The 72,089-nt window shown below is 39.7% G+C and overlaps 1 protein-coding gene, 1 non-coding gene and 5 pseudogenes across 2 annotated transcripts; 5 read left to right on the forward strand and 2 right to left on the reverse strand.

The window, feature by feature from the left end:
- The first annotated feature begins 5,858 nt into the window (after positions 1 to 5,858).
- LOC142441471 (transcription factor BTF3 homolog 4 pseudogene) lies at positions 5,859 to 6,348 on the forward strand (annotated as a pseudogene).
- A 1,534-nt stretch (positions 6,349 to 7,882) lies between these two features.
- Positions 7,883 to 9,806, forward strand: LOC142441481 (olfactory receptor 14J1-like). The gene is made up of 2 exons (XM_075543449.1): positions 7,883 to 8,787; positions 9,662 to 9,806. The coding sequence occupies exons 1-2, from the start codon at positions 7,883 to 7,885 to the stop codon at positions 9,804 to 9,806; spliced, it is 1,050 nt and encodes a 349-aa protein (XP_075399564.1).
- A 25,408-nt stretch (positions 9,807 to 35,214) lies between these two features.
- LOC142441491 (transcription factor BTF3 homolog 4 pseudogene) lies at positions 35,215 to 36,499 on the forward strand (annotated as a pseudogene).
- Positions 36,500 to 37,976: 1,477 nt separating this feature from the next.
- On the forward strand, positions 37,977 to 38,970 carry LOC142437579 (olfactory receptor 14J1-like; annotated as a pseudogene).
- Positions 38,971 to 42,812: 3,842 nt separating this feature from the next.
- On the reverse strand, positions 42,813 to 43,806 carry LOC142437580 (olfactory receptor 14J1-like; annotated as a pseudogene).
- A 15,299-nt stretch (positions 43,807 to 59,105) lies between these two features.
- On the forward strand, positions 59,106 to 60,099 carry LOC142441502 (olfactory receptor 14J1-like; annotated as a pseudogene).
- A 2,353-nt stretch (positions 60,100 to 62,452) lies between these two features.
- LOC142437796 (small nucleolar RNA SNORA61) lies at positions 62,453 to 62,572 on the reverse strand. Its single transcript, XR_012782315.1, has one exon. It is a non-coding gene; the product is annotated as a small nucleolar RNA SNORA61 (small nucleolar RNA).
- Between the last annotated feature and the right edge of the window lie 9,517 nt (positions 62,573 to 72,089).

A 72,089-nucleotide genomic window follows, 5' to 3' on the forward strand; every position in this document is an offset into this window, starting at 1 on the left:
GACCCAGATCTTCATTCCTGAGGGGTCTGTGCCATTAGACGTCCTATCAGGATTGGGTTGCTGTAACTTACCATTTACTTTAATCATAGGGCATGGTATCACTAAGAGTCAGCCTATGGGATCTCCTGGAGTCCAGACATATTCTTCTTTACCTCCATTATGTAACACCATCCAATTTCTCCTTGGTAACCAGGATCATTCACACCACTCACTACAGTGACACCCTTCCTGACCTGTTGGCTTATGAGAATCCCAAAGTAGCCAGGGTCCATTCTCAGCTACCAGTTCAGGGGATCTCCTGCTGTGTTTCCGGGTGGAGAATTCCTTCCTTTAGGACCAGGACTTCAAGACCTGAAGTACATAGGGTTGTTGGAACAGGAGCAAAAATGCTGCAAGTGGATCACTAGGAGTAAATAGTGAGTGGTGCCACTTCAGCTTCCACCCCTTGGTTCCTGGACCCATCAATTCTGGCAATTTGAGATACAGATCTATATATTGGCCACTAGTTTTGAGTGGATACAGCTTCCTTGAGAACACTGCCCCAGCCCAGCAAGTTGTTGCCACCCAGATGGCGCTGTAATTGTGGTTTTAGGAGCCCATTCCACCTTTCTATTAAGCCAGCAGCTTTTGGACATGTTGTTAGGACATCATGCCAGGTAAGGGGGAAGGGCAACAAAGATAGGAAGACCCTCGATGAGATGGATTGACATAGTGGCTTCAGCAATGGGCTCAAAAGTAACAACCGTTGTGACCATATCTCAAGATTGAAAGTTTTTTGTTCTGTTTCACATAGGGTCACTGCAAGTCAGAATGAAGTGGATGGCACTAGACAACAACAACAAAGACATCTAGTTTCAGAAAAATAAACTGGAGGTACCAAAGAGTATAGGAAAGTGTGGCCAACACAAAGGCCAATCAAATGCCTGTGAGTGAGCACATTATCTACTAAAGCATATGCAAAGACCAAAAGGAAAATGTTTGCAGAATTAAGGGTAAAGATCTAAGCAGTGGTATAATGATGACAGGAATTCTGGTGGTACAGTGTTACATACTTGGCTGCTAACTGCAAGGTAAGCAGTTCAAAACTACCAGCCGCTTCTTGGATGAAAGAGTGGGCTTTCTACTCCTATAAAGAGTGACAGCCTCAAAAACCCACAAGATCATTTCTTCCCTGTCCTGTAGGGTCACTGTGAGTCAGCATTGACACATGGCAGCGAGTTTTATTGGGTTTTTATAGTGACACTCCTCTCCTATGTCTGATTGTCATCATTCAAAAAAATCCGACCCAGGACTATCCAGTCAAATCTGATTCATAGGGACCCTACAGTGCAGAGTAGAACTGCCTCATAAGGTCCAAAGCTGTAAATCTTTTCAGAAACAGACCACCCTATCTCCCATCCATGGACTGGATTGTGGGTCTAATCTGCCCACCTTGGATGAGCTGCTGAGCAGTTAGCTATTGTGCAGTGAACCTACTGATTGTCATTAATAACATTCTTTGAGTCCTACAAAAAAAATCTCACCCTCCTGTAAAGAGTTCTTTCTCCCCCAATATCAGAAAGGCGCAGTTTAATAAAGTTCTTGTATAATCTTTTGAATTAATGTTGTGAATTTCATCACATAGAGACACCACCTCTTAACTCTTTAGACTTGAATTTGAATCCGCTCAACCGTACATAAAAGGATGGTGACAATGCTTATCAAGCAGACATTACTAATAAAGAATAGAAATTATTATTTTTAATTATTCAATGGGTATCCCAAAGGAGAAAACTTCAATAACTGAAATTTTTATTAATGTATATGAGGTACAGCAACATATTTGAGCTGGTGGTGAACACCATTCTTTAAAAACCTGAAGATAAATTGATAAAAATAATTTAATCTCCAGAATAAAATATAATAAAAGTAAACCATCAGAGCCTCGGAGAATGATAGGAAAACACCTGCTTAATGGAAGTGAACAATAGGAGAAAGGGAAAAGGACAGGTGGAAAAATCAAATAAATATGGTTATAAACTTCTCACACATAAACACACACATATAAATGTTTACAGAATTAAGAGTAAATATCTAAGAAGTGGTATAATGATGACAGTAATTCTGGTGGTACAGTGTTACACAATGGGTTGCTAACTGCAAGGTCAGCAGTTCAAAACTACCAGCTACTTGTTGGGTGAAAGATGGAACTTTCTACTACTGTAAAGATTTACAGTTTCAGAAATCAACTGGAGCAGTTCTACCCTGTACACATATCAAGTCTATTCAGACTCATAAAGACCCTATGAGACAGAGTAGAGCTGCCCCTGTGGATTTATGAGGTTGCAAATCTTTACCAGAGCAGAAAGTCTCACCTGCATTCCGCACATCCACCCATAGATTCAAAATGTTGATCTTGCAGTTGATAGCTCAATTCTTACTTCTATTCCATCTACAGATCTATGAAACTTTGGTGTCTTTGAACTGATGATTTTTTTTCTTTTTAACCAGAAAGGAAGGAGGGCTTTTCATATGAAACTCAGTGAACTCCAAGTAGAATAAATAGGAACAAATCTACAACAGGACATATCAAAGTTGAACTGTTGAAAGGCAAAGACAAAGGGAAGATCTTGAGAAAACAAGATGACAACCATTCTTACACAAAGGAGAATACAAGTAAAAGCTAAATTCCTACCCAAAACAATGAAGGCCAAAGGAAGTAGGAAGATACCATATTCAAACCGTCAAGAACCTCATAAGGCAACAAAACTATTCTTAAAATATGAAATTCACAGATGAGAAAACAGATAGATTTTTCTGCTAAAAGACCCACCTAGCAGAAATAGTGAACAACGTTCTGGGGCTGAAAGCAAATGACAACAGATAATAATGTGAATCTGCGAGAGAAATAAAGAGTGTCAGTAAATGGAATTATGTAGGTAATACTAAAAGGCAATGTAATAGAATATTTCATTTTTCTCTTTTAACTGCTTCAGGCTTCAACCTAACTTCAAGAGTGATGAAAATGTTCAAAAATTGAATATGATGATCATTGCACAACTCTTTTTAATAGATTTAAACCATTATATTTCAGGGAATGCAAAGTATATGCCAATAAAACTGGGAAACAAACATACACATGTGTAAATAAATCCTAACATAGCAATATAGAAAAATAAAAGGATATGGTGAGGCAACACCTTTACATGTCATATACAGAAGCAAGCCTGAGGTGTAGGAAATGTAGCACTCTTCCCTGAGCACTGCTTGAAGAGGTGTGCTGCTGAGCAGTTTCCATTCACCATCACAGTTCCCATTGCCTGCTGTCGGAGATCACTATGCAAGTTAAAACCAGTAATATCATATCAGAGAGCTTTCCTGGGACAAGGCAAACTGTGTGGTCGTGCTCTGCTGAATATACAAAGAGAAGTAATTAGGAAAGATTACTTTGAGCAAGCACACCATAGACCAATTTCCATCAGTAAAAGTAAGAAATGTGCAGTTGTACTTTTCAATTGTACCATGCTCTGTTAAGTAAAAGTGAAAATATAAGCTTGGTGTGTCAGGCTGGATTGATTAGAGAAGCAAACCCAGAGACACTCAAATATGCATAAGAGAGATCTGTATATCAAAAAGTAATTTTATATCAAGAAAACCTCCCAGCCCAGTCCCACTCAAGTCCATAAGTCCAATACTAGTCCAGAAGTCCCTCTTCAAACTCATGCAGCCACATGCAGTGATGCAAAATGAAGGAAGATCACCGATTGGTGGGTGAAAAGTCTTGTGGATCCAATGGCAGCAGTATCATCACTAGTCCCATTGTGGCTAAATGGAACGAAAGTGAAGACATAGAGAAAGGGGAGAGGTTCCCAGGACCGTCATGAGAAGGCCACGTCCACCAGGAGGCACCATCTGTCTGCGACCTGATTGACAGGTTGAATGCCACCCCTACACACTTTCATTTTGTCAGGTTGACATGAAAATATGTAACTACCACAATTGCTTCATATTTTTAATTGATTTTACAGTGAAGAACTTTTAATGATAGATGTCTCATGTTTGGACAAGGGCACAACTGCAGTGCTTTTCATAGACTGTATTATAGACACACTTTTGGTCTTTCAAACTGTTATTTTTTTTGCTTGAAAAAGTCTATGAAGCAAATCTTTAAGTGTCTCGGGGTCCTTGTAGTCTTGCATTGAGTGTCTAAGAGTCTTGATCTTAATGATATGACATGTTATGAAAAGTGGCTCTTGTATCTTTTTCATCTTTCAACCAAGAATCTTTCATTAAGAATTCAAACAGAAAGTAGATGATAAACTACCTACATAGAAGTGGGAAAATGAACTTTTAATTTGAGCAGATGTTAATCAATATGATTTCTTAAAAGTCTTCCAATTCTAAGATTCTATTAATCTAATTCTATGAGATTCTATGAGTTATATACATTATAAACCCAGGAATGACTCAGTGTAGGTTATCTTGGCTTTGTAGTGAAGTCAAAAGGTAGACACCATTAATGTAAACATGCATTTACTTTGCAATGAACATATTGACATATAGAGATTACCATCATTTGTTGGGAGTTCCTGAATTTGAATGACTTTATAATATTTTTTCAATAATTTTGCTGGTGAACACCAATAAACTAAAATTGCCAGTAATGAGACCTGATCATTAGTTCAGCTCAGCAGAAATACATTGCACAGGAAACTCCATGTAATTATTCTTTATGACCCCAAGGTATTTACAAGGAGTCCCAAAGCAACCTGGGATCTTTCTGCTCGTGCCAGAGGAAAACCATCACCTCACCTCCTGTGGCCAAAGGAAGATTAATAGGGCCTTATTTTCTTGTCTCCACAAACCAGTTTTTACAGAGCATGCATCACGCACGGATATTGAGGAACCTCCTGCGTAGTGTCTCCTCAAACTGACAAGGTCTACCTAAGTTTAGGGTGGTGAGGTTCCTGAATGTGCTCTGGTGAGTGCTTTTGGACTACAGAAGGGAAATTTTTGGAATCATGGAAAGACAATAAATTACAGAGTTTGAGCGGGTATGATAAATCGTATTGTTGTTTGATTCATAAAAACTGAAATTTAAAAGTTAGCAGAAGATGTAAAATGTTTAAATGAAAATTAGGAATCCACACAAGAAAGCTGTAACCTACTTACATTACAGAAACCTTGTGTGGAGTTCAAATCTCAGCTCCCCAGAAATATTTTTCTTTGTGTGGTGATCAAAGAGCACATGTATGATAAATAAATCATGGGATGGCATCATTTAATATTTCTTCTAAAGATTTACTGACCTTCAGAGTGAGTTATAAGATATGCAAGGTCCTTTCTACACCTGATATCACAGATAGATCGCTTAAACATGATATAGAAAATAGGGGAAGGAAAATGATAGATCACAATATTTTAATGCCATAAAAACACTTTTCATAAAGTAAACATTAAAATTACCCCATGACCTACACATAATGCAAACAAGAGAAAAATGGGTAAAGGGAGACAGTGGTTGGAGTAAGACATGAAAAAAATAATAATTTATAAATTAACAAGGAGTCATTAGTGACGGAGGATTGGGGACAGGGGCAGCAGAATGAACAACTGATACTAAGGGGTCAAGTAGGAAGAAAATATTTTGAAAATGATGGCAACAGATGTGCAAATGTGCTTGATGCGATGGATGCATGTATGGATTCTGATAAGAGTTGTACTAGCCCCAAATAAAATGATTATTTTTAAAAGATCCCCTTAAAAATGATTGTTATGATTATTTAATGTCCCATTTAGGTCTTCTCTGTCTCCACTAAGGCAGCCCTCTTGCTCATGCTACGTGCTGGTGTTTAAGAGACGCTCCCTTCTTCAGATTTACCATCAGCATGAATCAAGAACAGTTAGCTGAACTTCAGGCTCAGGTCCAGATAGGGGATAAGGGTACAGCTCACAGAAGTATGAAGTTGGTATATAGAACAGCTAGAGTTGATGACAAAAGGCTTCAGAGATCTCCTTAAATATTACCTGTGAATAATGTGTCTGGCATTGAGAACATAAACATGATTAAAAAGGATGGAACACCATTCATTTCATTTCAACTATCCCAAGGTACAAACTCCCCTCTCTGATAACACGTTTTCTCTTACTCGTCATGCAGAAGTCAAACCATTCACAGAAATGTTTCCTGAAATATTAAGTCAGCTAGTTGCTGACAGCCTATCAAGTCTTAGAAAATGAGCTGAACAGTTCCCAAGGCAAGTGTTGGATAGCAAAACCTCAGAGAAAGAAGACATTTATAAGGAAGATGATGATGTTCCAGATTTCGTAAAAAATTTTGATGGGGCATCGAGGAATGAAGCTAAGTAAAATCCTTCCTACTTTTTGGAAGTTGGCATGGACTAGATTTAAGAGCTCAGCTATTTGGTTTCAAAGTTTCACAGACAAGAAGAACATCCACCTGTTCCTACTTCAGTCATATAAATATTTTATATATTAATGATGCTCTTTGTTCAGGAATTTGGGTCGTTTGATTTGCATTTTTCACTTCCTCCCAGGATCTAATATTTTTGTCAAACTACAAAGTATCAGTGCAGTGTGAGGGTGCTTGGGGGTTTATTCTTGATTTTGTTTGGGAATTTTGTGTTTGAGTGTGTGTATTGATGTGTGTGGGTATGGATGTGTGTGTACAGTTGAAAGCAAATTGTAAACTCTTTTATTCTCCCCTCTTGTTCTGCTGTAATTGCTCTAAACAGATATTTTCTTCACCCATTTTACTCACATGCTTTAGTTAAAATATGTAGCATAAAAAATAAAATAAATATGTAGCATAAACTTCACTGATTTAAAGTACAGGCTGTGTTTTTAAAATATGCATGCATGTAACCACTCTAGCTGCAAGTTCCATTTCATCTTGCCTCATATTCAATATCTCTGAGTATTCTATCTTTGATTTCTACAAATTTGTCCCATTCAAATAATGTCACATTTTATTTAATCCAGCTATGGTAAATATTTATTGATATGCTTATTAGGCAGTTTATTTTTACTAAAATACACTATATACTATTTACTAGAATATACTACAATGTACTAGAAAATATATGGGCTGTCACTTTTCTAGAGAAACTTAGGATGTTGCAGTTCACTTTATATGATATAATAGCTTAAGGGTAATGATTTTTGGTATATTATCAATTTATAATGCGGCTATTTTTCCCCAATAAATGTTTACATTACAGATATACATAAATTAAGAATTACTTTCTCATATACAGGGAACTGAATTATAAAACTGAAATGACAGAGTGTGTTGTGTTATATAAATTGACAGGGAGATTATTGAAAAATAATACCGCATGCACTACTTAATAAACACCCATGTGTGTGAGCTGAATGGAACACTGAGTGTGTACAAATGATTTATGGTCTACATGTCTCCTTAGAGCCCTGATGGCATAGTGGTTACACGGTGGACTACTTTGCTGAACAGCTGTGTTCAGAAACACCAGATGCTGCACAGATAAAAATGGAAATTTCTGTTCCTGTATTGTTAGCTACAGTCGCAGAAACAGTGGGGCAGTTCTACCTGTCTTATAGTGTCATCGTGAGTTTATATTGCCTTGATGGTAGTGAGAGAGGGAGGTATAGCCCCTTAATAAACTTGAATCTATTTCCTTGCCTTTACTTAAAATGATGACGTAAGAATGAGCCAATGTCATCTGAAATTGTTCAGCACATCTATTAATATCTAAAGCTATTCTGTACATATGATAGACTAGTGATTTTTACTTTATACCTTAACATCACTGTCAAGTGCTTTCAACTGATAAATAGCACGTTCTTTCTATGAATGTCCATCTTCTCTTGCAGCCAACATTGCCCGTGGAAGGAGAGAAAAAATATGACGAATTTAACTACAATGAGTGGATTTCTTCTCGTGAATTTTCCTGGCAATCCTGAGATAGAAATCTTACAGGCTTCTCTATTTTTAGTCTTCTACTTGGTGGCTTTAACTGGCAATATGCTCATCATCACTGTGACTTCCATAGATCATAGTCTCCACTCACCTATGTATTTCTTCCTGAGGCACCTGTCATTTATGGATCTGTGCTACATTACTACGACTGTACCAAGATCCATTTGTACTTCTTTCATGCACAGTGGCACTATTTCTCTCTGGGAGTGTATGCTGCAGTGTTTTGCACTTAATTTCTCTGGTTGTGCTGAGTTAGCCATGCTCACAGTGATGTCCTATGACCGCTACGTGGCCATCTGCTATCCATTGCGCTATGAAATCATCATGGACAGCAGGACTTCTGTTCACGGAGTCTTAGCTGCCTGGACCAGTGGGCTCATCTCTGGGGTCATGCACACAGCTGCTACTTTCTCCATCCACTTCTGTGGTCCCCATGTCATTCACCAGTTCTTCTGTGATATTCCACAACTCCTGAAACTCTCTTGCTCCAATGACTACATCCCAGAGCTTGGAGTCTCTGCCTTTGTGTCCTTGGCAGCATTTGTTTCCTTCATCTGTATTGGATTCTCCTACATAAACATATTCTCTACTGTGCTCAGAATGCCATCTGCTGAGGGTAGAGCAAAAGCATTTTCAACTTGCCTACCCCATTTGTGTGTGGTCATATTATTTATCTCTACTGGGCTATTTGAGTTTCTAAAGCCACCTTCTGATTCTCCAACTGTGCTAGACATTTTACTTACTGTTCTTTATACAGTTGTACCCCCAACATTCAATCCAATGATATACAGCCTAAGGAACAAAGCCATGAAGACTGCTCTAAGAAAGGTGTTCACAGAAAGAAAACCTTACCTGTTTTGATGAGATAAGTCTTCAATTTCAATTTGGGAAACAAAACCAAAACATATTGGAAAGGACACAACAAAGTCAATCAAGAAATAAAAGCTAAATGAAAATCTATAGTAGAGGAAGTTGTATAAATTAACTATCATTGAACAATAAAAATCCTTGAAACACACAGTTACATATTAACAACTCACATTATTATTGTAGGTCAAAATATCACCCTACAAAGCCTGGTGGTGAAAAATGAACTTGAATTTTATAGACTGTGACTTAATCTCTCTTTCCTGTTCGTTTTTATCAGGTTGTCATTGTACTTAGTCAATTTGAGAGTCCTTTCGAATTTTTCCCGCTTACACTGCAGTCTGCTGTACTACATTGTATGCAAACACTGAGGATCAATGTTCTTTTACAATTGATGAGTCCACTAAGATCCTATTAAGATGTCATTCTGCAAGGAAAACAGTGCTTCAGTCAGTAATACACAAAGAAGACCCTTTGAAATGTATCATTTACATTGCCTCTCCAGACGCAATGATTTGTGTTCTATTAATCACCTGGAACTATCTTTAAAATAATGTAACAATCGCATGTAGTCTCAAATTCTTATTGTTCTACTATTAAATGAATGAAAGAAGAAATACTATTAAATGAATGCAAGAAGAAATATTATTGAAATAATAATATGCATGGAAAAAGAAAATGTACCTTTGAAAATTAAACAAAATATTATATATATGTGATGATTAAAATTCAAAATTACAAAAGTAAATAAAGCAGCACATAAAATGCAAAAAGAAAAACCCAAAAGATAGAATTAACACAATGAAAGATATATCCAAGTTTTTCCCACTGCCAGAGGTTAAATAAAAAGGAAATGCTTTATTTTTTAAAGCATTGGAAATTATTTGGGTCCCCAAAAAGGAGGACATGTATTGCATCCAGTAATAATTCCGGAAAATATGTTAAACTTCTTGTCTTTACTTTTTTAGGGAATGAGTTCTGAACAATATTCAGAGAAATAATTTCTAAGATAATTGTATTTCCAGGATTAATGAATATAGAAGCCTTCGGTTTTGAGGGGCACAACAAAAATTAGCCAGTGGCAGTCCTACAATTAAAAATGACATCCCTCACTGACCCATAGCCCTACAGGGGAGAAGACTGGACACACAGTGTGGGAATTCTGCCTGATCTGATCCCACCACTCTGAGGCAAAACACTAAGATCATGCAACAGAACAGCAAGGGGAACAGAGCTACGAAGTCTCCAGGAAATACCAAAAACAGACTTAGTGTCAGGCCTTGGCATGCCATTAAAGTGAACCAGAAAACATTCCTAAAGTCAAAAACATTCCTTGAACTAGCTTCAAGCTTTTCTTTTGTTGTTGTGTTTTTTGTTTTGTCTGCTTTGTCATTGGCTTTTTCTTATTGTTGTTTGGTTTCCTTTTCTTGTTTGGTTTTGCTCTGCCTTATTTTTGTGCATGTTATAATCTCTTCAGATCTGTCTAAATAAGATAGGCTGGATAACAATCTGGAGGTGAAAACAAGGGGACCAACAGTTGGGGAGGACAAGGGAGAGGATGTGGGGGGGGGCTGAGGAAGTGGTGTAAACAAAACCAGGGACAAGGGAAGAACAAGTGATCCAAATCCGTGGAGGCCTGGTAGGGTTGATCAAGGGTAATGTAACCAAGAGGCATTATGGAAAACCAAATTAAGGCTGAGCATCATAGTGGGCCAAGAAAAAATTTTAATTAAATAGAGGAAAGAGTTAGGCAGCAAAGGTCATTTATAGAGGTCTAAATAAAGGCATGCATATATGTAAATATTTATATATGAGGATGGGGAAATAGATCTATGTGCATATATTTATAGGGTATTAAGGTAGCATATGGGCATTGGGCCTCCACTCAAATACTCCCTCAATGCAAGACCATTTTGTTCTATTACACTGGCATTCATGATGTTCACCTGCCCAAAATGATCACTGAAGAAAAAGTGGGTGCATAAGCAAATGTGGTGAAGAAAGCTGATGGTGCCCGGCTATCAAAAGATACAGTGTCTGGGCTCTTAAAGACTTGAAGGTAAATAAGCATCCATCTAGATTAAAAGCAAAAAAGCCCATGTGGAAGAAGCAAACCAGCCTGATTGATCACGAGGTGTCAAAGAGATCAGGTATCAGGCATCAAAGAACAAAAAAATCATATCATTGTGAATGACAGTGGGTGTGGAGTGGGGACGCAAAGCACATTTGTAGGCAACTGGACATCCCCTTACAGAAGGGTGGTGGTGAGGAGACAAGCCAGTCAGGGTGCAGTGTAGCAAGATGAAACATACAACTTTCCTCTAGCTGTTAAATGCTTCCTTCCCTGTCCACCCCCACTTCCCCTAGTATCATGATCCCAGTTCTACGTTACAAATTGGGCTACACCAGAAAATGTACACTTCTACAAATAGGATGTGTAAACATAGGGAACCCAGGAAAAATAACCCCTTAAGGACCAGTGGTGAGATTGGCTATACAAGAAGGGTGGAGGGAAGGTGGGGTGGAATGGGGAACCGATTACAGGAATCTACATATAACCTCCTCCCTGAGGGATGGACAGCAGAAAGGTGGCTGAAGGGAGAATTCAGACAGTGTAAGATATGACAAAGTAATAATTTATAAATTATTATGATTTCATGATGGAGGGGGGAGCAGAGTGGGTTGGGGGAAAATGAGGAACTGATGCCAAGGGCTAAAGTGGAGAGCAAACGTTTTGAGAATGATGAGGACAAAGAATGTACATATGTGATTTACACAATTGATGTATGTATGGATTGTGATAAGAATTGTGCAAGTCACCAATAAAATGATTAAAAAATAATAATAATGTGTAATAAAATTAGCCAGTAGAGGTAAAATGAAATCACAAGTAGCTATATATTAATGATATTGTAGAATAATCCAGGCTGAAAATTTTTTGAACTCACTATAAAACAAGAATTATTAAAACAATACTGATTTTATTCTAGAAGGTTTATTGTTTTATTTTTCACATTTAGGTATAATCTATAGAAAAAAGCATCTGTGTATAGTTTGAGGTACATTGCATTATTCACTTTATTCAAATAGATATCCAATTAGACCTGACCAATTAATTTAAAATGAAAGTTTTTCATTTTATAATAAATCAAATGACTGTTTTCATTTTTTTCTACTTTATGTGTTCATGTGGAATTGTTCATGTTTATGATATAAAACTTTATAATTACTTTAAATTTATAGTCATTTTATATCTGGTAGTCTAAATGTCCTAACACAATTTTGCTCTGTTTTACAGGCTTCTCAGCTACTCTAAATCTGTTTTATAACTATATAATTTTTTAATCAATTTATTGTGGACTCATACAACTCTTATGACAATCCATAGATACATCCGTTGTGTCAAGCACATTTGAACATTTGCTGCCATCATCATTCACAAAATATTTTCTTTCTACTTGTGACCTTGGGATCAGCTCTTAATTTTTCCCCTCCCTCCACACTCCACCTCCCCCACGAGCCCTTGATAATTCATAAATTATTATTATTTTGTCATGTCTTACACTGTCCAATGTCTCCTTTCACCCACTTTTCTGTTGTGCATCTCCTGTCAGGGAGTTATATGGAGATCCTTGTGAGGGATTCCCCTTTTCTACACACCTTCCCTTCCATCATCTCAGTATTGTCACGGTCACCAATGGTCCTGAGAGGTTCATCTGTCCTGGACTGCCTGTATTTCCAATTCCTCTCTATACCAGTGTACATCCTCTGGTCTAATGGGATTTGTAAGCTGGAATTGGGATCATGATAGTGGAGGGGAGCAAGCATTAAAGAACTAAAGGAAAGTTGTATGTTTCATCATTGCTACACTGAATCATGACTGGCTCATCTCCTCCCTGTGACTACTGTAAGGGGATGTCCAGTTACCTACAGATGGGCTTTGGGTCTCCATTCTGCACTCCCCCTCATTCAAAATGATATGATTTTTTTGTTCTTTGATGCCTGATCCCATCAAAAACTCATGATCACATAGGCTGGTGTGTTTCTTCTACGTGGGCTTTCTTGCTTCTCAGCTACCTGGCTGCCTGTTTATCTTCAAGCTTTAAAGACCCCAGATGCTATATCTTTTGATAGCCTCACACCATCAACTTTCTTCACCACATTTGCTTATTCACCTGCTTTGACTTTGTCAATAATTGTGTCGGGAAGGTGAGCATCATGGAATGCCAGTTTAATAGAACAAAATATTATTGCATTGAGGGAGTACTTGAGTGGAGGCCCAATGTACATATGCTACCTTAATACTAACCCTATAAATATATGCACATAGATCTATTTCCACATCATATATAAATATATTTACATATGTATATGCCTGTATTTAAACCTCTATAAATGTTCTTTGCCTCCTAGTTCTTTCCTCTATTTCCTTTTAATTTGTTCTTGTCCCACTATCATGCTCAGCTTTAATTTGGGTTTCAGTAATTACTCTCAGTTACATTGCCCTTGATCAAGTCCTACCAGGCTTCCTACACACTCCTCGCCACTGATTTTGGACCACTTACTATTACCTTGTCCCTGCATTTGGTAACACCTAATTACTTTCCCCCACCTCCCGTTCTTCCATGTCCCCCCACAACCATTGGTTCCATTGTTTTCTCCTCCAGATTGTTTATCCTATCTGTGTTATCTAGATAGACATGCAGAAATAATAGTATGCACAAAATCAAGATAGAGAAAAACAATGCAACAATAGAAAATAAAAGAAAAATAACAACAAACCATTTACCAAAAAAAGAAACCCCTGTAAATAGTTTGAGGCCTGTTTGTTGATATTTAGGGGTGTTGTCTGGTCGAGTCTGATGGGGTCCATGACCTGGCCCCAAAGTCTATTTTTGGTATTCACTGGGGACTTTTTTTCTCAGCTTCCCTTGTTGTTCTCTTGTGTGACTTTAGTGTTTTGTCTTGGTATGGTAGGGTCACCTTGGGTCCATTCCCACACTGTGTCTCCAGTGATGTCCCCCGTAGGGCCATGGGGCAGTGAGGGATGTCATATAACTATATACTTTTAAAATCTTTTTTTTCCACTTTTCAAAATATCTGCTTAGAATTTGATTGGAATTACATTTAAGTGATAAAGCAAAGGTTCAAGAATTGTCTTCTTTCAGAGATTCTGACTTCTAATCCATGAGCAAGAATTATCCTATAGTTACTTTGGTATTTAAAAATCTTCTCCAAATTTATATATATTTTCAATGTGGTGTCTTTGTACACGTCTATTAAATTTATTTTTACATATTTGGTGCTATTGTTAAATTCTGTTGACTACTTTTGTGACCATATTTATAAAGACTCTTGATTTTTGTATATTGACCTTATATACATGCTCTTTCTAAACTTATTTTAAAATTTGAATTGATTTTTATGGATTCTTTGGTATTTCTACTACACTTTGCTATCTGTGAATTAAAAGCTGTATGATTCTTTCTTTCCAGTTTTAAATTTTTTGTGAAATAATTTTACTAGGGGCTTATTCAACTCTTCTCACAATCCATACATACATCTATTATGTCAAGCACATTTATACATTCATTGTCCTCATCATCCTCAAAACATTTGCTTTCCACTTTAGCCCCTGGTATTAGCCCCTCATATTTCCCCCACTTATTTTGTCATATCTTATACAGTATGACATCTCCCTTCAAGCATTTTCCTGTTGTCCATCCCCCAAAAGGAGGTTATATGTAGATTCTTGTAATTTGTTCCTACTTTCCAACCAACCCTACAATTTTTAACATTTATTTCTTTTTCTTTTTGTTTGTTTTTATGCTGGCACAAAGCTGCAGGGCTATCTTGACTGAATGGTGATGGATTTTCTTATTTTGTTCTTACCTTACAGAGAAAATCACTCATTAATTCAAGAAAGTGAGTAAGGAGTTCCCTAATATCTGATCATTTCAATAGACTCATAAATGCACCCCAAAGAGAAATAATTTCAAGTATTTGACAGCGACAGAAGGAAGATCCCTAAACAAGTCATTCTGACAGTTTAGTATAAGCAATGCTACCACTGTCCTCTTCAACTTCATCAATAAGAAATCTGACTACTGGAGATGTGAGTAAATGTGATGATCATTAAAACATAAAATGTGGTAATAAAACCACACTTGATGAAGTTTTCCAGTCTGTAGTAGACCTGAGCTAGATGAGGATGGAATATTATCATTGCATGAACTTGTTAACTATTATGGATCCAGAAAACATATTCACTGCCCTCAAGTCAATTCCAACTCTTAGCGACCCCATAGTAGGGAAGAAAAGCCCCTTGGGTTTCCAAGACTGTAACTGTTTATTGGAGTATGATACCACATTTTTCTTCTTTAGTTAGCTACTGGTTTTGAACTGCTGACCCTGTGGTTACCAGCCCAATGCATAACCATAACCACTATGCCACCAGGGCTCCTTGATTATTATTTAGTACTGTGTTAGACAAGTTTCTCTAGAGAACAAAATCCAGAATGCTAATATATAGAGATAGATAGATAACATAAGAAAACACAGTTTATTAAATTATAAAGCAGGACAAATGGATCAGTGCAACTCACTCTGGGAAGACAGTTGTGAGACTCTAGCAGTCCTAAAATCTTGAGGCCGCAGCAAACAGCAAGGCAGGTTACTAACAGTCAGACAGATGTCTGTCGGACAGTCCTCAGCTCAAGAGATGCAAATTCCAATGGTGTGGCAAAGCAGGTCTTGAAGGAACCTCAAATTACAGCAATATAGTCCACGAGTTAGGTGTCCCACAGGTAATGTAGCTTGTAGATTGAGGCACAGAACAAGCAAGGCAGCTGCACCCTGGTCTGATGATCAAAGAGACAAGAAAGGCAAGCCATTTATCTCTCTGTCCTTCAATTAATACCACATGTGTTTATTAGCCAGGTTGTCATAATAAATTAACTACCTCAATCCACCCCTTGCCAACTTGGCACCTGTACACAATTCTTTAGTCATATATAATTTCCAGACATTAATGAAATCATACTTATGCTTAACATCAAGCACCTACCATACATATAAATGAAAACACACTGAATCCAATTGAATCTGATATACATGAACAAAGGAAATATATTCAATAAGCACATATAAAGAAAATACTCTGATGATTACAAACCTCGCTTTTGCAATATATCATATGGTCATAACTGATTGGTAGAAATACTTTCTTCTACTAGCCATTCTGTATTACCTTTGCCCTCGGCAAGCACCTCATCTGGCTGTGGGTTTTTTTGTCTGGTGGGGCGACCCAGACTCTCATTCCTGAGGGGTCTGTGTCATTAGATATCCTGTCAGGATTGGGCTGCTATAATTTAGAATTTACTATAATCACGGGGCTTGATAACACTAAGGGTCAGCCTATGGGATCTCCTGGATTCCAGAAATATCCTTCTTTACCACCATTATGTAGTACCACTCCAATTTCTCCTTGGTAATCAGGATCATTCACACCACTCCGTACAGTGACACACTTCCTAACCTTTTGATCCATGAGAAGCCCAAAAGGTCAGGGGGCATTCTCTGCTGCCAGTTCAGGGAAATCCGTGCTGTGTTTCCAGATGGGAGAGCTCCTTCCTTCGGTAACAGGGCCTCCAGGCCCGAGGAACACAGGGTTGCTGGGACAAGAAGCAAAAATGATGCAAGTGGATCACTAGGAGTAAAAGTAAGTTGTAGAACTCCAGTTTCCACCCCTTGGTTCCTGGATCAATGAATTCTGGGTATTTGAGATGTGGCACCATATTTTGGTTTACAGTATATACAGCTTCCTGGAGAACATTGCCCCAGCCCTGCAAGTCGTTGCCACCTAGTTGGCACCATAATTGTGTTTTTAGGAGTCCAACCCATCGTTCTATCAAGCCGGCAGCTTCAGGATGATGAGGCACATGATACGACCAGTGGATTCCATGGGCATGGGCCCATTGCTGCACTGAATTTTCTGTGAAGTCAGTTCCTTGATTTGAAGCAAAATGCTATGTGGGATGCCATGCCGGTGGATGAGGCATTTTCTAAGTCCACGAATGGTAGTTTTGGCAGAAGCATTGCATGCAGGGAAGGGAAATCCATATCCAGAGTAGGTGTCTATTCCAGTAAGAACAAAACACTGTCCCCTCCATGATGGAAGAGATCCTATGTAATCAACCTGCCACCAAATTGCCGGTTGATCACTCCGAGGAATGGTCTCATATCTTGGACTTAATGTCGGTTTCTTCTGCTGGCAAATGGGGCACTCAGTAGTGGCAGTGGTAAAGTCAGCCTTGTTGAGTGGAAGTCCATGTTGCTGCACCCATGCATAAACACTATCCCCGCCTCCATGTCTACTTTGCTCTTGTGCCCATTCAGCGATGACAGGAGTGGCTGAGGAAAGAGGAGGCCCAGTCTCCACAATGCATGTCACCTTATCCACTTGATTCTTAAAGTCCTCCTCTTCAGAGGTAATCCTTTGGTGAGTGTTCACATGAGACACAATTATCTTTACTTTTGTGGCCCATTCAGAGAGGTCTATCCACACACCTCTTCCCCAAACGTTCTTGTCACCAATATTCCAATCATGTTCCTTCCAATTCCCTCACCACCCAGCCAAGCCATTAGCCACAGTCTCTATACAGTCTCACATCAGGCAATTTTTCCTTGTAGGCAAACTGAACGGCCAGGTGCACTGCGTGAAGTTCTGCCCATTTGGAAGATTTCCCTTTGTGGACTTTTTCAGTCTTCAGTTAAAACATTTTAAGGAGCTGCTCAGCAGGCCATAGGTGCAGACTGGGAGAAACAAGGTAATATCACAGTAATAGGACTGTGGGCATTTGGGCCACTTCTTACTTGTCCCTTCAGGTTCTATTTTGCCCCAATCTCAAATATACCACTTCCATTAAGCAACGGAGTGTTGTTGTGTACTTCCAAATTTATGTTTCTATGAGTCAGACAATTCCCTGTTCACGATGGGTAGGTCAGATCTCATGGTGACTTGGTGGCCCTGGTGAGGCATTCAGTCTCCACCAAGACCCAGTAACAGGCCAACAGCTGTTTTTCAAAGGGGAAGTAGTTGCCTGCAGAAGATGACAGAACTTTACAACAAAATCACAACAGTCTCTGCTGTGATTCACCAATAAGGGTTTGCCAAAGACTCCACACAGCACCTTATCTACAACTGACACCTCTAGCACGATAGGGTCAGCTGGATCATATAGTCCCAGTGGCAAAGCAGCTTACATGGCAGCCTGAACCTGATGAAGAACCTCTTCTTGTTCTGGGCCCCACTCAAAATTTGATACCTTATTTGTCATTTGATAAATAGGTCAAAGTAGAACACCCAAGTGAGGGATATGTTGCCTCCAAAGTCCAAAGAGGCCCACTAGGTGTTGTGCCACCTCTTTAGTCATCGAGGGGGGCCAAATGCAATAGTTTATTCTTCACTTTAGTAGGATTATATCGACATGCCCAACACCACTGGACCCCTAGAAATTTTACTGAAGTGGAGGGCGCCTGAATCTTCATTGGGTTAATTTGCCAAGCTCTTATATGCAGATATTGAACCAATTAATCTAGAGTCTTTGATACATCCTCCTTAGTGGATGTATCAACATAATGCCATCAATATAATGGATCAGTGAGACATTTTCTGGAATACACAGGTGATCAAGGGCCCTGCGGACTAAATTATGGCACAGGACAGAAGAATTGATGTACCCCTGGGGGAAAGTTGTGAAAGTGTATTGTCCCTGCCAGCTGAAGACACACTGCTTCTGGTGGTCCATGGAGACTGATATTGAGAAAAAGGCATTAGCCAGATCAATAGCTGCATACCAAGTACCAGGGAAATTATGAATTTGCTCAAGCAATGAAATCACATCTGGAATGGCAACTACAATTGGAGAGTCACCACCTGGTCAAGATTACGATAATCCACTGTCATTCACCAAGATCCATCTGTCTTCTTTATAGGCAAAATAGGTGAGTTAAATGGGGATGTGCTATGACTCATCACCCCTGCATCTTTCAATTCTTTGATGGTGGCACTGATCTCTGCAATGCCTCCAGGAATGCAGTACTGTTTTTCGTTTATTATTTTCCTAGGCAATGGTAGTTCTAAAGCTGTCCACTTGGTCTTTCCTACCATGATAGTCCTAATTCTACATTTCAGGGATCCAATATGGGGGTTCTTCCAGTTAGTAATTATGTGATTTCCAATGATGCATTCTAGAACTTGGGAAATAACAACAGGATGGGTCCAGGAGATCACTGAACCCACCGTGAGGTGTACATGAGCTAAAACTCCATTAATAACTTGACCACCAGAAGCCCCCACTCTGACTGTTGGGACTTAAAAACACCTTGGGTCTCCTAGAATTAGTGTTAGTTCAGAGCCAGTGTCCAGTAATCCCCCAAAAGTTTGATTATTTCCTTTTCTCCAATGAACAGTCACTCTTGTGAAAGGTTGCAGGCCCCTTTGGGGAAGGCTACAAAAAATACTAAAAATATGAGCCTTCAGTGATTTAGCAGGGTCTTTCTGCAAAGGGACCCAGCCTTCTCCTCATTCAAGGGGTTGTGGGTCTCCAACTGGCTCAAGTTAGGGAACTGATTGAGTGATCATGACTGTCTATTCTGCTGTTCACCTGATCTAGCATACTTCTGCCAGCATAGATCATGTAAATATTTAGTAGGTTTCCCATCTATTTCATTCCTAGGGACACCGTGGCTAAGTAGCTAATGCCATAACTGCACATGAGACAGGTTGCTTTGATTACTACTGAGAACTTATTGTCTATGACAACCATGCCCACCCTGTCTCTGTTGATTCAGTGCTGACACGTGCCTTCCACCATCATGGGGACCAATGAGCCCCATTGTGGGGAAATGTCAGAGTTCGCTTAGAGAAGTGCCCACTGTAATAGCAATTATAGGAGTCTTAAGAGATACTGGGGCCTACTTCACAAACCTATTTCTTATGGTTGTTGTAAAAGATATGTCCTCAGGACACCCCCTTTTTGGATCTATATGAATTCCCTGATAGATCCATTCCAACATAACAATTTCCCTAAGCTTTGGGGATGCCTTCCTCTACAGTGCACCAGGATAGGTCAGGTACTTCAAATTGGTCTAATCTAGGCCATCTGGCAGTCCATGCTTCAGCAAGCCAACCAAATAATTAGATCCTCTAGTAGCCGCTCTCACAGAGACATTGAAAGAAGAATCTGTGCCTAGGGGTCCCATATCCAGAAACACAGAGAAGTCTAATATTATATTTAATGCCCCAGTATCCCACACCCTCAGGAACCATTCCCAAGGATATTCCCCAGGCTTCTGCTTGTACGTATTTGAAAACTTGAGAACATCTTTGTGAGTATAACGCAATTATTCTTGGGTAATCATCTCAACCTCACCTTTAGGAGCTTTCTGAGACTTAATTTTAGGTACAGATCGAAGGGAAATAATGGGTGGTGAGAGTGTGCCCCAGGTGGTCTCAGCAATATCTTGTAAGGCTGCTCCCGCAGGCCATGCAACCCATGCAGCCGCACCTGGCATTTCAGCTTGAAATCCTTGGCTAATCTGCTCAGGTGTAGATTGTTTTATTGATAGTGCATTAATACCTTTAGCTGGGAGGCCTGGGTCTATTGACTGGCGTGGGTCAATTGTTTCTAGGGGCTCAATACCCTCCTCTTCTGGATCATCAGCTCATATGGTCTGATCCCATGTTTCAGGGTTCCAACTTTCCCTACCGATATCCTCACTTTGGTATCAGACATTGCTCTAGATCTGCCATTCAGCTTTTGTTGTAATTCAGCCACTCGCGTAAAGAGACTCTGGACCTGGTTCTCAGCAATGTCAGCTCTATTACTAGAGGAGAGAAGCTCTCCTTTGTAGCACAGATGAAAGCTTTCAAATCTGTTAGTCTGCACCTGAGGTGCACTTCTGAGGCTCTGAGACCATCCCTCTCCTTAAATCACACTTTCCATTATAAGAAAGACCAGCTTCCCTATACTTGACATCCTGACATAACTCCCTGAAAATATCAAAGATACGATCACTCAGAGCTTCTCCTTCTATCACAATCTATTGATGAAGATACTGTAGATATTAGCTTTACTATTTCATACTATAGATTAGTAAGAGTAGCAGACTTATCCATGCGTTGGGGCGTAGAAATAGCATTTTCAGGGCTGTTAAGACTAATCAGGCCAGAAAGCCAATTTAAGAAGCCCATATTTATGATTTTATTTCTCTATAAGCACTCCTTCTACCAAGTGTGTTTGATAGGGTTCTCTGGAGTATAATTTTACATATATTTATAAAGATATATAGATGTATAACATCAGAAAGAAACAGCTAATTAAATTATACAACAGTACAAATAGCTCAGTGCAACTCACTCCCAGGAGACAGTTGTAAGACACTGATAGTCCTTCAAGTCCTGAGGACTGCTCGATAGTTCTCTGTAGAGCAATTCAGGATATCCAGGTACAGGCAACAAACAGCAAGGCAGGTTACCAACAGTCAGCCAGATGACTGAGTCCAACAGTGCCAAGCTCAAGAGATGTAAATTCCAATAGTGTGGCAAAGCAGGTCTTGAAGGAACCTCAAATTACAGTGACTCAGTCCACGGCTTAGGTGTCCGACAGGTAGAGTAGCTTGCAAAGAGTGGCAAAGAACAATCAAGGTAGCCATACACTGGTATGATGAACAAAGAGCAAGAAACAAACAAGGCAAGGCTCACCAAGCCATTTATCGCTCCACCCTCCAATTAATCCCACATGTGTTTATTGGCCAGGTTGGCACAATAAACTAACTACCTCAGGTTTTAAATGATATTCACTTGAAATCCAAATTCAAATCCAAACATGAAGAAGTAGAAGGCGGTGGTGGTTATGTAACCTGTCAACTTGTGAAGGGTTGGAGTCTATCCTGTCATTCAAGTCTTAGTCAATAATGCCTCTGTGTGGGCATGGCCTTCTCCTGAGCATTCTGGATCTCCAGTCTTCCTATTTGGAGGTGGGACATGCACTCTCTTGCCTTCATCTTCCTTCTGACAAGCCACATGGAGCTACGCTGATGGAACTAGAACCCTGTAACTGGGAGAGACATGCGGAGACCCAGTTGAGCCCTGAGATGATTCCACCACCACTAGATCTACAAGACTTTTCACCCACTGGCTATGGTCTTCCTTCTTTGGCATCATTGTTTGTGTTGTGTGAGTGTGAAGAGGAATTTATAGACTGGTATCACACATATGGGCTAATATTGGGCTTAGGGACTTGATCTGGACTAGGCTGGGATGTTTTCCTCAATATATAATTATATTTGATATAAAGCTCTCTCTTATGCACATGTGAGTGTCTTTGAATGTGTTTCTCTAGTCAACCGAGACTAACACAAGGACTATAATTACATGTTCTCAATTGATGATTTTCTTTCTATCTCTCTTTTTTAAAATTCAAAGCATAAGGTACAGCAATGGCAGTATCCTCCTACTTATGCATTATTTATGTCTATCACAGATTGAACCTATTGTAAAGTGTGCCCATTTCAAATAAAAATGACCCCATAGAATTAAAAAAATATCATTTTATCTTCTACTTTACAAGTCCCCTTCCTCATTGGCTGAGTACTAATCAGTTAACTATTTTTCCTGAGTTTCACCTAAGAGTTACCCACCACCCACTGCTAGCAGCCTCTGCCCCTACTTGACCCCCACATGCATACCCAACACCACTTCCTTAATTAACTGGGTTCTTATATTCCACAGTCCAGGTGCCTAAACTCTGTTGTGATTGACCACTCATTCACTGCAAACAAGTCAAGGCTGATTCACAGTGATCCCCGGTGAGTTTCTGACATTGAAGACTGTAACTGTTTATGGGAGTAGAAATCTCAGTATTTCTGTTGTGGAGCTGCTGATAATTTTGTCCTGCTTATGAGGAGTATCACAGCCCCACACATAACCACTACACCACTAGGGCTCCATAGTGATTATACTAGCCACTATCAATTGGTGTCCTGGTTGTTTACTAACTAACTTAGTCTTTGCTCTGTTTGCTGAGAGACCCGGTTCCTGAAGAAGATCATCATGCTTGGTTATCCAAAAGGAGAGAAACTCTAGTTGAGATGAATTGGCATGGAGGCTTCTACAACGTGTTCAATCATAACAATTGTCAGGCTGGCACGGGACAAGGCCACCTTCAGATCTGCTGTGCATGGAATCAGCAGGAGAAAAAAAATGACCTTATGGGCCCCTGATAATACAAATTGACTGTCCAGTATCCTTGCTTTATCCAAAGACTATCGACCTTCACCTGCTGCTTGGTGCTGACTTTCTTTACATTAACTTCTCTTGAACGCTGACAAAACTCTTCAAGGCATCTTTATTTAAGAGAAGATCGAACTCACCCTGGCAAGACATTAACTCTACAATAAGTTATATTAACTTATTGCAATCAATCTTTTTAGGATTAGCATGAGCCTTTAGTCAATTTTACGTGAGATTTGGATGCTAAAACTAAAAAAGTGTTTTATTGTTGTTATCAAGGTTATTTGGATTTACAAAAGTTATTCTGCCGTGTGAATTCTTTCATTTTGTTGAAAAGCCAATACCAAGGTAAACCTCCTCAGAAACCTAACACACTGATCTCTAAATTTTATAGAAAAATTTAACAGCTCAGCAACAACAATAACAAAAACAAAGACACAAACATATATTTCTCCAAAAGAGACATTCAGATGCTAGAAACAAATGAAACAATGCTTGATATTATCGGTCATTAAAAGATGAAAATCAGAACTACAGTGAGGTACCGCCTCCCCCTGGCACAATGGCTTTCAGCTTGGTTACCCACCCAATAAGGCATTTGTACTCTGAGATGCCAAAGTGAGTCCGAGTCAACTCAATGACTAGTTTTTGGAATAATGTCTGATAGACTTGACCTCCTTCAAAATTCAGGTAAAAACTGCATTACACTCCCCTGGATGTGGCTCAGAAAGGGATTGGGAACTTGACATGTTAAACAAACATATATTCTCAGATAAGGAAAATCAATTAATGTTATTTAAAATGACATTTTATTTATTTCAGGAGCCCTGGTGGCACTGTGAGAGAAGCATTGGGCCACAAGGTGGGCAATGCAAATACATCAGCTACTCATCTGAGAAAGATGTGACTATTTGCCCTGTAAAGATTCACAGCCTCAGAAAATCTATGTAGGATCGCTATGCATGGGAATCCACTCAATGGCTGTGGGCGTACACAGTGGGTTTTTCATTTAAAGTACCTAGACCAAACAACACAGTCACTGCCAGAGAGTCAATCCTGATTCACAGTGACTCTATTGTGCAGTGTGGATTTACAAGGCCGTAAATCTTTACCAGAGTAGAAAGTCTCATCTCCTGTGGAGCTGCTGGGGATTTTTAACTGCTGACCTTGGGGTTAGCAGCCCTACTCCTCACCCAGTATCTGACCAGGACTCTTTTAAAAGATGTAACTGTTCTCCTCTAGAAGGATGAGTGGTGTCAACATGTATAACTTCTAGAAAAACAGACAACCTGACCAATAATAGTATGAAAAAAATTGAACTGCTAAACTGACTATTCAAAGTCTCATCATTCACTTTTGCAACCCCAGAAAAAAAATTCTGATCACTGTCCTTGCTGTTCTTTCTCAAATTCTGCTTTTTTGTTGTTCCTCTGATTCTGTTTTTTTAAAAATATATATATACTCATTTTATTAGGGGCTCATACAACTCTTTACGCAATCCATATATACATCCTTTATGTCCAGCACATTCGTACGTATGTTGCCATCATCATTCTCAAAACACCTGCTTTCCACTTGAACCCTTGGTATCAGCTCCTCATTTTTCCCCTCCCTCTCCACTCTCTGTCCCCTGCTCTTGATAATTTATAAATAATTATTATTTTATCATATCTTAGACCATCCGATGTCTCTCTTACCAAGTTCTCCGCTGTCCATCCTCCAGGGAGGAGATAATATGCGGACCTTGTCATCTGTTCCCCCTTTCTCCCTTACAGTCCCTCCACCCTCCCTCTACCCTCCTGATATCTCTCCTCTCACCACTGATCCTGAGGGGCTCCTGGATTCCCTGTATTTCCAGTCCCCATCTGTGCCAGTGTATATCTTCTGGTCCAGCTGGATATGTAAGGTAGAATTGGGATCATGATAGTGGGGGGAGGAAGCATTTAAGAACTAGAGGAAAATTGTGTTTCAGCATTGCTACACTGCACTCTGACTGGTTCATCACCTCCCCACAGCCTTTCTTCAAGGGGATGTCCAATTTCCCCCACATGGGCCCTGGGTTCCCACTCTGCATTCCCTCTCATTGACAATGCTATGATTTTTTTTTTTTGTCTTTGATGCCTGATCCCTGATCCCTTGGATGCCTTCTCATCTCATATGCTTGTGTGTATTTTTCATGTGGGCTTAGTTGTTTCTCAGTTAGATGGCCTGTTGTTTATCTTCCAGCCTATGGGACCCCAGATTCTATATGTTTTCACAACTGGGCACCATCAGCTTCTTCCCCTCACTTGCCTATGCACCCGCTTTGTCTTCAGCATTCGTGCCGGGGTAGGCTAGTGTGTTGCTTCCGTGTGCGCTTTGTTGTTTCTTAGCTAGATGGCCGCCTGATTGTCTACAAGCCTTTAAGACCCCAGATGCTATATACTTTGATAGCCTGGCACCATCAGCTTTCTTCACCACTTTTGCTTATGCACCCACTTTGTCCTCAGCGATTGAGTCAGGACAGGCTGGTGTGCTTCTTCTGTGTGGGTTTTGTTGCCTCTCAGCTAGATGGCTGCATGTTTATTTTCAGGTCTTTAAGACTTCAGGTGCTATATCTTTTGGTAGCTGGGCACTATCAGCTTTCTTCACCACATTTGCTTGTGCACCCATTGTCTTCAGTGACTTCAGATTCTATATGTTTTGGTAGCTGGGAACCATCAGCTTTCTTCAACACATTTGCTTGTGCATCCATTGTCATCAGCGATCGCGCCTGGCAGGAGAGCATCTCAGACTGCCGAATTGTTAGAACAGTGTTCTTTTTTTTTAACAATTTATTGGGGCTCATACAATTCTTTTCACAGTTCATACATATACATACATCAATTGTATAAAGCACATCTGTATAGTCTTTGCCCTAATCATTTTTTTCTCTTTTCTTCTTTTGCATTTTATTAGGGACTCATACAACTCTTACCACAATCCATACATATACATACATCAATTGTATAAAGCACATCCATACATTCCCTGCCCCAATCATTCTCAAGGCATTTGCTCTCCACTTAAGCCCCTTGCATCAGGTCCTCTTCCCCCCCCCCTCCCTCCCCATTCCCCCCTCCCTCATATGCCCTTGGTAATTTATACATCGTTGTTTTGTCATATCTTGCCCTATCCGGAGTCTCCCTTCCCCCCTTCTCTGCTGTCCCTCTCCCAGGGAAGAGGTCACATGTGGATGCTTGTAATCAGTTCCCCCTTTCCCACCCACTCACCCTCCACTCTCCCAGCATCGTCCCTCACACCCTTGGTCCTGAAGGTATCATCCACCCTGGATTCCCTGTACCTCCAACCCTCATATGTACCAGTGTACAGCCTCTGTCCTATCCAGCCCTGCAAGGTAGAATTCGGATCATGATAGTTGGGGGGAGGAAGCAGGAGAGCATCTCAGACTGCCGAATTGTTAGAACAAAGTGTTCTTGTATTGAGGGAGAACTTGAGCAGGGGACCACTGTCCATCTGTTTCCTTAATACTAAACCTATAAATATATGTACATAGATCTATTTCTCCCTCGTCATATATAAATATATTTACATCTTTCTATGCCTGTATTTAAATCTATATGACTACCCTTTGCCTCCTATTTCTTTCTTCTTTTTCTTGTACTTTCCTCTTGTCCCACTATCATGTTCTGCCTTCGGTTGGGTTTTAGGAATTCCTCTCAGTTACATTGCACTTTATCCAGCCCTGCAAGACTTCCCATACCCTGTTTGACACTGATTTTGGATTACTTTTTGTTCCCTTTTCCCTGGGCTTGTTAGCACCCTCTTCCTTTCCCCCACCTCCCTTACCTCCATGTCCCCCCAGAACTGTCATCCCATTGTTCTCTCTTTTGGCTTGTTTATTCTGCCTATCCCTTCCAGGTAGACATGCTATGTACTATTACAAGACTGTGAACCATGAAAAACAACAGAAAGTAAAACAATAGCTACAATAACAAAAGCACACACGCATACACACATAAACGTATGAATAGTTCAGGGTCTGTTTCTTTTCCTTTACGAGTGCTTTCTAATGGAGTCTGATGGGGTGCCATGCCCTGCCACCGCCTCTATCCCTGGGGATTCATTTCTCTGCTTCCCCCATTTCTCTGCTGCATGCCCCAAGAGGCTGGCTTCGGGGTGGTGAGCTCATGGCTGGCACAATTCCCACTGTGTGTCTCTAGTGTTGTCCCCAATGGTTTTATGGGTAAATGGAGGAATGGTGTGTACCTTGGTGGGGCCGGCCCTGTCATCATCTCCGTGCATTGCTTTTGTGAGCAGGAACATTGTCCTCAGGGCTTGGTGAGCCAGGATATGCATCACTCTTTTCTTTTTTTCCCCCTATGCCCCCTATCTTTGGATCCTGTGTGCTCTGAGTAGACCAGTCCCTCTTCCCCTCTTCCTGAGCTGTAGCATCAGTGCTGTCCTCTGAAGTGAATTCTTATTGGTGATAAGGGGGTCTGTCCACTTATTTGGTAATGGGGCCGGCCCCACAGGCCTCTCTATTGTGTTCCCTGCTTCATGTCAGTGTGTTTGTTCTTGTCTTGGAGCTCCAGATGAGAGTATTTTCTCTCTTTCCCTGTGGAACCACAATCAACACCCTCCCCCTGTGTGGGTTAGTGCCCTGTTTCCCCAGCTACCCATACCTTTTTCCACCCTCCCTTTGAATGGGCTATCATATGTATGCCATATGCATCCCTGAATTTAGTCTGGCCCCTGCCATATTACATGGGCCTCATCCCAGCGACAGATGTATACACTATCTTCTTCCCTATGCCCCTTTTGAATTTTTTTTGAGCTTACCTCAGTGGACTCATGTAGTATTCGTCCTTTTGTGCTTGTCTTACTTCACTTAGCATAATTTCCTCCAGTTCTTCCCATGCGGCGATGTGCTTCATGCGTTCATCGTTGCTTTTTAGGGATGGGTAATACTCCATTGTATGTATGTACCAGAGTTTTTTAAAATTCATTTGTTTGTTGATGGGAATTTGGGCTGTTTCCAACTCCTTGCAATTATGAACTGTGCCACCATGAACACTGGGGCACATATGTCTGGCCGTGGTTTGTTTTTTGTCTCTTCTGGGTATAAGCCCAGTAGGGGGGTTGCTGGATCATAAGGTAGCTCAATTTCCAACTGTTTTAGATATCACCAAATCAATTTCCATAATGGTTGTACATACATACCGGTCCACCAGCAGTGGAAAAGAGCTCCTGTCTCCGCATCCCTTCCAACACTTGTTAATTTCTGATTTCTTGAATTGAACTATCTTTGAGAGTGCTAGGTGGTATCTCATAGTTGTTTTCATTTGCATTTCTCTTATGGCTAGAGATCTGGAACATTTTCCCATATATTTATTGTCCATTTGGATTTCTGCCCTTGAGATACTCCTGCTCAGGTCCTCTGCCCACCTCCTGAGTGGACATTTGGTTTTTTCTTGTTGTAGTTTAGCAGTGTATTGTATATTTTAGTACTAAGGCCTTTGTCTGATGTGTCTTTGCTAAAGATGTTTTCCCATTCTGTAGTCTCTCTTATTACTCTCTTGGTGAATTCTTTCGATGTACATAAGTGTGTTATTTTTAGTATGTTCCATTGGTCAATTTGTGCCTCCTCTGTGTTGGTGTCCTTCCTGATTTCTGATAGCCTATGTAATCCCTTTGCCAAGGTTCTCAGGTTTGTCCCAAACCCTCATTGATGGCCCTAGTAGTTTGGGGTTTTACCTCAAGGTCTGTGATCCACCTTGAGTTTATTCTTGTGCAAGGAGTGAAGTAAAGGTCTTGCTTCATTTTCTGCAGCTACGTATCTATTTTTGCCAGCACCATGAATTGAAGAGGGTATCTGCTTCCCATTTGTTATTTTTGGGCCCCTTATCAAAGATCAGTTAACTGAATTGCTCTTTGCTCTAGCTCTTCCCATGACCCTCACTTTTTGATGTGGTCAGCGTATGCTTCTGCAACAGGGACATCTCAGCACATTTACTTATATGAAGTGAGAGAGACAAACAGACCAAGAAAAACATCTAGTGTTTCATTTTGTTTTTCAGTATAGGCCCCCAAATGGCATTAACATCATCACTCTCAGGTTGTAAGAGGCCTGGTAGGGCTTGAAAAAAGGGAATGTGACCCAGAGGAATTACTGAAACCCAAATGAAGATTGAGCATGATAGTGGGACAAGAGGAAAGTTAAAGAAAATAGATGCTAAACTAGGAGGTAAAGGGCATTTGTAGAGGTCTAAATATAGGAATGTAAATAACTAAACATATTTATATATAGTGATGGGGAATTAGATCTATGGGCATATATTTATAGGTTTAGTATTAAGGTAGCAGATAGACATTGGGTCTCCACTAAAGTACTCCCTCAATGCAAGAATACATTATTCTATGATGTTCACTAGCATTCCATGATGCTCACCTTCCCAACATGTTCGCTGACAATGAAAAATCAGGTGCGTAAGCAAATGTGGTGAAGAAAGCTGACGTTGCCTGGCTATCAAAAGATATAGAATCTTGGGTCTTAAAGGCTTGAAGATTAATAAGCAGCTATATAGTTAAGAAGCCACAAATCCCTCATGGAAGAAGCACACCAGGCTGTGTGATCATGAGGTGTCCATGGGATCAGATATCAGACATCAAAGAACAGAATATCATATCATTGTGAATGAGAGGGAGTGTGGAGTGGGCACCCAAAGTTCATAGTAGGCAACTGGATATCCCCTTGCAGAAAGTCACGGGGCAGAGACAAGCCTGTAAGCGTGCAGTGTAGTAGCGATAAAACATGCAACGTTCCTCTAGATCCTAAATGTTTCCTCCCCTTCCATCCCCTCCCCATCCACACAATATTTATATCAATTCTACCTTACAAATCTGACTAAACCAAAGGAATATCTTCTATGGGTACAGATAGGAACTGGAAGCACAGGGAATCTATGATATATGAATCCTTCAGGACAAGTGGTGAGAGTGGTGATATGAGGAGGGTGGAGGGATGGTGGGGTAGAAAGGGGGAACCTATCACAAGGATCTCCATATAAACCCCTCCCTGGGTGACAAACAACAGAAAAGTGGGTGAAGTGAGATACCAGTGTAAGACATAACAAAGTAATAATAATTTATAAATGATCAAGGTTTTGGGGGGTGGAATTGAGGTGCTAGTCTCAACGGCTCAAGTAGTAAGAAAATGTGTTGATAATGGTGATAGCAACAACTTTATAAAAGTGCTTGACACAATGGATGGATGGGTGGATTGTGATAATAGTTGCACTAGCACCCTACAAAATGATTTCTTTTCAAATTAAAAACATTATTTCTTGTCAGGGGAGCCAGCCCCTAAAAAATCATCATGGGCCCATCAGGCATGATTGTACAGCAATAATATATAAAGATTATAGTAAAGTCATAGAGAATAAGACAGATAGAAGAGAGAGTGAAATAAAGAGTCAGACACATTTCATGGTAGCCTGCTCACCACAGCCCCACTTAGTGGTCCATGTGAAGCTGTGGAAGGTGGGAATAGCAGAAGAGAGGCAGTGGTAAATGAGGATGGCGGGGAGAAGACAGGGGAGAGAGGACCTGAGGATAAGTGAAGGGGGACAGAGCATCTTTATTACTTTGGGGCTATTTGTAGGTATCTATAAGATATGCATATTCAGTAGTTACATGTGTCACAAGATGGGTGGTAATCACAGTAAAGCCCCTGACCTCACAGCTGAGGAAACCCAACACCTGCATAGTAGGAGGACAATGAGGGGGGATTGATAGTATGGTGGGAGGAGATAATCAAGGAATGACTGCCTCTCCAGGGAGACGGAATCAACCACGCACACACTTAATGAAGCATAGCTGTTTGGGGAAAATCTGCGGGAATGACATAAGATAATTTCTCATAACATCTCCCATCCTGTATAAATCAGCATACTGACATGACATCCCTGCTTGAGGTGAATAGAAAATAGGTCCCTGGTGACTCCCTGAATGGCCTAAGTGATTGCAGGCTCTAAGTGGAAGTTAGGGAGTTTGAATCCACTGCAAAGTGCCTTGGATGAAAGGCTTGGCAATCAAATTAAGAAGAATCAGCCATTGAGAATCCTATGGAAGATGATGCTGATCTAACACACACCGAATCAGTAGGCCTTGGAGTCCGCTCAATGAGTGGTTTTCTCTCAGGGAGAAGAGGATATTGACTTCCTGCACAGTCCTACCACCTGCCTCAAATAGTTTATGGCCCCTCAAATAAAAGACACTAACTTCTGCTGCTAGTATTCCTAAAATATTCATCCCATTATTGCTAAAATTCATCCCATTATAGCAACAGTTCAAGGTCTAGGTCTTTTCATCACGTCAAGGTTCAAATGGGTTTCCTGCATATAATACCTGATATATAGATCCTTTAAGAGCCGAAGGACTTTGAGCTGCTAAGCAATCAAGTAGTCTCTTCATTGAACACTAAACACACAATGATAAAATGAACATAGCATAACCGCAATAGACGATCACATTCCTGAAGATGGAAACAGAAGGCATAGAGCAGTCACAAAGCGACTGTCTTAAATCTAGTCAGAAACCATTGTCTAATTCTGTATCGTACAGTCAGGCTCATGGAATGAAAACTGATGGTAAAATTCTCTTTAAAACTTATTAGGGGACTTCAAACAATTCTTGGAAAACCCATGGAATGATCATGGAATTTTCCCATAAATGCTTGGAAGTCCTCCTGCATTCGGATTTTATGATCTTGGGGTTTACTCCATACCTTTTTTGAGACAGTCTCCTCTCAGGCTTGGACCTAACTTCGAGAATGAAGAAAATGTTCAAAAATTGATTGTAATCATCATGGCACAACTAATTTTAATAGATTTAAGCCATTGGATTGAAGGGTGTGCTAAGTATATGCCAATAAAACTGTTGAAAAAAGCATACAAATGGGTAATTCCTACCATTTACAAATGTGTAAATACCTACCATTTGCAAATATGTAAATACCTACCATAGCAATACAGAAAAATAGAAGGATATGGTAAAGCAACACCTTTACATGTCATAAACAGAGGCACACCTGAAGTGCAGAAGGTGGAGCACCGTGGCCTGAGCACCGCTTGAAGAGGTGTGCTGCTGAGCAGTTTCCATTCACCATGACAGTTTCCATTCCCTGCTGTCAGAGATCACTCTGCACCTAAAACCAATAGGATCATATGTGAGACCATCCCTGGATCAAGGCAAACTGCGTGGTCTTGTTCTGCTGAATTATGAATGCAAAGGAATTAGGAAAAATATTATGAGGAAGCAATGATAGACCAATTTCCCTCAGTTAAAGCAAGAAATGTGCAGTTGTATTTTCCAATAGTGCTATGATCTGTTAGGTTAAATAAAAATATAAATTTGGTGTGTTAGGCTGTATTGACTAGAGAAACAAATTAAGAGACTCTCACATATGTGTGGGAGAGATCTGTATATCAAAAAGTAATTGTATATCAAGAAAACCTCCCAGCCCTGACCCACTCAAGTCCATAATTCCAATACTACTCCCTAAGTCCAAATTCAGATGCAAGCAGCCATATGCAATGATTCAGAATGCAGGAATATCACCCGTCAGGGGGTGCACAGTTTTGTGGATCCAATGGCAGTGGTCACATCACAGAGCTCTGCTAAGTCCCACTGTGGCTCACTAGCAGGAAGGTGAGGCTAAGGAGTTGGGGAGAGGTTCCCAGGCTCCTCCTTATGAGAAGGCCATGTCCACCAGGAGGCACCATCAGTCTGTGACCTGATTGACAGGTGGAATGCCACCCCTACACTTTTATATATCATTGAGTTGGCATGAAAATATATAACTACCATGCTTGCTTTATATTTTTAATTGATTTTATGGTCAAAATCTTTTACTGATAGATGTCTGATGTTTGGACACAGGCACAGCTGCAGTGCTTGTGATAGACTTTATTAATAGACACAATTCTTATCTTTGAAACACTTTTTATTTTGTGCTTGAAAAAGATGGTGTAGCATATCTTTAGAATCTTAGGTTCCTCGTACTCCGGCATAGAGAGTCCAATGTGATTTTAATCATATGACATGCTATGTAAAGTGGCTCTTTTGTCTTTTTCATCTTTCTACCAAGAATCATGAACTAAGGATTCAAACAGAAAATAGATGAAAATCTACCTACATAGAAGTGGGAAAATGAACTAATAATTTGAGTAGACATTAATCAATATGATTTCTTAAGGGTTTTGCAATTCTAAGATTCATTGAGTCTAAAAGAGTATCTAAATTATGAACCTAAGAGTCACTCAATCCAGGTTATATTGGCTTTGTAATGAAGCAAGAAAGTAGACATTGTTAACCTAAACATGCATCTACTTTGCAATGAATATATTGACCTATAGAGATCACCATTATTTATTGGGGGTCCCTATATCTAAATGAAAGCTTATAATGCTTCTCAAAAATTTTACTGGTGCACACCAATAAGCTGAAATTCCCAGTAATGAGACGTGATCATTAGTTCAGCTCAACAGAAATACATTGTAAAAGAAACTCCATGTAATTGTTCATCCTGACCCCAAGGTATTTACAAGAGTCCCAAAGGCCCAGAGCACCCTGGGATCTCTCTGATCATGCCAGAGGAACACCGTCGCTCACCTCCTGTGGCCAAAGGAAGATTAATAGGGCCTTATTTTCTTCTCTCCACAGACCACGTTTTGCAGAGCATGCCGGACTCACAGACATCGCAGAGCCTCCTGCTTAGTAGCTATTCACATTGATATGGTGTACCTAAGCTTAGGGTGGGGAGATTCCTGGATCTGCTCTGGTGAGTTTTTTTGCACTGTAGAAGAGAAATTTTCTGAATCATGGAAAGAGAATAAATTACAGAGCATGACTAGCTATTATAAAGCCCACTGCCTTTTGATTCATAAATACTGATATTTAAATTTAGCAGAAGATGTAAAATGTTTAATGGAAAATTAGAAATCCACACAAGATGGTTGTAAGCTTTTTACATTACAAAAACCTTGTATGGAGTGCAAATCTCATATGCCCAGCAATCTTTTTCTTTGTCTGGTGATCAAAGAGCACAAGTTGGATGAATGAACCATGGGATGGCATCATTTAATATTTCTTCTATTCTTATGGCTCACTGACCTTTAAATCCACGTATAATACATGTGAGGTCCTTTCTACACTAGATATCACAGATAGATTGCTTAAACATGATAGAACATAGTGGAAGGAAAATGATAGATCAAGATATTTTAATGTCAGAAAATCACTTTTCAAACAGTAAACATTAAAAACACCCCAGGATCTATTCATAAGGCAAACAACAGAAAAATGGGTAAAGGGAGACAAGGGTAGAGATAAGACATGAAAAATAATAATTTCTAAATTATCAAGAGTTCCTGAGTGAGGGAGGGTTCAGGATGAGGGTGGGGTGGGCCGATGAGGAGCTAATACCAAGGGCTCAAGCAGAAAGAAAATGTTTGAAATAGATGACTCCTTCAGGACCAGTGGTGAGAGTGGCGAAGACTGGAGGGTGGAGAGAATGTGGAGTACAAAGGGGGAATTGATTACAAGAATCTCCGTATAGCCTCCTCCCTGGGGGAAGGACAGCAGAGAAGAAGGCGGGGGGAGACATCGTGCAGTGTAATATATGACAAAATAAAAATAATTTATGAATGATGAAGGGTTCATGAGGTGGGGGAGTGGGGACGGAGGGAGGGGGAAAATGAGCGGCAGATATTAAGGGCTCAAGTAGAAGGGAAATGTTTTAAGAATGATGATGGCAACAAATGTACATATGTTCTTGACACAATGGATGGATGGATGGATTTTGATAAGAAGTGTACGAGCCCCCAATAAAATGATTTTTAAAATGATGATGGCAACAGATGCACCACTGTTTTGACATAATGGATGCATGCATGAATTGTGATAAGAGTTTTACGGGCCCCCAATAAAATATTTGATTTTTTTTTCATGCCCCATTTCAGTCTTCTCTGTCTCCACTAAGGCAGCCCTCTTGCTCATTCTGCATGCTGGCTGGTGTTTGAGGGATGCTCCCTGCTTCAGATTTACCATCAGCATGAATCATGAAATGTTAGCCGAACTTCAGCCTCAGGTCCAGATAGTGGACAAGGGTACAGCTCACAGAAATATGAAGTTGGTACATAGAACAGCTACATTGATGACAAAAAGCTTCGGAAATCTCTTTAAAAATTGGCTATGAGCATCTGGGGTCTTAAGGGCTTGAAGGTAAACAAGCAGCCATTTGGCTCGGAAGCAACAAAACCCACATAGAAGACCACACCAGTCTATGCGATCACCAGGTATCAAAGAGATCAGGTACCAGGTATCATCAGAACAAAAAAAATCATATAATTGTGAATGAGGTGGGCAGTGCGGAGTGGAGACCCAAAGCCCTTTAGTTGACCACTGGAAATCCCCTTAAAGAAGGGACTCCTGGAGGATATGAGCCAGTCAGGGTGCAGTGTAGCAACGATGAAACATACAACTTTCCTCCAGTTCCTAAATGCTTCTTCCCCCTCCCTCCCTGTGCCGCCCCCCTACACTCTCATGATCCCAACTGTACCTTATACATCTGGCTAGACCAGAGTATGTACACTGGTACAGATAGGAGCTGGAAACACAGGGAATCCAGGGCGGCTGATCCCTTCAGGACCAGTGGTGTGAGTGGTGATACTTGGAGGGAGGAGGGAGGGTGAGTTGGAAAAGGGAGCTACTTACAAGAGTCTATATATAACCACCTCCCTGGGTGACAGACAACAGAAAAGTGGGTGAAGGGAGACGTCAGAGAGTGTAAGATATGACAAAATGATAATTTGTAAATTATCAAGGGTTCATGAGGGAGGGGGGAGCCGGGAGGGAGGGGAAAAATGAGGAGCTGATGCCAGGGGCTTGGGTGAAGAGTGGATGTTTTGAGAATGATGAGGGCAATGAATGTACCAATGTGCTTTACACAAATGATGTATTATGGATTGTGAACAGAGTTGTATGAGCCACTAATAAAACAATTAAAAAATAAAAATTGACTATGAATAATATAGCTAGTACTGAAGAGATAAACATGGTTAAAGGGGATGGAACACCATTCATTTCATTTCAACTATCCCAAGGTACAAGGTCCCCTGTCTGCTAACACATTCGCTCTTACTGGTCATGCGGGAGCCAAACCATTCACAGAAACATTTCCAGAAATATTAAGTTGGCTTCTTGCTGACAGCTTCACAAGTCTTAGGAAATGAGCTGAAAACTTCCCAAGGCAAGTGTTGGATAGCAAAATCCCAATCACAGAAGAATTTGATGAGGAAGATGATGGTGTTCCTGATCTCATAGAATATGAAGAATGAAGCTAAATAAAATCCTTCCTGCTTTTGGTATGGACTAGATGTAACAACTCAGCTATGTGGTTGTAAAGCTTTACAGACATAGAAAACATCACCTGTTACAAGTTCAGTAATATAAATATTTGTATATTAATGATGCTACTCAGCAATTTGGTTGTTTGATTTGCATTTTGAACTTCCTCCAAGGATCTAATATTTTGGTCAGACTTCAAAATATCGGTGCAGTTTCTGGGTGTTGATTCTTCATTTTGCTTGTTCCTGTTTGGGAATTTTGTGTCTGAGTGTGTGTATATATGTGTGTGTGTACAGTGGAAAGCAAATTAGAAACACTTTTATTTACTCACCCCCCCCTTGCTCTACTATAATTGTTCTAAACAGATATTTTCTTCACCTGTTTTACCAAAAGCTTAGTTAAATATGTAGCATAAAATTAAATAAAATATGTATCATAAATGTAACTGGCATAAAACACAGGCTGGGTTTTGAATATATTCATCCATGTGACCACTCTAGATGCATGTGCTGATTCATCTTGCCTCATTTTCAATATCTCTGAGTACTCTATTAATGAATCTCTAAAATTTTGGCCCATTCAAATATTATCATAGTTAAGCTTTGAATTTTATTTAATCCAGTTACAGGAAACATTGATTGAAATGCATATTAGTCTGTTTATTTTTACTAAAGTATAATATGTAACATTTACTAGAATATACTACAATGTACTAAAAAATATATGGCCTGTCACTTTTGTGACAGAAACTTAGAATGTTGCAGCTCAATTTATTTGACATAATAGGTTAAGGATAGTGATTTTTGGTAGATTATAAATATAAAATGTGGTAATCATTTCATCCATTAAGTATTTAGAAGTATACATAAATTAAGAATTACTTTATTATATATGAAACCGAATTATAAATTTGCAATGACAGAGTTTGATGAGTTATATAAATTGACAGGGAGATTATTAGAAAATAATACCGCAGACACTGTTTAATAAACCCCTATGAGTGAGTGCTGAATGGAAATTTGAGTGTGTACAAAGGATTTATTTTCTACATGTTACATTAGAGCCCTGATGGCATAGTGGTTCCACGTCAGACTGCAGTCCACAAGGTCTGCAGTTCAAAAACACCAGATGTCCCACAAGAAAAAATGGAAATTTCTGTTTCTGTTAAGAGACATTTACAGTCTCAGAAATACTGAGGCAGTTCTACCCTGTCTTATAGGGTCACCATGAGTTGGCATCAACTTGATGGTAGTCAGAGAGATATATACCATTAATACACTTGTATCTATTTTCTTACCGTTACTTAAAATGATGACATAAAAATAAGCCAATGTCATCTAAAATTGTTCAGCTTAGCTGTTAATACTTAAAGCTACTTCGTACATACAATGATAGACCAGTAACTATTATTTATACCTTAAGATCACAGAGCACGTGGAGTCAACTGATAAATAGCGTGTTCTTCCTATGAATGTCCATCTTCTCTTGCAGTCAGCATTGCCCTTGCAAGAAGAGAAAAACGATGCCGAATTTGACTACAATGAGTGGATTTCTTCTCGTGACATTTTCTGGCAATCCTGAGATCGAAATCTTACAGGCTTCGCTTTTTTTAGTCTTCTACTTGGTGGCTTTAACTGGCAATATGCTCATTATCATTGCAATTTCCATAGATCATAGTCTCCACTCACCTATGTATTTCTTCCTGAAGCACCTCTCCTTTTTGGATCTGTGCTTCATTACTACGACTGTACCAAGATCCATTTGTAATTCTTTCATGCACAGTGGCAATATTTCTCTCTGGGAGTGCATACTGCAGTGTTTTGCATTTACTTTCTCTGGTTGTGCTGAGATGAGCATACTCACAGTGATGTCCTATGACCGCTATGTGGCCATCTGCTTTCCACTGCGCTATGAAATCATCATGGACACCAGCACCTGTGTTCATGGAGTCTTAGCTGCCTGGACCAGTGGGTTCATCTCTGGGGTCATGCATATTGCTGCTACTTTCTCCATCCACTTCTGTGGTCCCCATGTCATTCACCAGTTCTTCTGTGATATCCCCCAACTCCTGAAACTCTCTTGCTCCAATGACTACATCCCAGAGCTTGGGGTCTCTGCCTTCCTAGCTGTCATGGCATTTCTTTGTACCATCTCTATTGGCCTCTCCTACACACACATGTTCTCTACTGTGCTCAGAATGCCATCTGCTGAGAGTAGAGCAAAAGCCTTTTCGACTTGCCTACCCCATCTGTGTGTGGTCATATTATATATATCTACTGGGCTCTTTGAATTTCTAAGGCCACCTTCTGATTCTCCAACTGTGCTAGACTTTTTATTTACTGTTCTTTATACAGTTGTGCCCCCAACATTCAATCCAATGATTTACAGTCTAAGGAACAAAGCCATGAGGACTTCTCTAAGAAGGATGTTCAAAGAAAGAAAACCATACCTGTTTTGCTGAGACAAGTTTGCAATTCTAATTTGGGAAACAAACCAAAACATATTCAAAAGCACACAACAAATAAAACAAGAAATAAAAGCTAAATGAAAAATCATTAGTAGAGGAAGTTGTATAAATTAACTATCGTTCAACAATAAATATCCTTGAAACACAAAGTTACATATCAAAAACACATTAAAATTGCAGGTCTAAATATTACCATACAAAGCGTGGTGTAGAAAAATGAAAGAGTTTTTTACAGATTCTAACTTATCCTCTCTTTCCTGTGCCTTTTCATCAGGGTGACAGAATACTTCATGTTTGAGAGTCCTTCATAATTTTTTTCCAACTTACACTTTAGTTTGCTATAATACATTGTATGCAAACACTGAGGATCAATATTCTCTGACAATTGATTAGTCCACTAACGTCATATTAAATGTCATTCTGCTAGAGAAGCAGTATTTCAGTCAATAATACACAAAGAAGGCCCTTTGAAAGATTTAATTACTTCAGATGCAAAGATTTGCATTCCATTAATCATCTGGAACTATTTTTCAATAATGTAACAATCTCATACAGACTCAAATACATATTGTTCTACCATTAAATGAATGAAAGAAGAAAAACAAATAATACTGAAAGAATAATGTGCATGGAAAAAAGAGTAACTTTGAAAATTAAGCAACATATTATATAAATGTATGTGATGATTCAAATTCAAAATAACAAAAATAAATTAAGTAGCAGATATAATGCAAAAAAAAGCCTCACAAAACTGCCAGAATTAATATGTTGAAAGAGATATCTAAGGTTTTTCCACCACCACAGTTTAAATAAAAAGAGAAAAGAAATGGTTTATTTTTAAAGTATGTTAAATTATTTGGGTCCCAAGGGTATATGATGCATCCAATAATAGTTCCAGAAAAATATATTCATCTACTTGCCTGCTTTTTGATGGAATGAGTTATGAACAACATTCAGAGAAATAACTTCTAAGAGCATTTCCAAAGTTAATGAATACATATGCCTTTAGGTTTGAGGAGCACAACAACAATTTGCCAGTAGCGGCCCCACTATGAGACAGGACATCCATCATAGACCCATAGCCCTACAGAGACAACACTGGAGACACAGTGTGGAAATTCTGCCCGATCTGATCCCATCACACAGAGGCAAAACACTAAGGGCATGCAACAGAACAGCAAGGGAAACAGAGCACCTAACTCCCCAAGGAATACCAAAATAGACTTTGGGGTCAGGGCTTGGCACCCTTTCAGACTCGACAGGGAAACACTCCTAAAGGCCAACAAACAGTACTTGAACTAAATACAAGCTTTTCTTTTATATTGTTGTTGGGTGCTTGGCTTTGTTTGTTTTCTCTTTGGATTTTTATTGGCTTTTGTTGTTCTTTTGTTGCTTGGCGTTACTCTGTCTTATTTTGGTGCATGTTATAGTTTTTCCAGGTGTTCCTAAATAAATCAGGCTGGATGAACAATCTGGAGGAGAAAACAACAGCACCGACAAATCTGGGGCATCATGGGAGTGGGGGGTGGGCGCAAGGAAGTGGTGTTAACAAACCCAGGGACAAGGGAACAACAAGTGGTCCAAATCGGTGGTTAGGAGGGTATAGGTGGCCTGGTAGGGTGTGATCAATGGTAATGTAACTGAGAGGAATTATTGAAATTCAAAGGAAGGCTGAGAATGATAGTGGGACAAGATGAAAACCAAAGGAACTAGAGGAAAGAGCTAGGAGGTAAGGACATTTATAGAAGTCTAAAGAAAGGCATGCATGTATGTAAATATATTTATATAGGAGGATGGGGAATAGAACTATGTGCATATATTTTTATGTTTAGTATTAAGGTAGCAGGTGGACATTGGGCCTCCACTCAAGTACTCTCTCAATGCAAGAACACTTTGTTCTATTAAACGGACCTTCCATGATGCTCACCTTCCCAACACAATCACTGAAGATAAAGTGGGTGCATAAGTAAATGTGGTGAAGAAAGCTGGTGGTTCCCATCTATCAAAAGATATAGCATCTAGCGTCTTAAAGACTTGAAGGTAAACAAGGGGCATCTAGCTGAGAAGCTAAAGAGACCACATAGAAGAAGCACACAAGCCTGTGTGATCACAAGGTTGTGAAGAGATCAGTTACAATGCATCAAAGGGATCAAGTATCAAGCACCAAAGAACAAAAAAACATATTGTGAGTAAGGAGGAGTGGGGTCTCAAAGCCCATCTGTAGGCAACTGGACTTTCCCTTACAGAAGGATCACAGAGAGGAGATAAGCCAGTCATGGTGAAATGTAGCAATGATGAAACATAAAACTTTACTCTCCCTGCCCCCCACTATCATGATTTCAATTCTACCTTACAAATCTGACTAGACCAGAGAATGTACACTGCTAGAGATAAGAACTGAAAACACAGGGAATCCATGACGGATGATCCCTTAAGGATCAGTAGTGAGAGTAGCAATACTGGGAGGGTAGAGGGAAGGTTGATTGGAAAGGGGGAAGTGATTACAGGGATCTACATATAACCTCCGCCCTGGGGAACAGACAACAGAAATGTGGGTGCAGGGAGAGGTCAGAAAGTGTAAGATATATGAAAATAAGAATTTATAAATTATCATGGATACATGAGGGAGGAGGAAGCGAGGAGGGTGGGGGGAAAATGAGGAGCTGATGCCAAAGGCCTAAGTGGAAAACAAATGTTTTGATAATGATTAGGGCAGTGATTGAAAAAAATGTGTTTTACACAATTGTGGTATGTATGGATTGTGATGAGTTGTTTGAGACTACAATAAAATGATTAAAAATAATAACAATTTTAAAACATAGCCAGTAGAGGTAAAGTGAATTCACAAGTAGTTATATAATAATGATATTTTAGACTAACCCAGGCTGAAAATATTCAAAATTCACTGTGAAACAAGAATTATTAAAATAATACTGACTATATTCTAGAAGGTTTATTGTTTTATTTTACACATTTAGGTCTATAATCCATAGAAATAGCATTTGTATATAGAATGAGGTGGATTTCATTGGATATCTCTTTCAGTACATTATTCTGGGATTTTGGGTGGGGTTCTTGTTGCATTTTATCTGCTGCTTAATTTATTTTTGTAATTTTGAATTTTAGTCATCAACTATATTTATATAATATTTTGTTCAATTTTCAAAGGCAATTTTTCTTTTCCCATACGTATTATTCTTCCCATGTTATTTACGTTTCTTCTTTCATTCATTCTGTGGTAGAACAATATGTATTTGTGTCTGTAGGAGATTGTTACATTTGTTTTTAAATAACAGGTGATTAATAGTATACAAATCTTTGCAACTGGGAATGCAATGTAAATGATGTAATAAAACATTTCAAAGGGTCTTCTTTGTGTGTTACTGACTGAAGCACTGTTTCCCTTGCAGAATGGCATCTTAATAGGATCTTAGACTCATCAATTGTCAGAGAATATGGATCCTCAGTGTCGGCATACAATGTAGTAGTGAAAACTGCAGTATAGATTGGAAAAAAGTTAGGATGGACTCTCAAATTGACTAAGTACTCGGTCACTCTGATTAAAAGGCACAAGAAAGAGATATTGAGTCAGAGTCTATAAAATTCATTCTCATTTTTCTACACCAGGCTTTGTAGGCTGATATTTAGACCTACAATATTAATGTGAGTTGTTGATATGTAACTGTGTTTCAAGGATTTATATTGTTCAATGATAGCTAATTTATACAACGTTGACTACTATCAGTTTTTAATTTAGCTTGTATTTCTTTATTAACTTGGTTGTGTGCTTTCCAATATATTTTGTTCTGAATGCAAAATTGGAATTAAAACTTGTCTCAGCAAAACAGGTAGGATTTTCTTTCTTTGAACACCTTTCTTAGAGCAGTCTTCATGGCTTTGTTCCTTAGACTGTAAATCATTGGATTGACTGTTGGGGGCACAACTGTATAAAGAACAGTAAGTAAAAAGTCAAGCACTGTTGGAGAATCAGAAGGTGGCCTTAGAAACTCAAAGACCCCAGTAGAGATAAATAATATGACCACACACAGATGAGGTAGGCAAGTTGAAAAGGCTTTTGCTCTACTCTCAGCAGATGGCATTCTGAGCACAGTAGAAAATATGTGTGTGTAGGAGAGGCCAATAGAGATGGTACAAAGAAATGCCATGACAGCCAGGAAGGCAGAGACCACAAGATCTGGGATGTAGTCATTGGAGCAAGAGAGTTTCAGGAGTTGGGGGATATCACAGAAGAACTGATGGATGACATGGGGACCACAGAAGTGGATGGAGAAAGTAGCAGCTGTATGCATGACCCCAGAGATGAGTCCACTGGTCCAGGCAGCTAAGACTCCGTGAACACAGGTGCTGGTGTCCATGATGATTTTATAGCGCAGTGGAAAGCAGATGGCCACATAGCGATCATAGGACATCACTGTGAGCATGGCCATCTCAGTAGAAGAACAGATTATGAATGCAAAACACTGCAGGATGCACTCCCAGAGAGAAATATTGCCACTGTGCATGAAAGAATGACAAATGGATCTTGGTACAGTTGTAGTAATGTAGCACAGATCCAAAAAGGAGAGGTGCTTCAGGAAGAAATACATAGGCGAGTGGAGACTACGATCTATGGAAGTCGCAGTGATAATGAGCATATTTCCAGTTAAAGCCACCAAGTAGAAGACTAAGAAAAGAGAAGCCTGTAAGATTTCTACCTCAGGATTGCCAGAAAAAGTCACAAGAAGAAATCCACTCATTGTAGTCAAATTCATCATAGTCTTTCTCTCCTTCCAAGGGCAATGCTGACTGCAAGAGAAGATGGACATGCATAGGAAGAACACGCTATTTATCAGTTGAATCCACTTGTTCTGTGATGTTAAGGTACAAAGTACTAATTACTCATCTTTCATTGTATGTACCAAATAGCTTTAAATATTAATAGTTATGTTGAACAATTTCAGTTGATATTGAATCATTCTTATGTCATCCTTTTAAGTAAAGGCAAGGAAATAGATACAAGTTTATTAATGGGATACATTTCTCTGACTACCATCAAGCCCATGCCAACTCATGGTGACTCTAGAAGACAAGGTAGAACTGCCCCACTGTTTCTGAAACTGTAAGTAACACTGCACATCATTCCCATTGTTGTTCTGTGGAGCATCTTGTGTTATTGAACTGCAGACCTTGTGGAATGCGGTGCAATGTGTAACCACTCTGCCATCAGGGCTCTAATAAGACATGTAGACCATAAATCATTTGTAGACACTCAGTGTTCCATTCAGCTCACACTCATAGGTGTTTATTAAGTAGTGTCTGAGGTATTATTTTCTCATAATCTCACTGTCAATTTATATAACTCACCACACTCTGCCATTGCAATTTTATAATTCAGTTTCATGTATGAGAAAGTAATTCTTATTTTTTCTAGCACATCATCATATATTCTAGTAAGTGGTATATAGTATATTTTACTAAAAATAACTAATCAACATCCAAGAGATGTTTACCATAACTGGACTAAATAAAATTTAAAGCAAAATGTGATTCTATTTGAGTGGGTCAAATTTGTAGAGATTGAAAAATAAAATACTCAGAGATTTGAAAATTAAGCAGATTGAAACAGAACATGAAGCTAGAGTGGTCACTTGGTTCCATATTTTAAAAACACAGCCTATATTTTAAAGCAGTGATGTTAATGCTACAGACATTATTTTATTTTTATGCTACATATTTTATCTAAAGCATGTGAGTAAAACTGGTGAAGAAAATATCTGTTTAGGGAAATTATAGTAGAACATGGGGGAGGTTAAATAAGTGTTTCCAAATTGCTTTCCACAGTGCACACACACCCATACCCACAAACATCCATACACACACTCAGACACAAAATTCCCAAACAAAAACAAACTAAAGAAAGAGTCAAACCCCAAAACACCCTCAAACTGCACCGAGAATTTGCAGTTTGACCAAAATATTAGATTCTGGGAGGAAGTGCAACATTCAAATCAAACGACCAAAAATACTGAACAAACAGCATCATTAATATACAAAATACTTATATGACTAAACTAGGACCAGGTGATGTCTGAAAAACTTTGGAATAACATAGCTGCGCTGTGAAATCTAGTCTATGCCAACTTCCAAAAAGCAGGAAGCATTTAGTTAGCCCCATTCTTCGATGCCCCATCAAAACATTCTACGAGATCTGGAACGTCATCATCTTCCTCATCAAAATCTCTGTTTTGGGAGTTTTGCTATACAACACATACCTTGGGAACTGTTCAGTTCATTTCCTTAGATTTGTGAAGCTGTCATCAACACGCTGACTTAATATTTCAGGAAACATTTCTGTGAATGGTTTGGCTTCTGCATGAACAGTAAGAGCAAATGTGTTATCAGAGAGGGGAGCTTGTACCTTGGGATAGTTGAAATGAAACGAATGGTGTTCCATCCCCTTTACTCATGTTTATCTCCTCAATACCAGATGTATTTTTCACAGGCAATTTTTAAAGAGATCTCTGAAGCTATTTGTCATCAATTGCAGCTGTTCTATGTATCACCTTCATATTTCTGTGAGCTGTACCCTTGTCCCTATCCAGACCTGAGCCTCATGTTTGGTTAACTTTTCTTGATTCATGCTCATGGCAAATCTGAAGCAGGGAGCGTCCCTCAAACACCAGCAGGCAGCAAGAACAAGAGGGCTCCCTTAGTGGAGACAGAGAAGACAAAAATGGGTCATTAAAATCACTTATTGGGGGGGTCTTTTAAAAATAATCTTTTTCCTGGGGGCTCATACAACTCTAATCACAATCTATACATGCATCAATTGCGTCAAGTACATTTATACTTCTGTTGCCATCATCATTTTCAAAACCTTTTCTTCCTACTTGAGCCCTTGGTATCAGCTCTTCTTTCCACAACCCCCCAACCCCAATATTCCCTCACTAATTAAACCTTGATAATTTATAAACTATTATTTTATTCATGTCTTGCCCTCCCCACTGTCTCCCTTTACCCAGTTTTATGTTGTCTGCATTATGCGTTGGTCAAGTGGCATTTTTTTGTTTACTTTATGAAAAGTGTTTTTCTGACATTAAAATGTCTTGATCTATCATTTTCCTTCCTCTGTTTTCAATCATGTTTAAGCAATCTATTGTGAGATCTGGTGTAGAAAGTGCCTCACTTATAAGTCACTCTTAAGGTCAGTGAACCATAAGAATAGAAGAAATGTTAAATGATGCTATCCCATGGTTTATTCAACCAGCAAGTGCTCTTTTATCACCACACAAGGAAATATACTGCCGGGGAGATGAGATTTGAACTCCCATAAGGTTTCTGTATCATAAAGAGTTTATAACTTTCGTGTGTGGATTGCTAAATATTTTACCCCTGCGTTTAATTTTTCAGTTTTTATCAATAACATTACAACGGGCTTTATCATATACATTCAACTTTGTAATTTATTGTCTTTCTATGATTCTGGAAATATCCCTCTGTAGTCTAAAAACACTCACCAGAGGACATCCAGGAACCTCCCCACCCTAAGCTTAGGTAGATCTTGTCAATGTGAGGAGCCACTAAGCAGAAGGTTCCGCGGTGTCCGTGAGTGATGCATGCTCTGTAAAACCTGCTCTGTGGAGAGAAGAAAATAAGGCTCTATTAATCTCCCTTTGGCCACAGGAGGTGAGGCGACAGTGCTCCTCTGGCACAAGCACAGGGATCCCAGGGTGCGTTGGTCATTTGGGACTCCTCATAAATACCTTGGGGTCAAAATGAACAATTACATGAAGATTCTTGTGCAATGTATTTCTGTAAAGCTTAACTAATGATCACATCTCATTACTGGCAATTTAGCTTGTTGGTGTTTACCAACAAAATTATTGAAAAGTATTAAAATCTGTCATTTAGATTTGGGAGCACCCAATAAATCATGGTGATCTCTATAGGTCAATATAAATGCATGTTTAGGTTAACAATGTCTACCTTCCTGCATCATTACAAAGCCAAAATAATCTGGATTGAATGATTCTTAAGTTTATAATTTAAATAATGTTTAGGAATCATTGAATCTTAGAATTGGAACACTTAAAAAATCATAGAGATTTATGTCTACTCAAATTATAAGTTCATTTTCCCACTCCTAAGTAGGTAGATTACCATCCGTTTTCTGTTTGAATTCTTAGTTAGAGATTATTGGTAGAAAGATGAAAAAGATCAAAGAGTCACCTTTCATAGCATGTCATATGATTAAGATCAAGACTCTTAGGCACTCCATGCCAGAGTAGAAGGACCCTAGATTCTTAAAGGTATGCTTCACACACTTTTTAAAGCAAAAAATAAAAAGAGTTTCAAAGACCAGGATTGTGTCTATAAAAAAAGCCTATGACAATCACTGCTGCTGTGCGCTTGTCCAAACATCAGACATCTATCGTTAAAAGTTCTTCACCGTAAAATAAATTAGAAATATCCAGCAAATGTGGTAGTTACATATTTTCATGTCAACTTGAAGATATATAAAAGTGTAGGGGTGGCATTCACCCTGTCAATCAGGTCACAGACTGATGGTGCCTCCTTGTGGACATGGCCTTCTCATAAGGAGGGTTCTGGGAACCTCTCCCCTTTCTCCTTGTCTTCCCTTTCCTGTTAGTGAGCTACACTGGGACTTGCCAGAGCCCTATGATGTGACCACTGCCATTGGACCCACAACACTGTGCAACCACAAACAGTTTGTCTTCCTGTATTCTGCATCATTGCATGTGGCTGCATGAGTGTGAAGCGGGACTTATGAACTAGTGTTGGACTGTGGACTTGAGTTGGACTGGCTGGGGACTTTCTCTTGATATATATTTACTTTTTGATATACAGACCTCTCTTACGCATATCTGAGGGTCTCTGGATTAGTTTCTCTAGCCAATCCAGCCTGACACACCAAAGTTATATGTTTACTTTTACTTAACAGATCATAACACTATTGAAAAATACAAGTGCACATTTCTTGCTTTTACTGAAGAAAATTGGTCTATGGTGTTCTTGCTCAAAGTAATTTTTCCTAATTCTCTTTCTGTATTAGTTGAACAAGAGCACACAGTTTGCCCTGACCCAGGGAGGCGCTCAGATGGGGTAGTATTGGTTTTAACTTGCATAGTAACTTTGACATCAGGCAAACTGCTCCGCAGCACACCTCTTCAAGCTGCACTCAGGGCACAGTGCTCCACCTCATGCTCCTCAGGTGTGCTCTGTTTATGGCATGTACAGGTGTTCTCTCACCATATCCTTTCATTTTTATATATTGCAGTTCTAGGCTTTATTCTTTCATTTGTATGCGTGTTTCACCAGTTGTATTGGCATATACTTAGCACACCCTGCAATCCAATGGCTTAAGTCTATTAAGAAAGTTGCTCAATGATCATCACAATCAATTTTGAACATTTTCTTCATTCTTGAAATTAAGTCCAAGCCTGAGAGGAGACTGTCTCAAGGAAAGGTGTGGAGTAAACTCCAACAAGATCATAAAATCCAAATGCAAGGGGACTTCCAAGCATTTATGGAAAAATTCCATTATATTTATGTTGTTTTCCCAGAACTGTTGAAGTCCCCTCACTACTTCTAAAGAGAACTTTACCATCATTTATCATTCCATCAGCCTGACTGTAAGCACGGAATTAGACAAAGGTGTCTGACTAGATTTAAGACAGTTGCTTTGTGGACTGTTCCATGTCTTTTGATTTCTTCTTACGAATGTGATCATCTATTGTGGTTATGCTCTGTTTACTTTACCATTGTGTGTTTAGTGTTTGATGAAGAGACAATGTGCCCCCTTAGCAGCTAAAAGTCCTTCAGCTTCTAAATGGACCAACTTCAGGAAGTATGTGCAGGAAACCCATTTTAACTGTGACACGATGAAAAGTCCTAGACCTTAAACTGTTGCTATAATGCGATGTAATTTTATGAATACTAGTAGGAGCAATTAGTGTGTTTTATTTCAGAGGCAAATTATACAATTTGAGGCAGGTTGTGGGACTGTGCTCAGTTAAGAATGTCCACAAAGTCAATGTCTTCTGCTCTCTGAGACAAAACCAGTCATTTTTGAGCTGGCTTCAAGCCCTACTGATTCTGTGTGTGTTAGATCAACATTGTCCTCTATACGATCTTCATTGGCTGATTCATGCAAAGTTGATTGCCAAGCCTTTCTTTCAAGGCACTTCACAGTGGATTCAAACCTCTGACCTTCCACTTAGAGCGTGCAAACCATTTAGGCCTTTCAGGGAGTCGGGTGGGGTTTATTTTCTATTCACCTAAAGCAGGAAAGATCATATATCATTTCTACTGATTCTCCCCAACAGCTCTGATGTCTTACAGTTGAGCACATGGCTGATTCTGTCTCCCTCACGAGGCAGCCACTCCCTGATTATCTCTTCTCATAGAGCTATGGATGCCCCCTCATAGCCTTCTCCCTATGAAGTTATTGGGTTTCCTCACCTGTGAGCTCAGGAACTCTACTGTGATTGCTACCCAACTTGTGACCCATGTAACTACTGATTACGCATGTCTTATAGCTACCTACAAATAGCCCCAAATAATAAAGATGCTCTTTCCCCTGGCCCCTCTCCTCCGGTTCTCTCTCCCATGGTCACTCTCTCCTCTGTCCCCTTTCTCCTCTGGTCACTCTCTGTACTGTTCCCTCTCCCCCTGTCCTCCTTCCCAGCTGCCTCTCCTCTGCCATTCCCACATTCCACATTCCCACATGGACCACCAAACTGGGCTGTGGTGAGCATGCTACCATGAAAGGTGTCTGACTCCTTTACTCTCTCTTCTCTCTCTCTTATTCTCTGTGAATTTACTATAATCTTCACATATTATCACTGTACAATTGTATCTGCCTGGCCTATGTTAATTTGGGTGGCTGGCTCCTCTGACAAATGATAATATTCTTAGTTTAAAAAAATCATTTTATTGAGGGCTCATACAACTCATCACAATCCATACATCCACCGACTGTGTCAATCACATTTGTGCATTTTTTGCTACCATCATTCTCCAAACATTTTCTTTGTATTTGAGCTCTTGGTATCAGTTCCTCAATTTTGCCCCACCTCTTGGACCCTTGATAATTTTTAAATTATTATTATTTTGTTATATCTTATACTGTCTGACATCTCCCTCCATCCAATTTTCTGTTGATTTTCTGTGAAGGAGGGAGATCCTTGTGATTGGTTTCCCCTTTCGACCCCACTTTCCCTCCGCCTTCCCAAGAGTTTCATATGTCCTGGATTACCTGTCTTTCCAGTTCATATCTGCACCAGTAGACATCCTCTGGTCTAGCCATATTTGTAAGGTAGAATTAGGATCATGATAGTGGAGGGGGAGAAGCATTAAAGGACTAGAGGAAAGTTGTATGTCTCATCATTGCTACACTGTATCCTGACTACCTCATCTTTGCTCCCTGACTCTTCTGTAAGGGAACATCCAGTTGCCAACAGATGGGATTGAATCCCCACACTGACTCCCCCTCACTCACAGTGATATAATTTTTTGTTCTTTGATCATGATACCTGATCCCAATGATACCTCATGATCACATGACTGGTGTGCTTCCTACATGTGGGCTTTGTTGCTTCTGAGCTAGATGGCCACTATTTGTCTTTAAGCCTTTAAGACCCAAGATGCTATATCTTTTGATAGCTGTGCACCATCAACTTTCTTCTCCATATTTGCTTATGCACCCGCTTTGTCTTTGCAGTGATCCTGTAGGGAAGGTGAGCATCATGGAATGCCAGTTTACTACAACAAAATGCTCTTGCATCGAGGGAATACTTGAGTGGAGATACAATGTCCATTTGCTACCTTAATATTAAACCTATAAATATATGCACATAGATCTATTTCCCCATCATCATATGTAAATATATTTACTAATGTACATGTTTGTATTTAGACCTCTATAAATGCCCTTTGCCTCTTGGTCCTTTCCTCTATTTTCTTTGACTTTCCTCTTATCCCACTATCATGCTCAGTCTCTATTTGGGTTCCAGGAATTCCTCTTGGTCACATTTCCCTTGATCAAGCACTACTAGGCCTCTTACACGCTGGGAGAGAAAATGTTAATGTCATTTCTGGGCCTAGATTCTAAAACAAAACAATGCACTAAGAGTTTTTACCTTGGTCTGTTGGTCTCTCTATCTTCATTTAAATAATTACGCTGAGATGTCTGTTGAAGAAGCATATGCTAACTACATCGAGAAGCTTGGACATGGGAAGAGCTAGAGCAAAGAGCTACTCTGTTAATTTTCACCCCATCAGTGCCAAGACATTGAAGCTATTAATTGTGTCTCTATAGGGAAAGAGGGACCAGACTTCAACCCGATGCTCCAAGATGAGAATACAACATGCTGGCAGGGAGGAGGGAACCAGTGGAGAGGTCTCGGGGGCGGGCCCCATACCCAACTACTAAGGGGACATCTACCCCTCCCCTGAGAAGAATTTATTTCAAAGGATGGCACTGAATCTACAGCTCCGGAAGAGGCACATATCTGATCAGAGCACACGGGAGCACATGAAGGGGGAGGCAGAGAGAGTGGAGCACATCATGGCCCACCAGGCCAGGGTTCGATGTTCCCAATTAGAAGAGCCAGTCAACAGAGAGGACCACATGGCCAGACCCACTATGAGACATGACGTCCCTCACTGGCCCAAAGCCCTATAAGTGACAACACTGGACACACAATGAGGGAATTACACCTGATCAGATGCTGCCACACTGAGGCAAAACATTAAGGGGCTGCAACAGAACAGAAAGGGGATGGAGCCGCGAGGTTCACAGGGAGTGCTGAAGGTGGACTTTTTTGGCCAGTGTGTGTTGTCTCACTGACTGGAAAACACTCCTAAAGGCCAACAAACAATCCTGAACTAACTATAAGCTTTTCTTTCTTGTTTTGTTTTTGTCATTGGGTTGTTGTTGTTTTGTTGTATATTGTTGCTTGTTTGTGCTCTGTCTTGTTTCTGTTCATGTTATTATCTCCACAGGTCTGTCTAAATAAGATAGGCTGGTTCAACAATTAGAGGAGAAAACAGTGACTGATATTTCCATAGGGACATGGGAGATGGGGAGGTGGGGGAAAGCTGGTGGTGTTAATTAACCCAGGGACAAGGGAACAACAAGCAATCCAAATCGGTGGCAAGGAGGGTGTTGGAGGCCTGGTTGGGCATGATCATGGGTAATGTAACTAAGAGGAATTGCTGAAACCCTGGTGGGGATTGAGCATGATAGTGGGACAGGAGGGAAGTCTAAGGAAATAGAGGAAAGAGCTGGGAGGCAGAGGGCATTTATTCAGATCTAGATAAATACATACATATGCAAATATATTTATACATGAGAATGGGGAAATAGACTATATATATATATATATATATATATATATATATACAGTTACTTAGTTATTTAGTTAGTTGGCTAGTTAGTTAGTATTAAGGTAGCAGAGAGACATTGGACCTCTCCTCAAGTACTCTCTCAATGCAAGAATATTTTCTTCTATTAAATTGGCATTCTATGATGTTCACCTTCCCGACACAACCACTGAAGACACAGTGGGCAAACAACTAAATGTGGTGAAGAAAGCTGATGGTGGCAAACTATCAAAGAGATTGTGTCTGGGGTCTTAAAGACTTGAAGGTGAACAAGCGGCCATCTGGCACAGAAGCAATAAAGCCCACATGGAAGAAGCACACCAGCCTGTGTGATCACGAGGTGTTGAGAGGATTATGATAAGAATTGTACTGGCCCCCAAAAATGACTTTTAAAAAATTTAAAAACATTTTCTTTTATCAAGGGGTCCAGCTCCTAACAAATCATCACAGGTCCAACTAGCACAAGTATGCAGTCATAATATGTAGAGATTATAGTAAAGTCATAGAGAATAAGACAGATAGAAGAGAGAGTGAAGTAAAGGAGTCAGACACATTTCATGGTAGCCTGCTCACCTCAGCTCCCCTTGGTGGTCCATGTGAGCATGTGGAAGGGGGGAATGGCAAGAGAGAGGCAGCAGGGAAGGAGGACAGGCAGAGAGGGGATAGGGGAGAAAGCGACTAGGGGAGAGAGGAACAAAGGAGAGGGGAAGGGGGAGAGGGCATCTTTGTTGTTTTGGGACTACTTGTAGGTAGCTACAGGACATGCATATTCAGTAGTTATATGGTCCACAAGGTGGCCGGTCATCAACAGAAAAGTCTCTGAGCTCATAGGTGAAGAGACACAATAACTGCATAGGGGGAAAGCAATGAGGGGAGATAGATAGCAATGTGGGAGGAGGTCATCACGACATGGCTGCATCTACAGGGAGACAGCATCGACCTCGTGCTCACTTTAAGGCAGCATAGCTGTTGGGAGATGTGCCAGAATGACTTATGATAGCTTCCCACAATCTCTCACATCCTGTATCAATCAGCACACTGACATGACATTCCTGTGTTACGTGAGTAGAAAATTGGCTCTACCTGACTCCCTGAATGGCCTAAAAAGTTTACATGGTCTAAGTGGAAGGTCAGAGGTTTGAATCCACTGTGAAGTGCTTGGGAAGAAAGGCTTGGTAATCAACTTCACAAGAATCAGCCATTGAGATCCTATGGAGGATCATGCTGATGTAACACACACAGAATCAGTAGGCCTTGGATTCAACTCAAGAACCATTGGTTTTCTCTCAGGGAGAAGAGGACATTGATTTTGTGGACATTCTTAATCCAGCGCAGTCCCACCACCTGCCTCAAATTGTTTACACTGACTCTCAAATAAAAGATACTAATTTCTCCTGCTTTTATTCCTATAGTTTCATCAGATTATAGCAACAGTTCAATGTCTAGGTCTTTTCATCATGTCAAGGTTCAAATGGGTTTACTGCATTTAATTCCTGAAATGTGGTTCCTTTAAGAGCTGAAGAACTTTTAGCTGCTAAGCCGTCAAATTGTCTCTTCATTAAACACTAAACACACAATGGTAAACAGAGCATAACCTCACTAGATGGTCCCATTGCTAAAGAAGAAGACAGAACAGTCACAAAACGACTATCTTAAATCTAGTCAGAAACCGTTGTTTAATTCTGCCCTTTACAGTCAGGCTCGTGGAATGATAAAGGATGGTAAAATTCTCTTTGAAACTTATAATGAGACTTCAAAAAGTTCTTGGAAAACAACATGAAAAGATAATGGAATTTTTCCCTAAATGCTTGGAAGTCCTCTTGCATTCAGATTTTACGATCTTGTCAGAGTTTACTCCACAACATTTTTTGGAACAGTCTCCTCGCAGGCTTGGACCTAATTTCAAGAATGAAGAAAATGTTCAAAAATTGATTGTGATGATCATTGAGCAACTATTTTAAATAGATTTAAATCACTAGATTGAAGAATATGCTAAGTATGTGCCAATAAAACTGGAAAAGGAGCATAAAATTGAATAAATAAACCCTAACATAGCAATAGAGAAAAATAAAAGCATATGATGAGGGAACACTTTTACCTGTCACAAACAGAGGCACACCTGAGGTGCAGGCGGCATAGTTCCCGGAGCACCGCTTGAATAGGTGTGCTGCTGAGGATTTTCCATTAACCTTCACAGTTTCCATCACCTACTGTCAGAGATCACTCTTCAAGTTAAAACCAGTACTATCATACCTGAGAGTCTCCCTGGGTCAAGGCAAACTTTGCGGTCTTGCTCTAGTGAATACAGAAAGAGAAGGAATTAGGAAAAATTACTTTGAGCAAGCACACCATAGACCATTTTTTATCAGTGAAAGCAAGAAATGTGCAGTTGTATTTTTCAATAGTGACATTCGCTGTTAAGTAAAAGTAAAAATATGAAGTTGGTGTTTCAGGCTGGATTGACCAGAGAAACAAATCTGAAGACACTCATATATGCATAAGAGGATGTGTATATCAAAAAGTAAAATATATATATATATATATATATATATATATATATCAACAAAGCATCACAACCCAGTCCAACTCCAGTCCATACGTACAACACTAGTCCATAAGTCCCTCTTCACACTCATGCAGTCACATGCAATCAAGCAGAATGCAGGAAGATCATCCATCAGTGGCTGCACAGTCTTGTGGGTTCAATGGCAGTGGTCACATCACAGGCAAGTCCGAGTGTGGCTCACTAGCAGGAAGAGGAAGGGAGGGAGAAAGGGGAGAGTTTCCCAGAACCCCTCTTATGAGAAGGCCACGTCCACCAGGAGGCATCATCAGTCTGTGACCTGATTGACAGGTTGAATGCCACCCCTACACTTTTATATACCTTCAAGTTGACATGAAAATATGTAACTACCACACTTGCTTTGCATTTTTAATTGATTTTGCAGTGAATAACTCTTACTGATAGATGTCTGATGTTTGGATAAAGCCACAACTGTAGGGCTTGTCATAGACTTTATTTATAGACACACTTCTGGTCTTTGAAACATTTTTAATATTTTGCTTGAAAAAGTCTGTGAAGTATATCTTTAAGATTCTTAGGATCCTTCTACTCTGGCATGGAGTGTCCAAGATCTCGATCTTATTCATATGACATGCTATGAAAGGTGGCTCTTTTCTATTTTTCATCTTTATACCAAGAAATTTTAAGGATTCAAACAGAAAATAGATGAAAATCTAACTACATAGGAGTAGGAAAATGAACTCATTTTTTGAGTAGACATTAAACATTATGATTTCTTAAAAGTCTTCCAATTCTAAGATTCAATGAGTCTAAAACAATGTCTAGTTTATATACCTAAGTATCATTCAATTCACATTATCTTGGCTTTGTAATGAAGCAAAAAGGCAGACATTACTAACCTAAACATGCATTTAATTTGCAATGAACTTATTGATCTATAGAGACCACCACTTTTTATTGACTGTTCCTGAATCAAAATGACAGATTATAATACTCCTCCATAATTTTCTGGTGAACACCAACAAGGTAAAGTTCCAAGTAATGAGACATGATCATTATTTTAGCTCAACAGAAATATATTGCATAAAACTTCATATAATTGTCCATTTTGACCCCAAGGTATTTACAAGGAGTCCCAAATGCCCAAAGCACCCTGGGACCTCTCTGCTCGTGCCCGAGGAACACTGTTGATTCACCTCCTGTGGCCAAAGGTAGATTAATAGGGTCTTATTTTCTTCTCTCCACAGACCAGGTTTTACAGAGCTTGTGTGACTCACAGACATCACGGAGCCTCCTCTTGGTGGCACCTCACACTGACAAGGTCTACCTAAGCTTAGGGTGGGGAGGTTCCTGGATGTGCTCTGGTGAGTGTTTTTGGACTAGAGAAGGGAAATTTTCTGTATCATGTAAAGACAATAAATTACAGACTTTGAGCGGATATGATAAAGCTCATTGTCATTTCGTTCTCAAAAACTGAAATTTAAAAGTTAGCCAAGGATGTAAAATGTTTCAATGAAATTTAGGAATCCACAAAAGAAAGTCATAAAGAGTTTAGATTACAGAGATTTTCTGTGGAGTTCAAATCTCATCTCCTCAGCAACATTTTTTGTTTGTGCGGTGATAATAGAGTGTATGTTGGATGAATGAACCATCAGATAACATCATTTAATATTTCTTCTAATCTTATGAATCACTGACATTAAGAGCGATTTATAAGGTACTTGAGGTCCTTGCTACACTAGATATCACAGATAGATTGCTTAAACGTGATAGAAAATAGGAGAAGAAAAATAATAGATCAAGATTTTGTAATGTCAGATACACATTTCAGACAGTAAACATTAAAATGCCCCATGACCTACACATAATGCAGACAACAGAAAAATGAGTAAAGGAAGACAGTGGTTTGAAAAGACATGAAAAAAATAATAATTTATAAATTATCAAGGGTTAATGAGTGAGGGAGGATTGGGGATTGGGGGGATGAGGAGCTGATACCAAGGCCGCAAGTTGGCAAAAATGTTTTGAAAATGATGATGGCAACACATGTGCTTGATGCAATGAATGTATGTATAGATTGTAATAAGAGTTGAATGAGCCCCCAATAAAATGATTTTTTAAAGTACCCCAATAAATTGATCCTTTTTAAAGGAACCCCCAATAAAATGAATTTTTAATGCCCCATTTTCATCTCCGTCTCCACTAAGGCAGCCCTCTTGCTCTTGCTGTGTGCTGGTGTTTGAGGGACGCTCCCTGCTTCAGATTCAGCATGAATCAAGAACAGTTAGCCGAAATTCAGGCTCAGGTCCAGATAGGGGACAAGGGTACAGCTCACAGAAGTACGAAGGAGGTACATAGAACAGCTACAGTTGATGAAAAAAAATGCGTCAGAGGTCTCTTTAAAAATTGACTGTGAATAATACAGCTGTTAGTGAAGAGATAAACATGAGGAAAGGGGATGGAACACCATTCATATCATTTCAACTATCCCAAGGTACAAGCTCCCCTTCTCTGTTACCACATTTGCTGTTACTGGTCATGCAGAAGCCAAGACATCACAGAAGTGTTTCCTGAAATATTAAGTCAGCTTGTTGCTGATAGCTTCACAAGACTTAGGAAATGAGCTGAACAGTTCCCAAGGCAAGTGTTGGATAGCAAACCCCCAAAAACTGAAGACATTGATGAGGAAGATAATAATGCTCCATATTTCATAGAAAATTTTGATGGGGCATCGAAGAATGAGGCTAACTAAAATCCTTCCTGCCCTTTTGAAGTTGGAATGGACTAGATGTAGTAGCTCAGCTGTGTGATTTCAAAGTTTTACAGGCAGAGAACATCACCTGTTCCTACTTCAATCATATAAATATTTTGCTTATTAATGATGCTGTTTTTTCAGCATTTTTGGTCATTTGCTTTGCATTTTGCACTTCCTCCTGGCATCTAATATTTGGTCAAACTACAAAGTCTCTTTGCAGTTTGAGAGTTCTTGGGGATTTAATTTTTTATTTTGTGTGGTTTTGGTTTGGAATTTAGTGTGTGAGAGTGTGTATGTATGTGTGTGGGTATGAGTTTGTGTGTATACAGTGGAAAGCAAATTGGAAACACATTTATTTATCCTCCCCCCTTACTCTACTATAATTGTCCTAAGCAGATATTTCCTGAACCAATTTTCCTCACATAGTTTAGTTAAAATGAGTAGCATAAAAAATAAAATATGTAGCATAAACTTCACTGGTTTAAAGTACAGTCTGTATTTTAAAAATATGTACACATGTGACCACTCTAGATGCATGTTTGGTTTCATTTTGCCTTATTTTCAATATTTTTAGTTTTCTATTTATGAATCTCTACAAATTTGACCAATTCAAGTATTATCGCATTTTTGCTTTAAATTTCATTTTATTCAGATGTGTTAATTATAGATTAATATTCCTCTTAGTCAATTTATTTTTACTAAAATATATTATAATCTATTTAGGAGAATATACTTCAATGTACTATAAAATATATGGTCTGTCACATTTCTGAGAGAAACTTGGATATAATAGGTTAAGTGTAGTGATTTTTAATATATTATCAATATATAATGTCTTTTCCCCAATAAATGTTTAGAGATATACATAAATTAAGAATTACTTCCTCATACATGAAACTGAATGATAAAATTGCAATGACAGAGTGTGGTGAGTTATGTAAGTTGAGAGTGAGATTATGAGAAAACAATACCCAAGGTACTACTTAGTAAACACCTGAGTACGAGCTGAATGGACCATCGAGTGTCTAAAAGTCTCATTAGAGCCTGGATGGCATAGTGGTTACAGGCTGGCTGGGTCTGCAGTTCAAAGACACCAGATGCTCCAAGGGAGAAAAATGGGAATTTCTGTTTCTGTAATGCGTTAGTTACAGTCTGAGAAAGAGTGGGGCAGTTCTACCCTGTCTTATGGTGTCACCATGCGTTGGCATCGACTTGATGGTAGTAAGAATTACAGACAGATATCCCATTACTAAACTTGTATCTATATCCTTGCCTTTACTTAAAATGATGACATAAAAATGAGCCAATGTCATCTGAAATTATCAACATAACTATTAATATTTATATCTATTTTATACATACAGTGATAGACCAATAATTGTTCATATATACCTTAACATCATGGAACAAGTGGATTCAACTGATAAATAGCATGTTCTTCCTATGCATGTCCATCTTCTCTTGCAGTCAGCATTGCTCTTGGAAGGAGAGAAAAAGTATGACAAATTTGACTACAATGAGTGGATTTCTCCTCGTGACTTTTTCTGGCAATCCTGAGATAGAAATCTTACAGGCTTCTCTTTTCTTAGTCTTCTACTTGGTGGCTTTAACTGGAAATATGCTCATTATCACTGCGACTTCCATAGATCATAGTCTCCACTCGCCTATGTATTTCTTCCTGAAGCACCTCTCCTTTTTGGATCTGTGCTTCATTACTACGACTGTACCAAGATCCATTTGTAATTCTTTCATGCACAGGGGCACTATTTCTCTCTGGGAGTGCATACTGCAGAGTTTTGCATTCATAATCTGTTCTTCTACTGAGATGGCCATGCTCACAGTGATGTCCTATGACCGCTACGTGACCATCTGCTTTCCACTGCGCTATGAAATCGTCATGGACACTGGCACCTGTGTTCATGGAGTCTTAGCTGCCTGGACCAGTGGGCTTATCTCTGGGGTCATGCATATAGCTGCTACTTTCTCCATCCACTTCTGTGGTCCCCATGTCATTCACCAGTTCTTCTGTGATATCCCCCAACTCCTGAAACTCTCTTGCTCCAGTGACTACATCCCAGAGCTTGGGGTCTCTGCCTTCCTCTCAATGGTGGCATTTCTTTGTACCATCTCTATTGGCCTCTCCTACACACACATTTTCTCTACTGTTCTCAGAATGCCTTCTGCTGAGGGTAGAGCAAAAGCCTTTTCAACTTGCCTGCCCCATCTGTGTGTGGTCATATTATACATCTCTACTGGGGTCTTTGAGTTTCTAAGGCCACCTTCTGATTCTCCAACTGTGCTAGACTTTTTACTTACTCTTCTTTATACAGTTGTGCCCCCAACATTCAATCCAATGATTTACAGTCTAAGGAACAAAGCCATGAAGACTGCTCTAAGAAAGGTGTTCACAGAAAGAAAAGCCTACCTGTTTGGCTGAGACAAGTTTTCGATTCCATTTGGGAAACAAAAACAGAATATATTGGAAAGGCCACAAAAAAAGTTAATCAAGAAATAAAAGCTAACTGAAAAACTAATAGTAGTCGACGTTGTATAAATTAACTATCATTGAGCAATAAACATCCTGGAAACACACAGTTACATATCAACAAATAACATTAGTATTGTAGGTCAAAATATCAGCCTACAGATCCTGGTGTAGAAATATGAAAATGACTTTTATAGACTAACTAAATCTCTCTTTCCTGTGCCTTTTTTATCACGGTGACAGAGTCATTAGCCAATTTGAGTGTCCTTCCTAATTTTTTCAAGCTTACACTGCAGTTTGCAGTACTACATTGTATGCAAACACTGAGGATCAATGTTCTCTGACAATTCATAAGTAACTAACATCCTATTAAGATGTCATTCTACAAGGGAAACAGTGCTTCGGTCAGTTATATACAAAGATGGCCCTCTGAAATGTCTAATTACCTAATTTTGCTACCTCTTCGGATGCAAAGATTTGTATTCTATTAATCATATTGAATTATTGTTTAAATAATAAAACAATGTCAAACAGACTCAAATATATATTGTTCCACTATTAAATGAATGAATGAAGAAAATCAAAAAAAACTGAAAGAATTATATGCATGGGGAAAGAAAAGGTGCTTTGGAAAATTAAGCAGATTATTATATAAATGAATGTGATGATTAAAATTCAAAAATAAAAAATAAATTAAGCAGCAGATAAAATTTAAAAAAAACAGAATTAGTACAGTGAAAGAGATTTCCAAAGTTGTCCCACAACCCAGGTTAAATGAAAATAAAAAAGAAATGCTTTATTTTTTAAAGCATGGAAAATTACTTGGCCCCAAAAAGGGAGGTATGTATTGCACCCAATAACAGTTCCACAATAATATATTAATCTACTTTCCTTATTTTTAGAGAATGGGTTACGAATATCATTCAGAGAAATAAATTCTAAGAGTATTTCGAGAATTAATGAATATATAAATCTTCACATTTGAGAAGCACAGCTAAAATTAGCCAGTAGCGGCCCCACTATGAGACATGATATCCCTCATTGACCCATAACCCTACAGGGGACAACACTGGAGACACAGTGTGGAAATTCCACCTATGTGATCCCATCACACCTAGGCATAACACTAAGGACATGCAACAGATCTGCAATGGGAACAGAACCAGGAGTCCCAGGGAACACCCAATCTGTATTTCCCCTCATTCACAGTGCTATGATTTTTTGTTCTTTGATGCCTTATACCTGATCCCATTGACACCGTATGATCACAAAGGCTGTTGTGCTTCTTCCATGTGGGCCTTATTGCTTCTGAGCTAGATGGCTGCTTGTTTATCTTCAAGCCTTTAAGACCTGAGATGCTAGATCTTTTGATAGTCAGTCACCATCAACTTTCTTCACCACATTTGCTTATGCACCCACTTTGTCTTTGTCAGCGATCATGTCGGGAAGGTGAGCATCAAGGAATGCCAGTTTAATAGAACAAAATGTTCTTGCATTAATGGAGTACTTTAGTGGAGGCATAGTGTCCATCTGCTACATTAATATAAACATTAAACTTATAAATATATCCACATAGATCTAGTTCCCCACCATATATAAATATATTTACATGTGTACATGCCTGTACTTAAACCTCTATAAATATCCTTTAACACCTAGTTCATTCCTCTATTTCCTTTTAATTTCTTCTTGTCCCCCTATCATGCTTAATCTTCATTTGGTTTCAGTAATTCCCCTTGGTTACATTGCCCTTGATCAAGTCCTCCCAGCCCTCCTACACCCTCCTTGCCACTGATTTTGGATCACTTGCTGTTCCCTTGTCCCTGTGTTTGTTAACACCTACTACCTTTTCCCACCTACCACTCTGCCATCTCCCCCTGGAACCATCTGTCCGTTGTTTTCTCCTCCAGATAATTTATCCTGTCTAACTTATATAGAGAGACTTCAGAAATAATAATATGCTCAAAAGCAAGACAAAGAAAAACAAAGCAACAAAACAACAACAACAAATCAATGATGAAAAAGAGAACCCTGTAATTATTCAAGGTCTGTTTGTTGACCTTTAGAAATGTTTTCCGGTTAAGTCTGATGGGGCGCCATGCCCTGGTCCCAAAGTCTACTTTTTATATTCCCTTGAGAGTTTGTTGCTCTGCTCCCCTTGCTGTTCTGCTGCATGTGGTTAGTGTTTGGCCTTTTGGTGGTCGGGTCAGATCGGTCGCCATTCCCATGCTGTGTCTGCAGTGATGTCTCCCACAGAACTATGGTTCGGTGAGGGTTGTCCTATAACTATATACTTGTTTTCCCCTCTTGTTTGCAACTAGGCTGAGCTCCAAGAGCACAGAGGGGCAGCTTCAATGTTTCTTTTCCTCCTTATATGCCCACCCAGACCAGTGTTTTGATCTGATGGGAAATGGAACTGGAGGGTTTACTACATACTTTTAAAACCTTTTTTCACTTTTCAAATTAAATGCTCAGATATTGATTAGAATTACATTTATGTGATAAAACTAAGGTTGGATAATTGTCATCTTTCAGACATTCTGTCTCCTATTCCATGAACAGAGAATTATCTGATAATTATTTTGGTCTTTAAGAATCTTCTCAAAAATTATATATATTTTCTTTTTTTTGAATTTGTGAATTTATTTTTTTAAACATTTTATTAGGGGCTCATAAAACTGTTATCACAATCCATGCATGTACGTACATCAATTGTATAAAGCACATCTGTACATTCTTTGCCCTAATCATTTTCTTTCTTTTTTTACATTTTATTAGAGGCTCATACAACTCTTATCTCAATCCACACATATACATACATCAATTGTGTAAAGCACATCCGTACATTCTTTGCCTTAATCATTCTCAAAGCATTTGCTCTCCACTTAAGCCCTCTGCACCAGGTCCTCTTTTTTTTTCCCTCCCTCCTCACTCCCCCCTCTCTCATGAGCCCTTGATAATCCACAGATTGTTATTTTGTCATATCTTGCCCTATCTGGAGTCTCCCTTCCCCCTCTTCTCTGCCGTCCGTCTCCCAGGGAGGAGGTCACATGTGGATCCTTATAATCAGTTCCCCCTTTCCAACCCACTCATCCTCCACTCTCCCAGCACGGCCCCTCACCCTGGTCCTGAAGGTATCATCCGCCCTGGATTCCCTGTGCCTCCAGCTCCCATATGCACCAGTGTACAACCTCTGCCCTATCCAGTCCTGCAAGGTAGAATTTGGACCATGGTAGTTGGGGAGAGGAAGCATCCAGGATCTGGGGGAAAGCTGTGTTCTTCGTCGGTACTACATCGCACCCTGACTGACCCATCTCCTCTCCTAAAACCCTGTGTGAGGTGATCTCCAGTGGTCGACACTTGGGCCTCAGGTCTCCACTCTGCACTTCCCCCTTCGTTCACTATGGTATATAAATATATATATATATATTAACACATATAAATATATATATTCTTTTTTTTTTGCATGATGCCTTATACCTGGTCCCTTTGGCACCTCTTGATCGCACCGGCTGGTGTGCTTCTTCCATGTGGGCATTATTGCTTCCGAGCTACATGGCCGCTTGTTTATCTTCAAGTCTTTAAGATCCCAGTCACTATCTCTTTTGACAGACGGGCACCATCAGCTTTCTTCGCCACATATGCTTATGCACCCATTTGTCTTCAGCAGTTGTGTCGGCGAGTGAGCATCATAGAGTGCAAATTTAATAAAAGAAAGTATTCATGCATTGAGGGAGTGCTTGAGTAGAGGCCCAAAGTCCTTCCGCCACATTAATATTAAACCTATAAATGTAGACACTTAGATCTATTTCCCCATCTTCATATATATATATTTGTATGTACATGTCTTTGTCTAGACCTCCATAAATGCCCCTTGACTCCCAGCTCCTTCCTCCATCTCCTTTGACTTTCCTCCTGCCCCACTATCATGCTCCGTCCCCACCTGGGCTACAGCTATACCTCTTCTCTACACAACCTTACCCTTGATCATTCCCCACCAGGCCTGCCACTCCCCCCTCTCTATCATTTTGGGTCCCATGTTCTTTCCTTGTCCCTGTGTTTGTTAACACCACTTCCTTACCCCCCTACCCCTACCCCAAGTCCCCCCGGAACTGTCGGTCCCGTTGTTTTTCCTCCAGATAGTTCATCCAACCTGTCCTATTCAGACAGACCTGTGGAGACACTAACATGCACGAAAACAAGACAGAGGAAAACAAAGCAACAGTATACAACCAGACAACAAAACAACAAAAACAAACCACTGACAAAGAACAAAACAAAACACTTCACAAAAGAAAAGCTTGTAGTTAGTTCAAGGATCATTTGCTGGCCCTTAGGAGCGTTTCCCAGTCCAGTCTGTTGGGGCACCACGCCCTGGCCCCAAAGTCCACTTTCAGCATATCCTAGGGACCTTGCCACTCCATTCCCTTGCTGTTCTGCTGCACTCCCACAGTGCTTTGCCTTGGTGTGGTGGGATCATGTCAGGTGCAATTCCCACACTGTGTCTCCGGTGCTGTCCCCTGTATCGCCCTTAGTCACTGAGTGGCATCATGTCTCATAGTGGGGCCAGCCATGTTGTTCTCTCTGTGGACTGGCTGCTCTACTCAGGAACATCATCCTCGTGGCCTGGTGGGACAGGCTGTGTTGGATTCCTGCCCCTCCCCCGAAAAGAATTGGTTTCAAAGGACAACATTGATTCTGCAGCTCTGGGAGATGGACATATCTGATCAGAGCACACGGGAGCAGATGAAGGGGCAGGAGGAGAGTGGAGCACAGCCTGGCCCACCATGCCGTGAGAATTGTATATATTTTCAGTGCAGTGGCTTTGTACATGTTTACTAAGTTTATCTTTACATATATGCTGTTTTTGTTAAATTGCATTGACTACTTTTGTGACCATATTGAGAAAGACGATTGATTTTTGTATATTGGCCTTATATGTGTGCTCTTCCTAAACATATATTAAAATTTGAATTGATTTTTATGGATTCTTTGGTATTTCTACTACACTTGGCTACTGTGCATAAAGGGCTTTATTTTTCTTTCTTTCCCATTTTTAAACTTTATTTCTTTCTGTTTGCTGTGTTTTGTGATGACACATAACTGCAAGGCAATCTTGATTAAATGGCGATGGTGGATTTTCTAATTTTGTTCTTACCTTATAGAGAAAATCACTCATTATTTCAAGGAAGTGATTAAGGATTTTCCTGATATCAGGCCATTTCAATGGGCTCATAATGCATCCAAATGAGAAATAATTTTAAGTATCTGACAGTGACAAAAGAAATATCCTCAAAGCAGTCTTTCTGTCAGTTATGAGTAACCAGTGATACCCCTCTCCTCTTCAACTTCCGAATAAGGAATCAGACTGCTGGGAAGTGAGTGTGTAAGTGTGAGGCTGATTAAAACATAAAATGTGGAAATAACACTTCCAGCCTAGACTAGACCTCAGCAGAATGAGGAGGGCTATTTAGCACTGCATGAAGTTGCTGATTATTATAGAGTCAAAAACCAAATCCCATGCCTTTGAGCTGTTTCTAACTCTTAGTGAGACCATAGTAGGCAGGGCCAGGGTAGAAAGGCCCCTTGGTTTTCCAAGAGAGTAACTATTTACAGGAGTATAATGCCTCATTTTTCTTCTTTGAGGACTAGTGGTTTTGAACTGCAGACCTTGTGATTATCAGCCCAATGCATAATCATAACCACTATGCCACCAGGGTTCCTCGATTATTATTTAGTAACTTTTATTATAATATTGTGTTCAATAAACTCATTAATAAATCAATATTATTCTGGAGTCTAAAATTATTGTAGGACCTTTATTAAATATAAGTACGAATATATATGGTGGTATCTTTGCAGTCAAGAAAACACTTATATGCATAAATGTCCCATGTGAATACCATGTACAACCCAGCTCACAACATAGTGGATGTTCAAATGTGTCTGTGATACAGGCAGACCAGTCAGAAACTTAATAAAGTAAAAAAGACAGCAAAAAAAAAAGCCCAGTGAAGACAAACTGATCCCTGGTGGTCCATAAACACTGTGCTCTCTTACAGCTAACATAGAGGGAACTTATGAGTCATTCATCTCTAAGGAAACAATGAGGAAACTCAGATGAACAGTGAAAGTGCCCTCACACATACTCAACAGAAGTAGATAAATACCTTTCTTGGTCAGGGGTTGAATCCAACCCTCTGGCTAATCTACTTCTGACCACTATAGAGTGGTGATTCAATAAAGAGCCATACAAAGACAAATTTACATGCAAATGAGAGAAAGAGCAGAAACTCCAGCAGTTTCACACTAGTCCAAACAAGTCAAGCAAAGGAGCAACCTAAAATATCTGGTAGGGAATACGGAATGGATAAAAATTTAGATATGTGTGTCAAGGCTTTATCGCTTCACAATACTTGGTCAATCTATACGCTGAGGAAATAATCTGAGAAGCTGGACTAGATGAAGAAGAATGTGGCATCAGGATTGGAGGAAGGCTTATTAATAACTTGTGCTATGTAGATAACACAACTTGCTTGCTGAAAGTGAATAAGATTTGAAGCACATGTTGATGAAGATTAAATATTGCAGACTTCAATATTGATTACAACTCAATGTCAAGAAGACCCAAATCCTCAAAACTAGACCAATAGGTAATATAATAATGAATGGAAAAAAGATTGAAGTTGTCAAAGATTTCATCTTGCTTGGAACCACAATTAATGCCCATGAAAACAGTCAAGATATCAAATGGCATACTGTATTGGGCATACCTGCTGCATAAGACCTCTTTAAGGTGTTGAAAAGCAACTATATCACTTTGAGGACTAAGGTGGTATACCAGACCTATGCATCTGTATAATGATGCTGGTGAAGATTCTTGATACTATCATAGACGTCCAAAAGACAAACATATCTGTCTTAGCAGAAATACAGGCAAAATGCTACTTAGTGGCAAGGATGGTGACACTCATCTCACATGCTTTGAACGTGTTCTCCGGACCTCATGCCAGGAAAAGGGGAGTGGCGTCAAAAGAGAGGAAAGGCCCTTGATGAGATGGATTGATCTAGTGGCTTCAAAAATTGACTCAACACAATTGTGAGCATATTGCAGGACAGAAACCTGTTTTGTTCTGTAGTACATCAGGTCACTATTAGTCAGACGCAGCTGAATGGCCCTGTACAAAAACAACAAAGAAAATAGTTTCCAAAAAGTAAATTTAAGAGACACAAGATTATAGGAAAGTGTGGCCTACAGAAAGGCAAAACAATTATCTGTGAATGAGCCCAAATTAGTATCTAATATAAGCACACGCAAAGAAATGAAGAAAAAAGTTTGCAGAATTAAGAGTAAAGAATTAAGCAGTTGTATCATGATGATAGGAATTCTGGTGGTACAGTATTACCCACTGGGCTGCTAACTGCAAGGTCAGCGATTTGAAAATACCAGCTGCTCCTTGGGTGAAAGATGGAGCTTTCTACTCCTTTGAAGAGTGACAGTGCCAGAAAATCACTGGAGCAGTTCTACCATGTCCTGTAGGGTCACCGTGAGTCAGCATTGACTCATGGCAGTGAGGTGTTTTTTTAAATTATTATTATTAGGGACTCATTCAACTCTTATCACAATCCATACATACATCAATTGTGTAAAGCATATCTGTACATTCATTGCCCTCATCATTCTCAAAGCATTTGCTCTCCACCTAAGCCCCTGGCATCAGGTCCTCATTTTTCCCCCTCCCTCCCCACTCCCCCTTGTTTCATAAGCCCTTGATAACTTATAAATTTTTGTCATATCTTGCCCTGTCCGATGTATCCTTTCACCCACTTTTCTGTTGTCCATCCCCCAGGGATGAGGTCACATGTAGATCTTTGTAATCGGTTCCCTCTTTCCAAACCACTCTTCCTCTATCCTCCCAGTATCGCCACTCATAGAGGGGTCATCCTCCCTGGATTCAATGTGTTTCCAGTTGCTATCTGTACCAGTGTACATCCTCTGTTCTAGCCAGACTTGTAAGATAGAACTCGGATCATGATAGTGGGGGTGGGAGGCAAGGAAGCATTTAGGAGCTAGAAGAAAGTTGTATCTTTCATTGTTGCTAACTCACACCTTGACTGGCTCATCTCCTCCTCTAGACCCCTTGGCAAGGGGATCTCCGGTGGCCGACAAATGGGCTTTGAATCTCCACTCTGCACAACCTCCCTCATTCACTATGGTAAGATTTTTTTTGTTCCAATGATACCCTATACTTGATCCCTTCAACACCTCGTGATCACACAGACTGGTGTGCTTCTTCCATGTGGGCTTTGTTGCTTCTGAGCTAGATGGCCGCTTGTTTACCTTCAAGCCTTTAAGACCCCAGATGCTATACCTTTGATAGATGGGCACCATCAGCTTTCTTCGCCACATTTGCTTATACACCCATTTGTTTTCAGTGATAGTATCATGGAGGTGTGAACCCAATGGTATCAATTTTTGTTCACTTTTTATGGTGACAATCCACTCCTATGATAGATTGTCATCATGCCAAAAATCCAACCCAGGACTATCCAGTTAACTCTGATGCATAAGGACCTTATAGTAAAGAGTAAAACCTGTCTCATAAGGTCCAAGGCTGTAAATCCTTTGAGAAACAGACCACTCTATATCCCATCCATAGAGTGGATTGTGGGTTCAAGCTGCCCACCTTAAGTGAACAGCTAAGCAATTAATTATTGCACCCCCAGGGTACTTACTGATTGGCATTAATTACATTCTTTGAGTCCCACAAACAATCTCATCCTCCTCCTTATGAGTTCTTTCTCCCACAATAACAGAAAGGCACTGTTCACTAAAGTTCTTGTTTATTCGTTTGAGTTGATGTTGTCAACTTCATCACATAGATACAGCCTCTTAACTCTTTAACCTTGAGTTTGAATCCATTCATCAGCACATAACAGGATGATGACAATGTCTTATCAAGTAGACAATACCAATAAAGAACTTAAATGATTATTTTTTAATAATTTAATGGGTATCTCAAGGGAGGAAACTGCAATAACTGACGTTTTTTTAATGTACTTGAGGTACAACAACATATTTGAGCTGGTGGAGAACACCATTCTCTGAAAACCTGAATATAAATTGATAAAGATAATTCAATCTCTAGGATAAAATATAATAAAAATAAATCATCAGAGCTTCAGAGAATGATGGGATACCACCTGTTTAATCAAAGTGAAAAATGGGAGAAAAATAAAAGGATAGGAAAAATTAAAATAAATAATGGTTATAAACTTCTCACTCATAAACACACAGATAGGAATGTTTACAGAACTAAGAGGAAAGATCTAACAAGTGGTATAATGACAACAGGAATTCTGTTGGTACAGTGTTACACACTGGGTTGATAACTGCAAGTTCAAATCTACCAGCTGCTCCATGGATGAAAGTGGCATCAGGTTCTTCTAGCCCTGTAAAGATTTACAGTCCCAGAAATCAACTGGTGCGGTTCTACCCTGTACACACATTAAGTCTATTCTGACTCCTAAAGACCCTATAGGACAGAGTAGGCCTGCCCCTGTGATCGATGAGGTTGCAAATCTTTACCAGAGCATAAATTCTAATCTTCATTCTGCACTGGTGCTGGTAGATTCAAACTGCTGATCTTGCATTTGACAGCTCATTTTTTGTGATGACCGACTTAAAAGAATAGCGTGTGGCTGTGAAATTTTGATTGCTGCTCGGGAAAAATTCCGCAGAAACTGTATTGATGTGGAACATAACTTATGAGGACAGCGCTAAGGGAACAACTCAAGTGTACAGTGGTTTTCTACTGTCAAAAAAGGTGAAATGTCAGTAGGGAAACTCATTCTGGACATCCATCAATTCCTGAATGGCCAAAAATATGTACAACGAATGCACTTGTACTAGAAGATAGATGGTGGCCCATTGAAGAAAAGGGGAACTTATCTGGACTATCTTAGAGCTTGTTTCAATGAATTTTTGGAAGATCTGGAAATGAGAAGGGTCTCTTCAAAATTTGTGCCTCAGCTTCAAACTGACCAGGAAAAAGAACATTTAGCGGAAAGATACCATGCTTTGAAAAAAGAGCTCTGAAGCAACCCAGATTTTTTCACCAAGGTCATTGCTGATGACGAGACATGCTGTGATTCTTAGGACCCCAAAGGCATACATCAATCAAGTCAGTGGAAGATGCCATGGTCACATTGTCCAAAAATGCAGATAAAGTACAATCAAAGATCAAAATGATGATCATTGTTTTTTGTTAATCTGAGGGACATAGTACAGCTGAAATTTGTCCCACCGCGTCAGAATGTTAAACAAACACTTTATTTTAAAAATCAGAAAAAATTGTGTAAGAGTGTGCACCAAAAAGGCCTGATTTGTGGCAGACTGGGGAGTGGAATTGCTCCCACGACAATACACCTGTTCACACAGTCATCTCAGTATGTCAGTTTGGGGCAAAAAACAGAATACCCATTTGCCCCATGCACCTGACTCCCCTGACATCGCTGCAACTTTTTGGTTTCCGCAAATGAAGAGGGGACTGAAAGGAGAGCAATTTGACGACAAGGATGAGGGGACGAAAAAAATGAGGGAGAGACTGCCAGCCATCTAAACAGTTATGTTTAAAAATGTTTCCAAGAATGGAATCACTGATTTGGGTATCCCCCTCATACATAAAAATTATTTCACTATAACACCAAAAAGTCTCAGTGATCAGCAGGTGGATTCTAGTGTAAGTGCTTTCTTCAGCATGCTGTCTACAGATAAAATCATCCTAGGCTGAATATCATGAGGTTTCATAGAGGTCTCAAGTGATATCAATTTAAATCCAAGCATAAAGAAGTAGAGTAATGTGTCCTTTATGTAACTGTCAACTTGCGAAGGGGTGGAGTCCAGCCTGCCAATCAGGATGTGTTAGTCTGGGTGGGCTACAGAAACAAATCCATAGATACTCATATGTGTACGGGAGAGCTTTATATAAAGGGTAATTTTACATTAAGAAAGCATCCCAACCCAGTTCAGTCCAGCCCATTAATCTAATATCAGCCCATAAGTCTGATACCAATCTATAAAGTCCTCTGCAGATGGATGAAAACATGAAATGATGCCAATTTTAGGATGATCACAGGCCAGTGGATAAAATATCTTTGGATCCAGTGTTGTTGTAAGCATCTCAGAACTGGCAGGAGTCGCCGCAGGGCTTTTCCAGCTTCCAGGATTACATCAGGGTAAGTCGGTGTGGCTTCTCCTAAGGGATGTCTTGCAGGGAGTCAGCATAGAGAGAGAAAAAAGTGTCTCCCTGCCTCCAAGGAGGGAAAAACAGATTTCCCAGAAGCCTTACAGGAAGGCAATGCTGACAAAGAAACTGCATTAGCTATCACCCAATTGACAGAGTCAACTGTACCCCTTCACTCTTAATCCTCTCAAGACTCAAATTGACACCAGATTATGTAACTACCACGCAGGTAATAGTGTGGGTATGGCCTTTTCCCAAAGACTCTGTGGACTACATTCTTCCTCCTAGGAAGTGCAACATACATTTTTCTGCATCATTTTCCTGCTGACAAGACACATGGAACTATGTTGATGGAGCTATGTTGATGGAGCTGGAGCCTTGTAGCTGGAGGAGCCACATGGAGACCCACTCAAGCACTGAGATGCTTCCACTGCCAAAAGATCCACAAGACCTGCCACCCACTGGCCTGTGATCTTCCTGCATTTGGCATCATTGCATGTCCTCTGTTACTCTGAAGAGACTGGTTATAGACTGGTTTTGGACATATGGGCTAATATTGGAATTATGGATTGATGGTAGGAAGACAACTCCACTTTGTTTTACTTTAAACCCTTAAATATTTTTGTTTTAAACTTTGTTTTGAAAATGAACAAATGCAGGGAAAAACAAGTACAAGGTTAGGAATTCAGAATCATC

This window comes from Tenrec ecaudatus, chromosome 1 (assembly GCF_050624435.1).
Source record: "Tenrec ecaudatus isolate mTenEca1 chromosome 1, mTenEca1.hap1, whole genome shotgun sequence".
NCBI classification, from domain to species: Eukaryota; Metazoa; Chordata; class Mammalia; order Afrosoricida; family Tenrecidae; genus Tenrec; species Tenrec ecaudatus.

Excerpts from the sequence above, each read along its gene's own strand:
- LOC142441481 (XM_075543449.1), top strand. The coding sequence starts at position 7,883 with ATGACGAATTTAACTACAATGAGTGGATTTCTTCTCGTGAATTTTCCT. Across the intron at positions 8,788-9,661 it reads AAGACTGCTCTAAGAAAGGT|GTTAAATAAAAAGGAAATGC; the intron begins GTTCACAGAAAG and ends CCACTGCCAGAG.